This window comes from Glycine soja, chromosome 3 (genome assembly GCF_004193775.1).
Source record: "Glycine soja cultivar W05 chromosome 3, ASM419377v2, whole genome shotgun sequence".
Taxonomy (NCBI): Eukaryota; Viridiplantae; Streptophyta; class Magnoliopsida; order Fabales; family Fabaceae; genus Glycine; species Glycine soja.
This window is the reverse complement of record NC_041004.1, coordinates 11,023,501-11,095,589: the sequence shown is the minus strand read 5'-3', so window position 1 is coordinate 11,095,589 and position 72,089 is coordinate 11,023,501. Positions and strand designations below refer to the sequence as shown.

Here is a 72,089-nt window from a genome sequence, read left to right as displayed (position 1 = left end):
CATATATGAAGTTATGAAATATGAAATCAAGTTATGAAATATGAAATCAAAATATTATTTTGTGATAAATATATTAACTAATTAAATTTAAATTTACTATAAAAATTTCAACTTGTTCTGTCTTGTAAAAATTAAAACTAACTCAATTTATGGTATTGTTGAAAATTACTTCATCCATCCAAAATAAGTGTCATGTTAGGTTGTTTTACATAGACGAAAAAAAGTTAATAAACAAATGAAAGAAAGTGATAATTTTACAAAATTAATTTTATTAAATAGATGAAAAGAAATAATATTAATATTAGATCCAAACACTAAAATAATATTTATTACGGATATTGATGAAAAAGAGTAATTAATGTTACATTGAAAAATCATGACACTTATTTTAGGTCGAATGTAATATTTTTTGTTAAGAATATATTTAATGAATAAATTTTAATATATTTATTACTCTCTCGTCCATAAATGCAAGACTCTTACAGTAAAAATAATAATAATAATGCAAAAGATAACTTAAAAAAAATCTTATTAAAAAATAAAAATAAAATTAAAAAAGAATCTAAAAATTTATCACAAAATTTTAGTATATGAAGTTATTAAATAGGGTCAAAATAGTATTTTATAATAAATATATTAATTAATTAGATTTAACTAATTTAATATTGAGTTTAAAAATTTCAACTTTATAATATAACTATTTTTCTCATAAAATAAAAAATATATAAAAGAAAAGAAACATAAAAATAAGAAAATGTAAAAAATATAAAAGAAAAAAAATCTAAACAAAAAAAGAGAATGAAACGGGAGTGGGGAAGGGGAAGTAGAGAATAAAAAAGGTATTTTTTGCTTGTATATTGTTTTATTATATAATAAAAGATTAAAAATAAGAATTAATAAAAAATTCATTAAAAATATTAATTATAACAATTGTAAAATCAAATCATAAAAAATAAAGGGGTGAATTTTTTTTGGTGTACAATGAGGATTGAACTATTGTTAAAGTCGAGAAAATAATCTTACATGACATATTGTGATTCCATGAAAGAGTGAGTTTATAATTTTTTTTAACCCAATAAAATTATTTTTTTTTTTACCAAATTGGAACAACCAATGTTGCAAAACTCTAGTTTAGTTTGACTAGAGTTTTAAGTGTTACATCAATTTTTTTTCTTTATAATTTTGATAATTAATGTCATGTTGGACACTACAATATGAATAGCATTTTTTAAAAAACGCTACTAACACAAAGTGTTCTACATGGATACCATGTGACATTAAAAAATAGTTTTAAAAAAAAGAAAGATGGTGTAGAATTAAAAACTACCAAACTAGAGTTTTTCAACGTTGATTATTCTCAATTTGGAAAAATGTTTCAAAAGAGCCTGGCTTTGATAATTTGTTTATAAAATTAATTAACCCCCTTTGGGGAAAATTTCCCCATCTGGGGTTCTTTTAAAAAGTATTTCCCCAGATGGGGTTCTTTTGCTTTTATTTCCGGCAGGGGACACTTTTTTACGTGAACAACATGCCATGCAGGACCCAAACCGCCATTGCCAATGGCGAGTTTGGTGTCAGTGAGCAAGTCGCTTATGGCACTGGTGATACGTGCCTAAATCGCCATTAGAGCTGGCGATATGTACAAGCCATAGGGAACCGCTAGTCAAACTGGCGAGTTCCAATAACTGAGGGTGCAGCAGGCCTAGTTCCTGCCATGGCAGTGCAGCAGAGCTCGTCAGTGGCCAAATCGCAAATGGTAATGGCGATTTGCCTTGCCCACGGATCGCCAGCATGGCTGGCGGGTTGCCTTCGTTGCTGCTTCTTCCATTATAAAACCTGGAGCTTCGAGAGTGCACAGCTGCACTTCCTTCTTTGCTTGTTCTTCATAAGTTTCTCCTGCATTCTTCATTTTGTTGCTGTCTTTTGTTTTTGGTAAGTATTTTTGAATGATAAATATTTATTGTGTATATATATATATATAAATATTTACTGCGTTCTTCATTTTTGTTAATGTTTGTAGGGCTGTGGTTTGTTTCACTCCTTATACGTGGTTTGTCTCATCTTCTCCTCTTCATATTGCGCGTGACTTCTCTGTACTTGGTAAGTGATTCTTAACTTGGTAACTCTAGTTGATAGGTTAATATTATTTAAGTTAGGTTTTAAAAATAATATGTTATTAGTTGTGTTATATATATAGATATATGTTAGGTTAGTTATAGTTAAATTGATATTTATTATTTTCTTTAATTGTAGTGATATATTATGATTTAAGTTAGGTTCTTATGATTTGCACGTTATATATATAGATATATGTTAGGTTAGTTATGTTACAAATTTGAGTTGGTATATTATGATTTGTACGTTAGTTGTAGTGAATTTATGAATATGATTTTGTTAAGATTTTTTAAATTTGTATGTTATTATTTGTGATAAAAAATTTTGTAGGTTAATTTTAGTTATTATGTTATTATTATTTGGTTTAGATTTATTAGGTTTGTATAATATTATTTGTATTTTATATATGATATTTTAGGTTTAGTTAGAATGTGAATATTATTTAATTGACTTATTTATAGTTTTAATATATATATATATATATATATATATATATATATATTAAAATACGTTCTTTAAATTTTTTATTCCATGAATTTTTTTTGAATTAATACCATTTTTTTGTGTATAATATTTGTTATTTAATTTAAATTTTAATAATTGGAAAAAAAAATATGGTCATTTAATTAAATTTATGTACGTATTTTAATATTTAATTTTATTATGTATAGAGTATTTTAGTTAGTAAATTAAGTTTTATTGTGTAAAATTTATGTACGTGTAACAATTTTTAATTTTATTATGTATTTTAATTTGGTCATTTATTTAAATTTTTGTAGCTATTTAATTTTTAATTTTGTTATTTGTAGACTATTTTAGGTAGTATTTTAAGTTTATTTCTGTACAATTTATGTACGTGTTTAAATTTTTAATTTTGTTATGTATTTTAATTTGGTCATTTATTTAAATATTTGTAGCTATTTAATTTTTAATTTTGTTATTTGTAGACTATTTTAGGTAGTATTTTAAGTTTATTTGTGTACAATTTATGTATGTGTTTAAATTTTTAATTTTGTTATGTATTTTAATTTGGTCATTTATTTAAATTTTTGTAGCTATTTAATTTTTAAATTTGTTATTTGTAGACTATTTTAGGTAGTATTTTAAGTTTATTTGTGTACAATTTATGTACATGTTTAAATTTTTAATTTTGTTATGTATTTTAATTTGGTCATTTATTTAAATTTTTGTAGTTATTTAATTTGTAATTTTATTATTTGTAGACTATTTTAGGTAGTATTTTAAGTTTATTTGTATAAAATTGATGTACGTGTTTAAATTTTTAATTTTGTTATGTATTTGACAGAAATTTACGAACCTCATTCACAAATTTAACCCTCAAGAACCAAATTTCAAACTAATTAAAAATATGATGACAAATTTCTTCTATTTTTTACACACAAACAATCATATAAAATATAAAACTAATTTAATTAAAAATTTCATAAAAACTATACATTGAAACTGCTACAAAAAATTACTTTAAAAAAATAATAATACAAATTATTTTACGGGACATTACGAAATAAAAATATAAAACTAATTTAATTAAAGAATTACTAAAAACTATACCTTCTAAAACTCAAAACTCAAAGCCTGCACTGACAGAAATTTAAGCACTCAGAAAACTCAAAAACTATACCCTAAACACTCAGAAAACTCAAAACTCCTTGTGCATTCAGAAAACTCAAAGCCTTTCTTCGTCTAAGTTACTTCTGTGACTCCTTGTGCATTCAGAAAACTCTTCGTTTAAGCTACTTTTGTGATTGTGAGCATATAACTGAAACGTATATATAAGCATAAAATCGACACTCGTGATGGCTATTTTTTGTGCCCTAAATCGCCAATGGGAGTTGCAACTTCCAGGCAACTCGCCAATGGCAGTTGCAACTCCCCTTTAAAGCTCCTGCAACCTAGATGTCACCTCCTGCAACCTAGCAACTGGAAAAGACGTAGCTGCAGCGTCAGACCATGGAACTCGCCAGTTTGACTAGCGGTTCCCTATGGCTTGTACATATCGCCAGCTCTAATGGCGATTTAGGCACGTATCGCCAGTGCCATAAGCGACTTGCTCACTGACACCAAACTCGCCATTGGCAATGGCGGTTTGGGTCCTGCATGGCATGCTGTTCACGTAAAAAAGTGCCCCCTGCCGGAAATAAAAGCAAAAGAACCCCATCTGGGGAAATACTTTTTAAAAGAACCCCAGATGGGGAAATTTGCCCCCCTTTGGTCAATTGATCATATCATTCACACAGATACACAAAAAAAAGCATGCAATAATGAATAAGATTTTGTATGCCTTTTCTAAGCACGTTCATGATAATATTAAACAAGTAGTGACTTAAGGTTGAATTATTCATGATGCAAATTTTTCCTATAGAAAAATCTTTAGTCTCTCCTATTAGTGTTCTTACACTATTAATCACTCCCTCATACATATCTTGTATATAGCTCAAATATAAGTTATTCTCACGCCTTTCTTCTCCAATGTCCTCCACTGCATTTCTTGACACTTGGCCATAGGCATTTTCCAACTCAATAAAAATCATATCTATGTCTATTCCTTTGCTTCAATACATTTCCATCAACTTTTATAAACGATAAATTCACAACTCTTATTAATGCATGTCCATTTGTAAGTGAAACTTAGTTCATTAAGAAGTAATATCTAGCGTTCTACACGTTGTTACAAACTAGTGCTCAATCTATGTGAAAATCAGTGTTTCTACATTGTGTTCTTTTTACTCGTATCCAATAGACTTATTCACTTACACAACCTATTTTATATTAAATATAAGTGACGTTCAACGTTGTACTACAAAGAAAAGTGTACAAACTCAATTTTCACAAATTCATTTTTGCCTCTCTTATTTTGAATTGCTAACATTTGAATTTTAAGTATGAAAGAACAAAATAGAAGGGAATAGAAGAATTCACAAAAAAATATTCCTTAGAGGTCATTTTCGCTGAGGAGGAAGGAACATGAGTTGTTGTTTGTATTATTATTCCTTCTCTCTCCACAAGAATGTGACACGTTGCACTGCTTCCAGTTGTGAGACGACGATCATATCAAGGCAATCACAAATCCAGTAATGAATCTCATCTCTAAAGTCTATCAAATGTAACTCAAGCTCTGCCATTGAAGTTAACGAAATAAAAGAGAAAAACATTTGAAGTAAGAGTCTGTCAAGTCATTGGATGATACATAAATGTGCTTAATTAGTTCACCATTTTCCTAGCAAAGTTATTCATTGTGATATGATCCAACAAGAGTCCAATCACTACAACTATCTTTTGCAATGGATGAAAAACCCAATGACCAAAGCAAGACCGAAAAGAACTAAGAAGCCTTTTCAAAACTTAGTCATGCTCAAACCAAGAATTGCCTGTCTCATTTCTACATCTTGAAGATAAATTCAACAAACTTAAAGACAATAATTTGAAGAGCATAATGAGCCCAAGAGTTTATAATCAAGATGCAACTGTGGGCTGAAGTTTATTTGGATTTAATAGCTTTTGGTCTGAAGAACTAATTAAGGCCCATTTTCTAATTTTCCTTTAATTTTGGTATTTTATTTTCATGTAATAAGTTCAATGATTGTTGACATCTTTTAGGTCAGTTTTTATGTTTTTAGGCTTCTCAAGTTATTATAATGGTGATAAGAAAACACTTAGGATCGTCTTGAAAACAAGTATAAACAGAAAGGAACTTGACCTTAATTACGACCTGTTGGTAGAACAACACTATTAGTTCTTAACCCAAGAATAAAGGAAAAAGTCTCACAATAAAGAAACTCTCAAATTTTATTAATCTTCAAATTCTGCCAACAAAGTGTTTAAGGAGTCTATTTATACTTCTACTAATAATCCTAGTTTAGGCCAAAGGCCCAGTAACTAATCTAATGATTAAAAGAATTTAAAATAATAATAAAAGGTAGTGGTAGCCCATTACAAGTCCAAAAATAGGCCAAACATGTTGGGCTTAATTATTATCTAATCACCCCAATATTAAGTCCACAAAAATTGATCAACTTAGTCCATGGATGCTTCTTGTCTTGTAATTTGGGCTTCCCAAAGTGATTCTTCAAGTTGACCTCAAAACATCTTCATCAATTTGTAGGAGAGTGACCCAATTAGGTGCAACCCTTAATTCACATTGATCTTCTTTCTCTTTGATCTTTGGAATCAGGCCTTGCAATGCTTGCTTCATCCTCTTAGTCTTGGACCTAGTCATAGGACCTCCAATTCTCAGTAACAGATCATTAGACGGGCTGGTTGCACCTCCATCATTCCCTCCCTCTCTTCTAAAGGATTCATCCTCAAATATGATTCATTACCTACATCAAAGAAAGATAGATCATCCACATTAAAGGTAGCACTTATGTTACCATATTTTCTTGGCAAGTCCAGCTTGTAAGCATTGTCATTTATCTTTTCTAGAACTTGAAAAGGCCCATCTCCTCTTGGCTGCAACTTGGATTTTCTTTGAGCAAGAAACCTTTCCTTCCTCATATGAACCCAGACCCAATCTCCTGGTTCAAAAGCGTACAACTCTTTGTCATATGTGAAATAATTCAATGTTGCCCCATGAAGCTTTTCACTAAAGTATGCAACTGGTTTAGAGTCTGATGCCTCCCCACTGCAGTTACTTTTTGTGCATTTATGTCTCAAGGAAATTTTCAATGGGGAGTTTTCTCACCGGAAAGCGCACCGGGTCGTCAAGTATTTAAAATTAAAACGGATGAATCCGAGTATCAAACACAGGGAACTAATGTTAGCCTAAATTAAGTTCAGAATCGAAGCATTGTTGAGAGAACATGTATAAGTGATAAATTCAAACAAATTTAAACTAAACTTGTATGCTAAAAACTATCAAATGCAAGGTAAATAAAATGACAACAGTAGGTAGATATGTTGGGTGATGTGTCATTATTTTCTCCTATTTCTTAACCCTTTTTGTCACCATTTTAATTACTGATTAGCCTTAATTGTCAAATTAATTATGCAGTTTTATCATTTGGGCCTACTTGACTAATTTTGTGTTTTTAATTTAATTTTAGGAGAATTATAAGCAATTGGGCTTGGACTTGAAGAGAGCAGACAATTTTATTTTATCAAATCTAATCTTATCTAGATTTTATTTCATGTAGATTTTATTTCGTCCAAATTTTATTCCATCCTATCTTATCTTATCTTGTCCAGATTTTATTCCATCCAATCTTATCTTATCTTGTTCAGATTTTATTTTATTTATGGGCTTTGACTTAAAACAGATTTGTAAGCTTTGGGGCCGAGGACCTATATAACAGCACCAAGGTTTTAGTTTAGTGAGTTTTTGGAGAGGAGAATAATTCTAGGGTTTTAGAATTCCTGTTTTTACTGTTCATGCACACTGTTCACGTAGAATAAAATTTGTTTTCTGCAATTTCGTTTCTGCTTCAATCTACAATTTCGTTTTTTGTTGATTAATGGAAGGCTAAGTCTCCAGTGTTGTTTTCTCTTGAGGATCAAGCACAACTCTCTTTGAGGTTTTGCTATTACTATTGAATTCTGATCAGTTTTTCCTCTTCACCAATTACTTTGTATTTGTTGCTATTAATCCATGCATGCTTAGTGCTTGATTAATTGTCTCTGTACTTAATTTACGTTCATGCTTAATGATCAGTTTCGTTCATGATTAATTGGTGTATGTGTTGCTTAATCACATAATGATAGCCTTATGTTAATTTTCGCTTAGTAATTTAATTTAAGGTTGGATTAAGTGGTTGAACTGATTAAGGATAAATTCTCGTAACCTAGGATAAGAGACTTGCTTGTGAATCAAGGGGAAACAACATGTTTTAATTCTGTTATTTTCTAATTCAAATTTGCTTGCTGTTTAATTTACAAAAACAAACAACCCCCCAATTCGTTACTGTTTTATCACTATCTATTATGAACGTTTGGTTGACCATTGCTCGTTGGGAGACGACCTAGGATCACTTCCTAGACATTGCATTTTTAATGTTTATTTGATTCGGGTACGACCTTGATCATTGGGTCTTTCTAACAAACAAGCTGATGCATAGAAATATATTTCTCCAATCAATCGTGTTCTTGTGTTCTATGCTGTAGCCTAAATTACTAAACCCTTGATCCCTTGTCAATCTGAATATCCAAGCTTCATCTGTAGATCCCTTATTTAAGACTACACCCGATTTAGACAGCCCTCTTAGGTTTAGACTAACTTAAACTGAGTTTCGTCTGCAGATCCCTCATGTAAGACTAGACTCAACTCAAGTAGCTTACTAAAGTTTAGCCTAATTTAGCCTAAGCTTCGTCCACAGATCCCTCATGTAAGACTAGGCATAAACTAAACAACATTATTGTAACAACATAATTAAAACCAAAACTTAACCCGCAGATCCCTCATGTAAGGCTAAGTTTCAATCCTGCTTCAATCAAGTTCTAAGGCAATAATACATTTTCCAATGCTAAAGTCACTTAACTGTACACACAAATGGGTGATCAGACCAAAAGCATACAAAGATTAAGCATTGAAGGAAGCATTGAACACAAAAAACATAATCAATTAGATATTAGGTATTTACATAAGCTATTCATTAGAAATCCCCAACTAGGGTGTTTAGTCAGCCATTACAAAGAAACCCTAACAATAAATGAGATTAAAAGCAGAGAATGATAGTTCCTTACACAAGAAGGGGGATTCCTCCTCCTCTTCTCAGCATCTCACACTCACTCTCTACTCAATAATCTCTCTCAAATTACAAAACCTAGGCTTCAATGCACAAGTGCTCCTCTTTTCTGCTTCTAGGGCTCTTTTCCCCAAATAGGCCTGTGGCTGCTCTGGAATTATGTGCCCTGGCCGTCTATAGAAGCTGTCATAAAAGTGGTACCCTAATTCTGCACAAGACAAGCTTTAAATAGGCTCTGAAATCGTGACACTGCGCTTAGCGCCACCGTCGCGCTTAGCGCGAGTAAGTGAAATTGGGCTTAGCGCCAATCTCGAGCTTACCCTGGCTGAAGGCACCTGCTACACTTAGCGCACTGATCTCACGCTTAGCGCGCGACTTTGATACTGATGCTCTGCCAGATTCTCCTTTGCGCTAAGCATTCTGAAGCTGCGCTTAGCGGTGGATATGCGCTTAGCCCAGTTGCTGAGCTTAGCCCAACTGCTACATTTTGCAATTCAAAACTTAGCCTTTTTTTCACCTGAAAATGCATAGATTTCATCATTAAATTCAATGGAAATGTTCTAGAGACAGCATTAACCATAAAACAAGATTTATTTACAAAAATCACTACAAAATAACCATAAATTGGGGAACTATACAAACTTTGGAAAATGATTTCTATACAAAAGTTAGTCGTATAAAGCGACTAACAGAGTCCTACATTAGTACAACCCCTATTCCAACATTAGAAGCATCACATTCAATTTCAAAAGCTTTATCAAAATTAGGAAAACAAAGCAAAGGTGCATTGGTCTGCTTATCTTTCAATAAATTAAAAGGTTTCTAATGCGCATCAGACCACTTAAACAAACATTCTTTTTGACAAGTTCATTTAAAGGTGCAACAAGTGAAATAAAGTTTTTCATAAATCTTCCATAAAAACTTTCCAAACCATGAAAACTTCTTACCTCATTAGAATTCTTAGGTACAGACCATTCCCTAATTGCCTTTACCTTTTCTTCATCCACACTTATTCCTTTTGAGCTAATGACAAAACCTAAGAACAAAAAGATTCATTGCAAAAAGAACACCTTTTAAGATTGGCATATAATTTATTTTCCTTCAAAACATTAAAAACAACATGTAAATGATCAAAATGTTCCTCTAATGTTTTGCTATAGATCAAAATGTCATAAAAATACACCACAACAAATTTTCCAACGAAAGCACGCAAAATATGGTTCACTAACCTCATGAAGGTATTGGGTGCATTAGTTAAGCCAAATGGCATCACCAACCACTCATATAAACCATATTTTGTTTTAAAAGTTGTTTTCCATTCATCACCTTCTTTCACGCAAATTTGATAGTATCCACTCTTCAAATCTATTTTAGAAAACACACACGAACCATGCAATTCATCAAACATATAATCCAATCTAGGGATAAGATATCTATACTTTACCGTGATTTTGTTTATGTCTCGACAGTCTGTACACATGCGCCATGCCTCATCTTTCTTTGCAACCAAGATCATAGGAATAGAACACGGGCTAAGACTTTCCCTTAGAAATCCCTTTTGCAAGAACTCATCAACTTGCCTTTGAATCTCCTTTGCTTCTTCTGGACTTGACCTATAGGCTGGCCTGTTTTGGAAGTGAAGCACTAAGAATGAAGTCAATTTGATGCTAAATACCTCTTGAAGGAGGTAATCCATATGGAATTTCTTTTGGAAAAACATCAAAAAATTCATGTAAGAAGGAAACAACCTCACAAAGCAAAGAAGAGTTAAGATCGTTTGTAAAATAAACATGAGTACAAGTAGTTGATCTCTAGCCATCAAAGCACTCTTAACCTCTCTTTTTTTTGCAAATGCACTCACTTTCTTATTTTTCTCTTCTTTGTTTTCTTTTTTATTCTTTTCTTTCTTTTGCTCAGTCTCATTTTTCTTGAATGCTCAATTGTTCTTCTTTCAACTTACACTCTCTTACAATTCTCATTTGATCGGCATAGACCTCAGCGGGCCGGAGAGGTGTTAACACAATGGTGTGATTGTTCAAAACAAGAGCATATCTATTTTTGTAGCCATCATGTGTAACCTTTCTATCAAATTGCCACGGATGCCCTAGAAGTACATGCCCAACATGCATAGGTATCACATCACAAATAACTTCATCCTTGTGTTTAGCAATGGAAAAAGAAATCAACACTTACTTGGCCACCCTTATGTATCCATAATCATTCATAAGTATATATGGATTAGGGTGCTTGTTGATGGATTGGAAAGTGCACCAATGCGTCCCAAGTAGTAAAGTTAAAATGGAAGTCCGAGTATCGTATCCACAAGGATTCTGTTTGTACTTAGGTAGATGAATATTTGATTAAGAAATAGATTTGGAAAGGTTGTAGAAAAATAGTAATTTATATTGACAGAAAATTAAATCAAAAAAGAAAAATAATTAAATATGAACTAATTAAGGACATAAAACATGAGAAAATCCAATATTATTGTAGAAGGAAATTCAGAAGATGAGAATGTTGGAAACTTAGCCTACCAGAGCTACTCCTTGATGTAATGTTAATGTTTTTTCTCTATATATAATTATTCCAATTTACACATGCATCTACTAATATACTCTAACTTTGGTCCCCCACATGAAATAGCCTAATTTATCTATTTTCTCTCCCAAATCCCTTTGCAGAACTAAAATAGTAAATTACATTAAGAATAGAGATGTATAACAGGCTAAAAAAATATCAACCTATCCCTAGTGATAACTTTATTTAGATACTTTTACCTAGTTCTATTAGAAAATAACGTTTCCCAACGCTACCCCTAAAACTTACCATGCAAATGGGTGATCAAGCCACAAGCAATAATATATGAAGCACATGAAAAAATAATGTTGTTGGACAAGTGACCTCAATAACTTAATATTGGATCAAGTGGCCTCAGAATAATTAAGAAGGGGGGGGGGGGTTGGGTTGAATTAATTATTCCTAAACCTTTACTAATTAAAAAATTACTCTTCTAAGGCTTTTACTAAGTTGTTAAAATGCACAGCGGAAAGTAAAAGAGTAGGGAAGAAGGAGACAAACACACAAGAGTTTTTATACTGGTTCGGCAACAACCCGTGCCTACATCCAGTCCCCAAGCGACCTGCGGTCCTTGAGATTTCTTTCAACCTTGTAAAAATCCTTTTACAAGAAAAGATCCACAAGGGATGTACCCTTCCTTGTTCTCTTTGAACCCAGTGGATGTACCCTCCACTAGAACTGATCCACAAGAGATGTACCCTCTCTTGTTCTCAGTCAAACCCAAGTAGATGTACCCTCTACTTGTACCACAAAGGATGTACCCTCCAATGTGTTAAGACAAAGATCTCAGGCTGTTAAACCTTTAATACTTTGTGAATGGGGATACAAAAGAATTCTCAGACGGTTAGTCCTTTGAACACTTTTGTATTAGGGAATGGGAAGAATCAAAAGAATTCTCAGACTGTATCATTTTGAATTCTTTGACAAGGGAGAAGGGAGACACAAAAGAATTCAGGCGGTTAGTCCTTTGTTCTTTTGGAAAAGGGAGAAGAGAGACACAAAAAAAATTCAGGTGGTTAGTCCTTGGCAAATTCTTTTTGGAAAAGGGAGAAGAGAATGAAAAGATGAATAGCACAAGTTTTCAAGGTTTGGAAAACCAGAAAACTTTTGGTACAAAGAAGAAGAAGAAGTTCAAAGAGATTCGAGGCTTGTAAAGGATTGTAAGAGATTGATTGGAAAAGTATTCAAGATTGAAAGAATGAATTAATTGAAAATGCAAAACAAAGCCTTGCTTTTATAGACTTTTCATGTCTGGTCAAGAAGACCATTTAGAAGAGTTATAACTTTTAGAAAAACTTAAAACCAATTTGAAAAAGTCAAAAACCATTTGAAGAGTTACATCTTTTGATTTATTCAGAAACAATCACTGCTAATCGATTACCAAATCAGTGTAATCGATTACACAAGGCTTTTATGTGAAAGGATGTGACTATTCACATTTGAATTTGAATTTCAACGTTCAAAGGTACTGGTAATCGATTACCAAAACATTGTAATCGATTATAGCCTTTTGAAATTAATTGGAACGTTGTAAATTCAGTTTGAAAACTTTTTCAAATCCATTTTGCTACTGGTGATCGATTACAATAATCTGGTAATCGATTACCAAAGAGTAAAAACTCTTTGGTAAACATGTTTTGAGAAAAATCCATGTGCTACTCAGTTTTTGAAAAAACCTTTTCATACTTATCTTGATTAAGCTTTTTTCTTGATTCTTGAATAGCCTTTTCTTGATTCTTGAATCTTGAGTCTTGAACCTTGATCTCTTGAATCTTGATTCTTGATTCTTGAATTCAACTTTCCTCTTGAATCTTGAACTCATTCTTTGATTGACCTTTGAGCTTTTTGTCATCACCTTTGTCATCATCTTTTGTTATCATCTTTGTTATCATCAAAACATCTTTGAATCACTCTTGATTCACCATGAAGCTTTGCTTCTACACTTAAGAGGGGAGGGGGGTGAATTTAAGTTTCAAAATTTCCCACTAACAAACTTTTAACCCCCTTCTAAATGATAGGCTCAGAATGCAAAAAAAGAAGCATCAATCAATTTAACAATGTTCTTTAAACATGCAAGACAAAATTGATTGTAATAACATAAATGAGATAAGGGAAGAGAGAAATGCAAAATCGATTTATACTGGTTCGACCACTTCCCGTGCCTACATCCAGTCCTGAAGCAACCCACTTGAGATTTTCCACTATCTCTGTAAATCCTTTATAGACTTTGAACACACCTTGGGATCCCTCACCCTTGTGTTGAAAGATTCTCCAAGAGACAACCCATCTCTTGATTACAATTGTCATAATCCAAGAGACAACCAGTCTCTTGATTACAACTGACTTTTTGAGATGAACAGAAAGATTTCTCTCCTTTAGAGTGGATGATACAAATTGGAGTTCCTAGAAGAATTTCTCTCTTTTAGAGATGATAATACAATTTGAAGTTTATGGATGAATTCTCAATAGATTTTCAAGTGTTTGCCCAAGAGTTGTTGAGAGAGCATTTGACAATTAAGTTCTCTTAGAATATCTCTCTCTTGCTTTTCGAAGTCAGACACACATATATATAGGCCCTTCATGCCTTTTCAAAATGGTTTGAAGAGATGTATCTTTTCAAAAAGCTTTTTCTAAAATTCTTCACTGGCAATCGATTACAGGTTTTTGGTAATAGATTACACAGTTATATTTTGAAGGGTCATGACTTTTCAAAGTGTTTTATGAAGTGTTGTTGCTGGTAATCGATTACAAACATCTGGTAATCGGTTACATGATTCAAAATTCAAACTCAAAACCCTTTCTAAAAGCTATTTTTCAAAATTGTCTTCTGGTAATCAATTACACTACCTGGTAATCGATTACCAGAGCCTTGATCTCTTGTAAACACTTGTTTTGAGGCAAAAGCTTGTTCTTGAATTAATCTTGAAGCAATGCTTATTTGTTGAAGCAACCTTGTATTAATCTTGAAGCAATGCTTAACCTTTGAATGTTTGTTGAAGTAATCTTGAAAGCAACTTTGTGTGATTATTCTTTGGCATCATCAAAACCATGTATTCATACATTCACATTCTCCTCCTTTTTGATGATGACAATCATTATCAAGTGAATTCTTTCTGGCATCATCAAAACCTGAAACCTGCATGATTCACATTCTCCCCTTTTTTTGACGATGACAACCATTTGTAGGTTAGGAGTAAAAACAAAAGAATATCTATCTGTATAGTGTACTCCCCCTTGATTTTGCAATGATTGCTTATATGAAACAATTGAATATTGCATAGATTTCATATATAAACAGTTGAAACAGTTGAAGATTGAAATAGTAATTTTGTGCTGCTAAGTCAGTAATCAAAACACTTGATGTAGCACCAGACCTAGCTTGAGATAGTCTAGCCTCAAATTCTTCCTGTAATTCATAAAGAATTATTATTCCATAAATATAATAAAAATTTTAAAGAATAAAAAAAATATGCAAGATAATGGTCTCACATGTGTCTGCCTATATCTATCATCGACAAATTAACTAGTATCCTTTCGTAAATGAGTTTGCTGAAAGACCTCATCTACGTATACAGTTCGACCAAGCTCCTCTGACTATTAACAAACATTAAAAAAATAAACATTAAGTGGTAAATTAAACAAGTATAAACAACTATATGTGTTATAATTTTAATGTACATACCAGGCAAATGGCGTGATCCTACAAGCTGATAGAACCACCTGTGTACATACACTCACCCTTTTCAGATGCCCGATTTTTTTTTTCCTGTGCACACTTGGAACGATACTCAGGTGAATTCCAACGTGATAACAGATCGTTCCCAACATGATCTCTAATCCAATATGGGCTTTTATTTTCATTTTGGGCATCCCTAAACATCTCAAAAAGTCTATGAGAGGCTTTTGAGTTAAAAGCTTTTTTTTTTTTTTTTCATTCTCTTCCTTGGGTCTCCAGACCAATTTTCTCTAAAGCATATCAAAGTAATGAACACAATTAGAAAAATAAGAATTTTACAATTTCAGATAAAATAAAAAACATAGCATTACTATCCTTTCAACCTTTGAACTAATTCATTAACAGAAAAATAATTTACCTTAAAATACTGGAAAAAAGTTCCTGATGATCTTTTGGAATTGCTCCCCATGTAGGCCAAGGCTGACCAAATTGTTGCCTAATGGACAAAGTGACAACCTTTGCTGCAACCTTAGATGGATGAAACCTAAATATAAAAAATAATTAATCAAAATAGTAAAATATCATATGATGATGTATCATATATAATGGTAATTATATAAATTTTGTAATACTTACACTCCATTAATTAGCGTAACCATAGGACGATCATTAAGGGGGGTCTTCCATCGCCAAATTTATAGCATCTTCATCTGTAGGCATGTTGGCTATAGGCGGGGATGGGGAAGGTCTGGATATAGGTACTGGGGATGATCCACGCGCATCAACGGAGGATGAAGATGGTGTGGATGCAGGTACCGGGGATAGTCTGCGTGCATTAACATAAGATGAAGATGGTCTAGCTTTAGTCGGAGGTGGAGATGGTGTAGGTGCATTATCGGGTGGCCTAACTGGGATAGACACATAAGACGGTGATGGGGTAGATGATGTCAGACTATCTCAAGGTGGTAATAGTCTAACCATATATCGTTTTTTCTTCGCAGTTGCCCCTTTCCCACTGGAGTCATGTAACGGGGATCGAGGAGGGTCAACAACACCTGATGACATATCTATATATAGAAAAATAATATTATAACATAAACACTCAAATAAAATATTGGGATGAATGAAAATTAGATAACTAACAAACTTCCATATCACAACAAAAATAAAATACACCAACAAAGTTTTGAAGTATTAGAAGAAAACAAACATGTCACTAATAACAAACATTATAAATGACTAACAAAGATCAATGTCTAATCCTCTTAAGAATTGTAAACTTCAAAGTCATATTCTAATTCCCCTTCATTGTCTTTTTCAATATTGTTTGATTCTCCATTCAAATTAGTTGATTCTTCTTCGTTTGCCAACAAATTAGCAGGGTTTACTTCTTCAACACCACCTCTTAAATTTTGCAATCCAGAAATACTTTCAACTTCAATGACTTAATTGTCATGTGACATTTCCTCAACTTTGTAAGGCACATCATCTTGTACATGATTGGATTCTATGTAACCCCTTGGCTTTGTTTTAATTGCAACACACCAACCATGTTTGTCCCTTCTTGTTGTTGGATATGGCACATAATACACTTGCCTTACATTATGTGCATTAATGAATAGGTCAAATAGATTATAGCTTTTATCCATTTGAATTTCCACTGTGCCATATTTAGGATCAACTCTTGTTCCTCTACTCGTTGGATCAAACCATTGACAATAAAATAATACTACTCGCTTAGGATATGTTGTAGTATTATACTTTAGCTCATATATGTGTTGAATGACCCCATAAAAATCATTTGGGGCTTCTTATGTAAGGCCCTTTACGTGAACCCCACTATTTATCATTTTCTTCCCTTAACTCCATGCTTGAGTATGAAATTTGTATCCTTTGACAAAGTATGTGTGCCATTCTTTAACATAACTCATCAGACCATACAATAAATCCTTTAAGTGTTGGTTTCTCACATTTGTAGGCCCATTTATAACCTACGAATATAAAGAGTAAGAAACAATTATATTTTTTTACCATAAAGTAGCAAAATAAACTATACAATAACATACATACTTTTTGCTAGAACCAAGTAGGAAAATTTGCATGTAGATTATGAGTAGAGGCATTTGACTGGGATTACAAGAATAAACTATCCAAATATAATGTATCATGAGTCAATTATGGGGGGAATAATGCAATTGACAACCATAATTATTGAATCCCAAAGGGCATACATTGTGAAACTTACTTGAGGTATGGTTTAACTTCGACAGAGTTAATCAACACATGAATATGGGCTGAGTCTTTCTCATCATCGGTTAACCAGTGAATGAACTCCTTCCCAGAAGGACGACCTTGTTGGTCAAACACTGGTAACATTGGTGGACGCCTTTCACCTTAAATTGCAATTTGATTCATAATATTGCGAGCCGACAACATAAAGTTGTTGAAATAAGGAGAAAAAACGAGTTGTCTCATGATGTATGTAAGACGCGCAAATGGATCCTTCAACCCGGGCCTTATTTTTACTGCTCGTTTAGAATCACCCATGAATCTACAAATTTTAATGAAAAACAAGTCATCGTTCATGAGCATTAAAAAATGAATTTTAAAGAAAATACAATGATCATTTTAGTACATTTCAAATGGATACATCCACCTGTATTGGACTGGTCCACCAAGTTTAGCTTCATATGCCAGATGAATAGGCAGATGCTCCATTGAATCAAAAAACCCAGGGGGGAATATTCTCTTCAACTTGCATAGAATGAATGGAATATTTTGTTCCATTCTACTCAAGTCATTCTCCATCAAAGTTTAGAACACAAGTCTTTGAAGAAATGACTTATTTCAATAAGTGGATTTAAGACATGTGGCGGCAATGGGCTAAAAGTAATAGGAAGTAAACACTCCATGAACACATGACAATCATGAATTTTCATCCCATGCATGGTTCTCTTATTAACATTGGCACATCTAGCCAAGTTAGAAGAATAACAATCTGGCATTCATAGTTCTTTTATCCATTGACAGACTAACTTTGTTTGGTCTACAGTTAAAGTGTAATTTGCTTTTGGCTTTAATAACTTCCCGTTAGCCCCCGACTTCAACTCCAAGTCTTTACACCTACAATACAAAGCTAAATCCATTTGAGCCTTGTCATTGTCTTTTGTCTTACCACTGACATTCATGACAATGTTGAATATGTTGTCAAAGATTTTTTTCTCTATGTGTATAACATCAAGATTGTGTCACAACAAATTATCTTTCCAATAAGGAAGATCCCAAAAGATACTTCTTTTTGTCCAATGATGCCACTCCCCATATCCATATACATTTGGTGGTGGCAGACCAGTTTCTGTGACTTTTGGAAAATCTCTAACCCTACGCCAAACTTGTGTAGGTGTCAACATACGTGGTGGCTCATCCCTTTCTACTTCCCCTTTTTTGAAGGCATTTTTGTTCCTTCTAAATGCATGATCACTAGTTAAGAACCTACAATGACAGTCAAACCAAGAAGTTTCCCCCCCATTTGCCAACTGAAAGGCCTTTGTGTCCTCCATACAATACGGACATGCCAGTCTACCATGTGTCCCCCAACCAGACAACATGTCATAAACATGAAAATCATTAATAGTCCACATCAAAGTTGTCCTCATCATGAAATTTTGCTTTCTTGAAACATCGTAAGTTAGAACAAACAATGAATTAAGACTCCATCATTGTTATAATACAACATGCAGCCATCCACACAACAATCAATCCTCTTAGCCTCTAATCCCAACTTCGATACTAATCTTTTTGTATCATAATTTTTTTTGGTAGACCATATTTTATAGTTGTTGCATCTAAAAGAATTTTTGAAATAAACTCTAAGCACTGGTCGGGAACATTCCAGTTGGACTTGAAAGCTAAAAGCCTCACGAATATTTATAATTGAGTCTGCTACCCCTTCGTACAATGGTTCATTCGCCTCCACCAATAAATTGTAAAATCTTTGAGTGTCTTCATTTGAAGGTTCTTCTGTATTATTTAAGTCTAGAGCTTCAAATGTCCGAGGTTGCTTGAGAGAATCACACACCATGTCTTGCATTAACATAAATTTTTCATGTTGAGCCACATATTCTGCACTAGTTGAAGCATCCATGTAACTATTGCCCTCTTTTAAATCAACATGCGACATGTCTTCAACATGATCAGTCCAAATCCAATAATTAGGCTTGAACCCATTTTTGTAAAGGTGAACCTTGACCACTCTATCCTCTAAAATCCTAGTACCATTGAATTTAACATAAAGACATATGATCCCTCCATCAATGTGATAACAATCTTGCTGACTAGCTTTGATTACGAACTCTTCAACCCCCTCAACAAAAGACTTTTTCAAACCGCTTCTACCACTATAACATCTATCGTACATCCAACAACGATTCGAAGGAATATAGTTCATGTTCTGTATATTTAACAAAAAAATAAAAATATTCATGAATTACATACATAATACATAATGTTAGAGTGCTTTATTATTAGTAGCAACAATTATGATCATGTTTTAGGTGAAAAAAAAATCACATACATATATTGTATGACTTTCTAAATGAGTAGGCATAAAATGTAAATAACATAACCACAACCAGAAATATACTGAATACATTTAGAATACAAAATTTCAAGCATCTACTGTTGGATCAAGTGGCCTCAGAATAATTAAGAAGGGGGGGTTGAATTAATTATTCCTAAACCTTTACTAATTAAAAAATTACTCTTCTAAGGCTTTTACTTATGTTGTTAAGAGAATATGGAGTAGAAGAGAAACTTAACATAAAGTAAAAGCGAAAATTAAATGTACAGCGGAAAGTAAAAGAGTAGGGAAGAAGGAAACAAACACACAAGAGTTTTTATACTGGTTCGGCAACAACTCGTGCCTAAATCCAATCCCCAAGCGACCAGCTGTCCTTGAGATTTCTTTCAACCTTGTTAAAATCCTTTTACAAGCAAAGATCCACAAGGGATGTACCCTCCCTTGTTCTCTTTGAAACCCTAGTGGATGTACCCTCCACTAGAACTGATCCACAAGAGATGTACCCTCTCTTGTTCTCAGTCAAACCCAAGTAGATGTACCCTCTACTTGTACCACAAAGGATGTACCCTCCAATGTGTTAAGACAAAGATCTCAGGCTGTTAAACCTTTAATACTTTGTGAATGGGGATACAAAAGAATTCTCAGACGGTTAGTCCTTTGAACACTTTTGTATTAGGGAATGGGAAGAATCAAAAGAATTCTCAGACTGTATCATTTTGAATTCTTTGACAAGGGAGAAGGGAGACACAAAAGAATTCAGGCGGTTAGTCATTTGTTCTTTTGGAAAAGGGAGAAGAGAGACACAAAAAGAATTCAGGTGGTTAGTCCTTGGCAAATTCTTTTTGGAAAAGGGAGAAGAGAATGAAAAGATGAATAGCACAAGTTTTCAAGGTTTGGAAAACCAGAAAACTTTTGGTACAAAGAAGAAGAAGAAGTTCAAAGAGATTCAAGGCTTGTAAAGGATTGTAAGAGATTGATTGGAAAAGTATTCAAGATTGAAAGAATGAATTAATTGAAAATGCAAAACAAAGCCTTGCTTTTATAAACTTTTCATGTCTAGTCAAGAAGACCATTTAGAAGAGTTATAACTTTTAGAAAAAACTTAAAACCAATTTGAAAAAGTCAAAACCTTTTTGAAGAGTTACATCTTTTGATTTATTCAGAAACAGTCACTGGTAATCGATTACCAAATAAGTGTAATCGATTACACAAAGCTTTTATGTGAAAGGATGTGACTCTTCACATTTGAATTTGAATTTCAATGTTCAAAGACACTGGTAATCGATTATCAAAACATTGCAATCGATTACAGCCTTTTGAAATTAATTGGAACGTTGTAAATTCAATTTGAAAACTTTTTCAAAAACAATTTTGCTACTGGTAATCGATTACAACAATCTGGTAATCGATTACCAGAGAGTAAAAACTCTTTGGTAAACATGTTTTGAGAAAAATCATGTGCTACTCAATTTTTGAGAAAAAAATTTCATACTTATCTTGATTAAGCCTTCTCTTGATTCTTGAATCTTGAGTCTTGAATCTTGATCTTGATTCTTGAGATCTTGAACCTTGAATCTTGATTCTTGACTCTAAACTTTCTTCTTGAGTCTTTAATTCTTCTTGATTCTTATCTTGAACTCTTGAATTGTTCTTGATTCACTTGAGTTGTTCTTTGATTGATCTTTGATTCACTTGAGTTGTTCTTTGATTGATCTTTGAGCTTTTTGTCATCACCTTTGTCATCATCTTTTGTTATCATCAAAACACCTTTGAATCACCTTTGATTCACCATGAAGCTTTGCTTCTACATCTACAATACAAAACTACAACTAACCTGAACAATGGAATATACCTATGAGTAAGGGAGCGATCAAGCAACACAATCTAACTTGTGAAGCCGAGAGTAAGAAAGAGAGAATAAAGTTTAAAAATGGTTAGAAGTTTATTTATAAAATCATCGCTTTTATTTAATTAAAAAAATACCCATTCATCGTGAATAAATAAAAAATAAAATAAAAATAGAAATAAATTATATGCAAAACACAAAAACATATATTTCTTTTATATTATATTAATTACATAAAAATAATGAATTTGAATTATAATCACAACCCGTACATTAAACAGAGCTAACATGGTGTGAGATGTAGGGGTTTTTAGTGTAATAGGAGAACAAAAGTTAAGAAATATTCTGTAAATAAAAAAAAGAGGAAGTACATATGTAATTTGAGTAAACTTGAGGGGGAGCTTGCTATAATTCGTTGGATGATTTTCTAGGAGGATGTGCTATATAAATTGTAGAATACCTTATCAGACTAAAATGATAGCAATTTTGTGTGTTTTTTTTTATCCCAATCGTTGATTTTCTTTTAAAAAGAAAGGAGTCAGATTTGTTAACATGATTTGGTCATGCTATTTTATCACGGGAGAGAATTCACTCCCAATCATAGACTTTGCGTCTGCGCTAACATCCAAACCCAAGGGTATTGGGCTGAATGGAAATGGGCGTGCCCAACCAAGTTCGCTTTTGAATTGAAACCCCCCTACAAAATAGAGTTAAGGGCTTTGCTTGTATATTAATTAACATAATGTGTATATGTTTAAAGTTTTAATAGTAACTGATATTTTATTAACATGATGCACACTCTTTTCCATCTTGTAATCCCCATCATCACCTTCTTTCATGTTCTCATTTTTTCAATTTCTTTTCCCTTTCTCTTCCTGTACTTCTTCTATCTCACAAGGATTGTATATTTGTATATGTATGTTTATGCTTATACGCTTGATTTTGGGCTTAAGTTTTGCATAAAAATTAAGTACATCACATGTACTTCAACATTTGCAATCAAATTAAGCATCACATTAGTTTTGTAATATTTTTTTTTCTTTTTAGAAACCGTGTTTAAAAAATATTACAAATAATTAGTTATTTTGCTGAAAAAAGTTAGACGAAGCATGCGTACGTTTACCTGTCTATAGAGAATTCACCGTGCCTCATGGCTAAAGGGAAGGGACTACTGAAGTGTATAGGGTAATTGTTCATTTCATATACAATCCAAGATGATACCGTGAAAAAAAAGTGAAGTAGATGATAAAATTACCAAGAGAATACACAAGTTTTGTAAAGTTTAAGCTGATCACAATTTTGCTTTTGAAGAGAGAAGTTAACCAATTGGATTGAATGGGTTGATTCTACATAACCCAAACTATCATACGATGACTATTAAAAAAAGAGAAATTAATTACCTTTTTCACAACAAGCTAATATATAATTTTTTTTATATAATCAAGAGAGAGAAATAAGAAACAAATAAATAAACATATGAATTTATGAAAATTGTTATAAAAAATTATTATATAATAATAGTGTAAAAAAAATTGAAGTTGGTGATAAAGGAAATTATACATAGTAAAGAAATGATGCATAAGTTGACTCTAAAGTTTTAACTCTAAAGAACTTATAAATTTTATATATCTTTTTTTCTCTCAATCATTAGTTATGTGTGATGTAGGACTATTGCTTAAAATTAAGAGGTTGTTCGTTGCAATTGGTATATTTAAAAAACAATCTTGTTTTTAGAAAGCTAACTCCCCACATTGTCCGCAATAAAAACAAAACAATAGCCAATACAATAGCAGTGACAAAGACTTCCATATGTGATCATGGAAAAACTTTCAAGATAAATGGTGAAAACATGAGAATACTTATTAGAAGAATATCTTGAAAATACTCTTTTAAGATATTAGTTTTACAAGTAGACCATGATTAGAGAATGCATTTTTATTTTCAATAAGTAAAGCAACACATTCTTTTTTAATCTCAAGATTGAGCTTCCTCTACTATCAAATATTTGTCATAAAGAGGCAAATCAGTATCAGCCCAAAATCATGACAGGTACTAGGAACAATATATGTAGAAAGCATAATGCAAAGGAACATATTGCAAACTTTCTTCTATAAAAGGATTATAATAATTCATAGTCAATTTCATGATTCCATAGCAAAAAGGATGGCCATAGAGGAACGTCAAAGACCTCCCTATGTGACCATGGAAAAACTTCCAAGATAATTGGTGAAAACCGGACAATACTTATTTGAAAACATCTTGAAAATACTCTTTTAAGATAATTATTTTTACAAGTAGACCCTTATTAAAGAATGTATTTTTATTTTCAGTAAGTTAAGCAACACATTCTTTTTAATCTCGAGATTGAGTTGTCTCCACTATCAAATATCTGTCATAAAGAGGCAAATCAACATCAGCCCAAAATCATGACAAGTACTAGGAACAATATATGCAGAAAACATAATGCAAAGGAACATATTGTGAACTTTCTTCTATAAAAAGATTCTAATAATTTATAGTCAAATTCACGATTCTTTAGCAAAAAGGATGGCCATAGAGGAACGTCAAAGACCTACATACATACACAACATGTGAAGAGGAAGAAGCCAGTACATACTAAAGGAACAAACTGGTGTGTGGGCCTTATGCAAAAGCACAGTTTAGTATAATCTTTATTTATTGTGGATGTGATCTAGCAAAATTACAGTGACCATCTCAGTGCCTTTGCAATTTATCTAGTATGAAATGTTGTCGGGACGGCATAAAAAAATCAATTTGGAGTGTGCATCCCTCAACTACACCATTCCTGATATAGTGCCACTTATAACCACTAACTTAGAGCATATGCTGAATGAGGTTATTAGAAAATGTGTTATAATATTTTTATGAAGGTGACTGAGGTAATATAAATGTTCTGCATCATTAGAAAGTCAAAGAGGATAAGGAGTTGAAAATTTTAGTGCATCATTGGATGATAAATGCCCTTCACCTATTTTATTATATTTTTAAATGCAAGAAAACATGTCACAAAATTATGTTGACTTACTAAATTGAGTTTGAATCACCCAAATAGAAAATTATGTATAAATGTTGAATTTTTTTGAACGACAAGCGACAAATTCTACATGCAGAGTGCAACAACATCACTACTAATTAATCAAATTTTACAACAGTAAAAATAATAATAATTATAGTGATAGTGTAACTTAATCTAAGTAAATTTCTCTAGTAATATGTGCAAATTATTGCTTTCCTTCTCCAACAATTGTAGAATTTTAAGCCCACTTCTTCTGGTGCCACTTTTTCTTAGCTTGAACCAAAAGAAAAACATCATCTCTCAAAATTCAGAAATCGCTATAAATTAAAATAGGAAATTTTTTTGATAAACTCATTGCTACATTATAGAACAAGATGGTAAACTATATAAACTTGCACATCTAGCCCCTTCATACCAATCTAAAATCCCCAACCCATTACTCATTTGAAATTAGCATGTTCTATACTATTGTAATCTTTTGAAACAAATTGCTCTTTCATTGGTAAAAAGCAAAATGATTCAAGCGAGAAAGTGAAGATGAGTATTAGACCTACTGTTTTCTCTTCACTAATTAACTCTATTCCCAAAATAACAAGATTCAAAGAAAATTAGGAACACAAAACATGGTTAAGATGAATTGCTAGTTACTAGCTAAGAAATTAATCAATTTTACACGGTTGTTATCAAAATTTCAAAATAAGATGCAGCAAATGATGAATAGACTAAAAAATTAACAAAATTACCTTTGTGTAGATAATATAAAGAGAGAGGGATGGAATATCATAGCAATCGCGGGAAGAGAGGCTATCCTCCTTTGATTTGATGTGTGAGCTAGCGAGACAAAAAAGAATGGATAGATTTTGAGACAATGCTTGTATTTTCTATATCTGTTGGAATAATAGAACTCAATATTTGAGAGAGAAAAAAGAACAAACAAATTTCAAAATCAAACAAAAAGGCGAACAAACAGGTGACGACGGTGTCATACCCTAATTTCGTCCGGGGACCATTTGTTTGGTGGCATGCAATCTTTGCTTGACCGCCTCGAGGTACTTAACATCCATCGTTAGGTAATCCGCAAAGTTCCGCGACATGTCGGGAGTCGAAAGGAAGCATTATTGCGTAATCCATAAAGTTTCGTAACATTCCAAAAGTCAAAGAGGGGATGGTTGCGTAATCCATAAAGTTTTGTGACATTACGGAAAAAAAACAAGTATCATTATGTAATTCGTAAAATTCCGTAACGTTACAGAAAAAGAATCAGCAAAAAAGGCAAGGGGGTGTATTTAGTAAATAAGGTGTGCAAATAGCAACTAGGCCCACTTGGACCTTCCAGGGTGTTCCAACAGAAGGTGGTGCCTTCTGGTGGAAGCAACCCAGCTCGGTTGGGCGAGCTGGGTGGCAACCACCTCCCTCTTTTCCCCTATAAATAGGGAAAAGAGGGCAGAGCAAATTCATTCAACCCTCCTGGTATCTGGGATTCACTTAAAATTAGTGAGAAAAATTGTTTCCGTGATGAAAATCCAAGCCGAGGCGCTTCCGAGACGTTTCCGTGGGAGATTTCGTGAAGGTTTTCCACCGTTCTTCATCGTTCTTCGTTTGTTCTTTGTCGTTCTTCGGTCTTTAACCAGTAAGTTCCCAAAATCGAACCTTTCAATTCATTCTATGTGCCATTAGTGGTCCCCACTTGTTTCGCGTGCTTTTATTTTTATTTTGTTTGCTTTCCGTACCCCTTTTAACGTGCTTTAACCATTTATTTAAGCCATTTTCTTGCCTAATAAAAAATAAAATAAATTTCCACCGATCATTTGAGTTGTAATATCTTTTAATCTTTGTTAGAATAAAATCCGACCGATCTTTCACGCCGTAACCACGTTTAAAACCAAAAAGAGGCAAAATAATAATATAATAATAAAAAAATATCTTTAAATAAAATAATAAAAAAAAAATCAATCAGACGTTTTTCTTTGGGATTTTTCTTAATTGAATTGACTAATAACCAAAGTGAAACTAAGACTAAAATCAACTTACAAATCAAGCTTTTGTCATTAAAAATTACCTAAAAACCATTTTAAGGTCCAACGCCTTGAAATGGTCCTCTTTGCTTTTATTGGTTAAACGTGGACTTTTGAAAGCCTAAATGGTCCAACGCCTTAATGTTTTTCTCTCCTTTCAAAAGAATCAAAAGATCGTTCAATGGTCCAACGCCTTAAATGACCTTTTATTCAGTCGAAATATATCTTGCAAAAAAAGGATAAAAACAACTTAACCAACATTTAGTTCTCAAAGAACTACGTAGGTCTAATTTTCTTATCATAATTGAGAAATACGAAGGAGCAATGGAAACACCCTTGTCGACCACAAAAAGATAAAAATATAAAAAAGGCATAAAAAGACATAAAAACATAAAAAAGGGGAAAATGAAACATTTTGAAGTCATATTTACACACTTGGTTAAAGGGTGTTGTCCCTTGTGACGGACGCGTGGGGTGCTAATACCTTCCCCGCGCGTAAATACAACTCCCGAACCTTTCACACTTAAAGTTCATAGACCACACCTTTCCAATTTTTCCGACGTTTTCCTCGAATAAACGTTGGTGGCGACTTCGCGCATTTTCCTCCCATGGAAGACGCACCCGTGAACCCTCGCGTCGCCCTCCCGCCAAAGGGTAGGTTGCGACAGATGGCCACGATAGAAACTTTGTGGAAGCTTACACGAAGGTGGCGCGACATGTGCGATGGCGGCAACACCACCCTAACGATGACCTGGTGACGGAGAAAGGCTATGATAGTGAGGGAACACAGACTGGGCGCACTGAAGAGTGAGTGAGGTTAGAGTGAATGCAAAGTGAAAAAAGAGAGTGACTAAAATGACGCTAGGGTTGCTTCCTTATCTTGTGGGTTATTTCTAATAGACCCAAATCCATGGGCCAAAATCCATTGATGACAAAGGTTTTCTAACGAAATATTTTTTTGTCGGAAAATTCCATCAATAACGTAAACATTTTTTATGGAATATTATTCGCTGAAAAATTCCATCGGAAACTAATACTTTTCTGATGAAAATGATTCATGGGAAAAATTTCGTCGGAAAGCACCATTTTTGTGCAAGTTCCCAACAAAGGGGGTTTAGCTTCTCATTGTCATAGAGACTTTACAATTGCAAGAGGGAAATATTTAGTAAAGGAAGAAAAGATAAGAAAGGGAATAGAGGGAAGGAATGACTCCTATTGTTTGCTTCTCCTTCTTCTAGCCTTTTCCTTCTATGAGGAATTATATTCTCTTGGAATTTCTATGTGTCTTCTCCTTCTTTTCTCTTTTTCTTTTATAGGTGCAGATTAGTGAGCTTTTTACACCAAGCCTGCCTTTACTTTCCTTAATTAATTATGGTTTCCTTAATTATTCTACTTTCCTTAATAAGTCTTCTTTCCTTTATTAACTTTGCTTTCCTTAATTAATCTTATTTCCTTAATTAGCCATGCTTTCCTCAATTAGCCATTCTTTCCTCAATTAGCTTGCTTTTCTCAATTAGCTATGATTTCCTTAATTATTCCTGTTATTTGGGCTTTATTTTACTCACTAAGCTTCATAAATCCATCACTTTTAATATTCTATGCACAAAAACTTAAATGATGTTAATTTAACAATTATTTGCTCAAAAAGGAAAAAGTAGGAGGGAAAAATTACAAATTCCTATATAATTTATGATGCAATACTACCCTGCAAGGGCATTGGGTAGAAGACTCCAAGTAGATTGGGCTAGAGATCCAAGGGAAGGCCCTAGGGTTCTCATGAGCCTTAGGATAGATTTCGAGCCCATGGGCTAAGTATGAGCCCGCTTATCTTTGTAAATATTAGAATAGGTTTTTCCTTCGTCTGGGCCTTGTATTTTGGCCATTCTAGTAGTATAGGGATTTAGCCTTGTATTTTAAGGCATTTTGAGTAGTCTTTGTAGTAAGGATTTTTTTTTTGTATTTTCATGTTTTTTTGTCATGGGGGTGAGCTTAGCTATTAGAGAGGTGTGTGTAGCTAAGCTCTAGCTTCTTTAGGAATCTTCTTAAGGAAGCTTCTCAAGGGGTGAGCTTAGTTATGAGAGGGGTGTATGTAGCTACGCTCTAGCTTCTCAAGGAAGTTTTCTCAAAGAAGCTTCTCAAGGAAGTTTTCTCAAGAAAGCTTCTCAAGGAAGTTACCTAGTCTATGAATAGAAGCATGTGTAACACTTGTTGTAACTTTGATGAATGAGAGTCTTGTGAGACACAACTCAAAGTTCAACTTCTCTCCCTTTTTCTTCCTTCAATTTCGTGCTCCCCCCTCTCTCTTTCTCTCCCTCTTTCTTTTCCTCCATTGAAGCATCCTCTCCAAGCTTCTTATCCAAGGCTCATCTTGGTGGTGAAGCTCCTTCTTCCATGGCTTATTCCCTAGTGGATGGCGCCTCCTCTCACTTCTTCTCCTTTGTCTTCCACTACATCTCCATGGTGGAAAATCACCATTAAAGGACCTCATTGAAGCTCAAAGATCCAGCCTCCACAGAAGCCCCACAAGCAAGCTTCCATCAAGTTCCCTCCACCTTGGAAAGGATTTGACCTCAAATCCCGAGGTTCTTCATACTCTGGGCTCCTTCCCTCAACACCAGTAAAAAGAACAAAAACATATGTATTAGTGGTGTTTGGTATGTTGAAGTAAGATAAGGTCTGAAAACCCATTTCCTGGGCCTCTTCCCATGAAGGAACACGGTTTCTCACCAACTCAATGAGTGGTGCTACAAGTATAGAAAAATATGGGACAAACCTTTTGTAAAAGTTTGTTAAGTCATGGAAGCCCCAAATTTTTCTTATACTTGGTGGAGTGGGCCACTCAGGAATGACCTTTATTCTCTTAGGGTTCATGGGAACCCCTTGATCACTATTTGAAAAATTAAGAAAAGTAACGCAATAAAACATACATTTTTCTGTATTTTCATATTGATTATTCCTACCAAAAAGTATGACAAACCTAAGGTGTCCCATATGAGTACCTAAGTTTGTATTGAAACTAAAAATAAGAACAAACCTACCTAATGGGTCCCTATGTACACACACCATGAAGATATTAGGTGTACGAGTGATTTTACAAAAGAGGGTTGCACCACTCAAAACATTCATCATACCACCTATTTTAGGGACTTGGTGCCTAATAATACCTATTTTGGGCACCAACAAAGCACAAGGATTTAAGCTCTTGCGAACCAAACCCTCATCCAACAACTTCTTTACTTGAGGAATAAACTCAAGCCCAACAGGTGTGGCAATGCTAGCAAGTGTCTTTTTACAAAAGAGAAAATGTGGAGGTTGTCTAAGAGGGAAAGTTTCTTTAATGTTTGTCTTTATTGTAAAATGAGTTTCCTTCTGAGCTAAACTCTTGGAGGAGACACTTACCTCCTTACACTTCTCTTTAACCACTAATGGTTGTCCTTCTTCGTGGGGGTAGATTTCTTCACTAGATTCTTCCCCTTTTGCTTTTTCACTTTCACTAGAGGAAGGTGAAGTAGTAGCCTCATCTTGGCTACTATAAATCTCTTGGCCCCTCATAATCATGGTTTTTGTGGTGGGGCATTGAGAAGTAATGTGTCCTCTTCCAAGACATTTAAAGCACTTTATAGAGCTAGTTTTCTCTTGCATACTAGCCTTAGGGGCTTGCTTTTCTATTGTCTTCCCCTTATCATCTTTGGGCTTAGAAGGTGTCACCCCTAAGATGCCTTGACCTTGGTCTTTCTTTGGATAAGAGTGAGAGCCATAAGATGTTGAAGTAGACTTCTTTTTAAGTTGTTGCTCTACCCTTATTTCCCAATCTAAGTTAGCCTCTACATTGTCCTTCCCATGGAAGTATGAGAGTTTAATGTTAGCCTCTTGAGGCTTTCTTTCCTTTTCTCTTCTATGGGAGTGAGGTCTAAGATGTGACCTATGCCTTCCTTCGTAATAGTCACGAAGTTCTTCACTTAGGTTTTTGCAAGAGTTATGACTACTATAGGAGGCATGTTTTTCTCTTTTCATTTCTTTCATTATTTTTCTTCTTTCTTCCTCTCTTATTTTCTTTCTTTCATCTTGACTTATTTCTTCCACTCTTTTTTTCCCTTTTTCTTTTCTCTCTTGTTTTTCTTTCCATAACTTGAGGGAACTCAACTCATCTAAGATTCTAGATAAAGGGTCTTTATGACTAGTACCCTTGCCATTAACACTAGATGAATGATGACTCATGTTGGTTCCTAAGTTGTGGTTCTTTCTTGTTGGAGGTTTGAAAACAAAAGGTAAAAGAAAATATGGTTGAAACTAGCCAAAATAAACACTAAAAGAGGTGTGAAAGATAAGGTAAAAAAAAACTAATTGGTAAAAGGAAAGCTATCTAGGCGGTTTGACAATGGAAGGTAAAGGAAATAAGCTATGAAAGTAAGAAAGAAAAGTAAACTAGGTGAATCCTAAGAGTGTTTGGATGACCACATTCAAGGTTCCCAACAAAACACTCATTATCCTAAGGAAAAATTGCCTAAAATTATTACACACAAATGAAAGTTTGGTAACCTATTGGAGGCTCACAACACACTTCCTATGAAAGGCCTTTTTGTTACAAAACTTGAAAGCAATGAAGGTAAGTAAATTGAAAATTACAAAATGGTCCTCAATTTTGGTGGTTGTTCTCTCTTTGGTGATTTACTCAATTTGGAGTGCTTCTCAGTCCAATAGCTCTTAAGGTGGTTGGCCCCTTGCTTCTTGACTCAAATTCTTCAAGGGATGGCACCAATCCTCCTTCCAATTCCCTATATGGCAACCCACAAACAAGGAAACAAAGAGACAAGCAATAACCAAAGACCAAAAAAATTAAATGAAAGCTAAACCAATGGAGTTTTAACAAGACAATTTTTCAAGGATTATTCAACAATTAAAGCAATGAAAAGGACATAGAAGCAAGCTAGGACTCAAAGAGAAACTTAGAATGGCTCTAGAGTAGAGTAAAAAAACTGAAAAAAAGACTCAAAAAACCTTTAGCTTTGGCACTTGTCTTCACACTAATTTTCAATTGAAATTTCCAATTATAGAATAAATTTTGAGCCAAAACAACAAGCACACTTCCCTTTCACCTTTTTTTTCTGGATACTGATTTTCCTGCCAAGTTGTGTGATTTTTCGTATTTTTTTTCCTTTTATCCAAATCACTTGTTTCTTTTTTTCTAACTTTTTTCCAGATGTCTAGAAAATTCAGTAAAAATTTCAGCTCAAAATTTGAAGTAACCAATTCTCAGTAATTTTTACAACTTTGTATGTGCAAGCTGCCAGCACCAGCGATTTTTTTTTAAGCATGGTATATTGATTGCATTGGGCTTACTTTCAACCTTCCTATGTATGTTGAACTCACTAGGATTGTTTACCACAGTTTTAGAAGTTCAATATTCACTTAGGATCAACATTTCAGCCAGCAATTCAATCACCAAAACTCAAATTCACAATAGACACAATCATAAGGAAACCTAAAAGTTCAAGAAAAAAAGGTTCACAATCAAAGACTCTCTAAGAATTTTGCATGAACATGTTAAGGACTAATTAACATGAAAGATTTGACTCAAATCAAATTATAGGCTAAAAGAATTTCATTCACTCATGAACAAATGAGTTAGACAAAGAAACAAGAAAATAAAATTCAGCACAACATAAGAAATCTTATGTGACAAGTTTCATGACTAGACATGACTTCTATGACAAAACTACAATAGGTGAACAAGTCACTCTAGATTTTTGAGGTTTTCTTCTACTTTAATATTTTTGTAAGAATTTTATGGTTTAGGTTTTAGCCACAAAAATAACAAGACAAAACTCTAAGGAACCTAAACTCAACACAATTCATGGTTAAGAACAAGAACAAGAAATTTGAACCATAGAAAATCAAATCTAGCTTCTATAGCAAGTTTAATTGGTGGAAACTCTAAAGAATCATGTTAAAAACATTTAGCACAAGACATGTGAGGAGATACATGGAGAAAAATGAAGAAACAACAATGGAAGAGAAGGTAAAGTAAAAAATTAATGGAGGTTTAAGGAGCACCTACTTGAAGCTCTTGTGCTCTGATTACCACTTGATGGAAGCTTGCTTGTGGGGCTTCTATGGAGGCTGGATCTTTGAGCTTCAATGAGGTCCTTTAATGGTGATTTTCCACCATGGAGATGCAGTAGAAGACAAAGGAGAAGAGGTGAGAGGAGGCGCCATCCACTAGGGAATAAGCCATGGAAGAAGGAGCTTCACCACCAAGATGAGCCTTGGATAAGAAGCTTGGAGAGGATGCTTCAATGGAGGAAAAGAAAGAGGGAGAGAAAGAGAGAGGGGGGTGCACGAAATTGAAGGAAGAAAAAGGGAGAGAAGTTGAACTTTGAGTTGTGTCTCACAAGACTCTCATTCATCAAAGTTACAACAAGTGTTACACATGCTTCTATTTATAGACTAGGTAGCTTCCTTGAGAAGCTTTCTTGAGAAAACTTCCTTGAGAAGCTTCTTTGAGAAAACTTCCTTGAGAAGCTAGAGGTTAGCTACACACACCCCTCTCATAACTAAGCTCACCTCCTTGAGAAGCTTCCTTAAGAAGATTCCTAAAGAAGCTAGAGCTTAGCTACACACACCTCTCTAATAGCTAAGCTCACCCCCATGACAAAAAAACATGAAAATACAAAAAAAAGTCCTTACTACAAAGACTACTCAAAATGCCCCGAAATACAAGGCTAAAACCCTATACTACTAGAATGGCCAAAATACAAGGCCCAGACGAAGGAAAAACCTATTCTAATATTTACAAAGATAAGCGGGCTCATACTTAGCCCATGGGCTCGAAATCTACCCTAAGGCTCATGAGAACCCTAGGGCCTTCCCTTGGATCTCTAGCCCAATCTACTTGGAGTCTTCTACCCAATGCCCTTGTGGGGTAGGATTGCATCAATTTAACCCCAAAATACTCATAATTAGCAGTTATCATACTCTCCCAAATTTAAATATTCGCTTGTCCTGAAACAAAAGGAAAAAGTTCAGAGTTTACCAATCATAATTCATAAGATAACTGCATACATTCCAAAAAGTTTCATTGGTCAATTCTTAAGTTCACAGTTGTCATAAGTTCATGAAAGAAGCAGAACAAGATGTACTTCACATGAAATGGTTAGCAAGAATCATAAATCACAAGGAATAATCATCAAACTTTAGTCCTCACAAGACTTGTGTTTCTCTCAATCCCACAAGCGTCTCGGTAAAAGTGTTTGAATTATAACAACTGAATTGTAAAATTCCAAACTTTGCACATCATCTCAATCAATGCAATCATACATGTACAATGTGGATCGCTAAGGACTTTATTAGGCTTATAATGTGGCTAGGCTAACAAAGAAATCATGGTTTTTCTAGGAATCAAAGCTTAGGATCTAGGAGAGCATTCATTTCCCCAAATTATTTACAAACCACAACTTAGAATTTTTTTCACCACACCAACCTTATTGCTTTGCTACTCTTTTCAACACCTTTATTTTCTTTGATGATGGTTTACCCCAGCTTTTATTCTTTAAAATAACAGAATTTTTTTATGCAACTAACATTCATAACGGGCTGGAGTAAAACCACATTTGTGACTCAATTGAACTTGTGTTGTGTATTCATTTTCCTGCAATAGAAAATCACCCAAAAACATTCCCCCAAATTTAGGAAAAATTTGTCTGGATCCATGACTACTCACTCTCCTACAACCTAAGAAAGGGTAGTTAGTAAATATCACTTTTTGGGCATGGGTTCCAATGACAATTTTTTTTTTACATTAGGCTCAAAAAGGGTGCAAGGGATGCATTCATTCACTGGATGACTTTTTGGCTAAGTAGCTAATTAATAACAAACAAAGCCTTGATCATCTCCACATCATACATGCATTTCAAGCAATCCAAGAATCTGGAAAAATCAAGAAATTCAAACTAGTCAATTCTCTCACAGTTTAAAGTTCGCACAACTTACCGGTTTTCATTGAAGTATTCAAGTTCTCATTCCATGCTTTTTTGTCAGAAATACTAACCTTTTGACTATTGTACTGTTAGTTCACACTCCATCACTTACACTGACGTCTGCTTGCATGAGAATCAACAATTCACAAAAATATCCATTAGTACACAGTTCATCTCACTCATGCAATTAATTCACTCAAAATGTGTTGCAACCAATTAATAAGTTCCTACTTCTCTATCATGCATCAAACTAAACTAAAACTATTAAATGACTGAATTTAAATTGCTGAATTTAAATTTTCCTAAATGCAAGAATTTTAAATGAAAATAAAATAAAAGAAAATGAAAGAAAATGAAAAAAACAAAATAAATAAAGACAAATAAAGAAAATTAAAGAAAAATCTTGATCAAAATGGGCCTCAATTCTGTGTGGGCCCTGGATCCCAAGCTTCTTATGCAGCAATGATGTCCACAGTGTAATCATCATCAACTTCATTGTTACCCAAGCCAGAGGTGTCACCCCCTCTACAGAAGAGGGCTGGACTCCTGGCCAGGCAACCTGCTATAGAAAAGCCTCTGACGTCATTAGTGGAGGCTCCATAGAAAGGTGAATGGATAACTAGTGCTAGTTCTGGATGACGAGGCGATGGCCATGATGGAGGCTTTGCATCATCTGGACTAGATGCTTTTGTTGGGAAGAGGAAGAAAAAGGCTTGCCAACTATAGAAAAGGTGGTTGGAGGAGGGATTATCGGAGGTGGAGCTGGTGGAGCATCTGGAGTGGTTCGGGCCTTGACTCGCCTTGGCCTTGGGAGGACAATGGAAAAGGCTGTTGGATTCACAATTGGCTTGACTTCATCATCTTCTAGAAACACAGACTTCAGGTGCTGCTCAGCAAGGTCAGCTTCTTGCTCAATTGCCTCCACCTTAAAGCAAGTCTTGTTATCATTGGGATGCTTTATTGCCTCAAATAAGTTAAGAATGGCTTTTTGGTCCTCCACACTCATCTCCAAGTTGCCATTCCCCAGGTCCACAACACATTTTGTAGTAAGCATGTATGGATGACCCAATATTAGAGGAATATCAAAATCCTCTTCTATATCTATTATCACAAAGTCCATCGGAAAAGTGAATTAGCGAACCTTGACAAGGACGTCTTCAACTACACCATATGGTATGCTGATCGAACGGTCTATTAGCTGAAACATCATTCTCGTAGGAGCAATCTTCAGATTCCCAATTCTCCAACACATAGATAGGGGCATTAGATTGATGTTTGCCCCTAAACCAAGGAGAGTTTTACTCATTGACACATCCCCAATAGAGCTTGTGATGGTTACACTTCTTAGGTCTTTGAATTTCTATGGTGAATTCTTCTTGATCACAACAGTGCAATTTCCTTCCACCATGATGCTCTCATTATTGATATATTTCCTTTTCTTCGTGAGAAGGTCCTTCAGAAATTTGGTATACAAAGACATCTGCTGTAAGGCCTCTCTAAAGGGAATGGTGATCTCCAACTTATTAAAGATGTCAAGAAATCGAGAAAAATATCGCTCCTTGTCTTTCTTTGATGGCACTAAGGGATATGGGATGTCCTTCACTCAGACTAAGGGTATCTCTTTTCTAGCCTCCCTTGCTAACTGACTCTTGGTCTTAGTGGGTAAGACCTTTTCACCCTTCTCCTTGCTCTCTTCTTTCTCTTCATCAAAATTCTCTTCTATATCCATTATCACAAAGTCCACCGGAAAAGTGAATTAGTGAACCTTGACAAGGACGTCTTCAACTACACCATATGGTATACTGATTGAACGGTCTATTAGCTGAAACATCATTCTCATAGGAGCAATCTTCAGATTCCCAATTCTCCGACACATAGATAGGGGCATTAGATTGATGTTTGCCCCTAAATCAAGGAGAGTTTTACTCATTGACACATCCCCAATAGAGCTTGTGATGGTTACACTTCTTGGGTCTTTGAATTTCTATGGTGAATTCTTCTGGATCACAACACTGGAATTTCCTTCCACCATGATGCTCTCATTATTGATATATTTCCCTTTCTTCGTGAGGAGGTCCTTCAGAAATTTGGTATATAAAGACATCTGCTATAAGGCCTCTCTAAAGGGAATGATGATCTCCAACTTATTAAAGATGTCAAGAAATCGAGCAAAATATTGCTCCTTGTCTTTCTTTGGTGGCACTAAGGGATATGGGATGTCCTTCACTCGGACTGAGGGTATCTCTTTTCTAGCCTCCCTTGCTAACTGACTCTTGGTCTTAGTGGGTAAGACCTTTTCACCCTTCTCCTTGCTCTCTTCTTTCTCTTCATCACCCTCTTCTCTCTTATTATCCTCTCCTTCCTCATTACTCACATCCTCCAATACTCTCTCATCTCTCTTTTCTCTCTCTACATTCTCCCTCCTCTGACTCCTAGTGAAAATTACCTTGCACTCCTCCTTGGGATTCTTCTCCATGTTGGCCCCAAAATTGTCTGTGGATGTTTCAACCAATTGCTTAGCTAATTGGTCCACTTGTACCTCTAGATTTATGATGGCAGACTTAATGCTCTTGTGATTTGACAGAGAAACCTGCATAAACTGATTCAAAGTGTCTTCTAGCTTAGTTGTTTTCTCATATAAATCAGGCCCTTGATTGGGAGACCGATTAGATGAGACTCGTTGATTTCTGTTGAAGTTATTCTTGGGGTGGGATCTCCAACCTTGGCCTTGATAGAAATTCCCCCCTGATTGTATCTTGGAGGTCCTCCTTGATGGAACCCTTGACGGTGTGGATTGGTCATATAGTTGACTTCTTTGGATACATCGTCTTGGACCATGCACATGCCTGACTCATGGGCCCCACCACAGATGTTGCATCCCCTAATGTGCATAATTGAAGAATGGGTAGGTTGCACTGCCTGCTATTGTGAGGGTCTCTAGTTGCTTGGCTAGGAGCTTGTTTTGGGCTAGTAGTGCATCTTGTGATGTGAGCTAGAAAAGACTCTTCTTTGTAGGTGTGTAGGCTCGATCATGAAGGATGGCATGGCAACTGGCTTCCATATTTTGAATCAACTCCATAGCTTCATCAGGTATCTTTAGTTTGATCTTCCCACCAGCGGAGGCATCAAGTAACTGCTTTGAATGGGGTCGCAAGTCATCAATGAAGATATTGAGTTGAACCGACTCATTGAACCTGTGGGTGGGAGTCTTCTAGAGTAAACCATGGAAGCGGTTAAGAAATTCACTCAATGATTCATTGGGGAATTGGGGTAATAAAGAGATCTCCACCTTTCCCTCAAGCGGTCATGGAGACTTTACAATTGCAAAAGGGGATTATTTAGTAAAGGGGGAAAAGATAAGGAATGGAGGGAAGGAATGACTTCCATTGCTTGCTTCTCCTTCTTCTAGCCTTTGCTTTCTATAAGGAATTGTATTCTCTTGGAATTTTTGTGTGTCTTTTCCATCTTCTCTCTTCTTCTGTTATAGGTGTAGATTAGTGAGCTTCTTGCACTAAGCTTGCCTTTACTTTCCTTAATTAATCATGTTTTTCTTAATTATTCTGATTTCCTTAATTAATCTTGTTTCTTTAATTAGTCGTGTTTTCCTCAATTAGCCATTCTTTCCTCAATTAGTTTGTTTTTATTAATTAGCTTTGATTTCCTTAATTGTTTCTGCTTTTCTGGGCTTTATTTTACTCACTAAGCTTCATAAATCCATCACTTTTAATATTTTCTGCACAAAAACTTAAATGATGTTAATTTAAAAATTATTTGCTGATAAAGGAAAAATTAGGAGAGAAAAATTACAAATTCATATATAATTTAACCCCAAAATATACTCATAATTAGCATTTATCAGTGCTTTAATGTGGGAAAACTTAATTTCTCAACCAACAAGGTGCTAGCAACATTAGTACAACTCCCACTATCAATGATCAAATTGTATACATTGTCTTTTATGTGGCATCTTGTATGAAAAGTATGCTCACATTGCTCGTCATAATCTCCTACCTTAGACTGCTTGTTAAGAGAACGCCTAGTAACAAGAACATCTCCATATACAGGTTCAACAACATCAACATCACTGCAATCCTCCAATGGTGGCATTTCATCATCACTTGATCTCTCACTCTCTATTTCTCCATTATCCAGTAATATCATGATTCTTTTATTTGGACACTGAGAATCAATATGCCCAACTCCTTGACACTTGAAACATTTGATACCACAAGATTCGGAAGATGAATTAATTTCCATTTTACCTTTAGGTGCAACAAATGAATTTTTGGACTTAGCTTCATCTTTTGACTTTGTCACAGATTTGTTGTTTTTCCAATTTGACTTCCATGAAGAAGTGGAAGCAAATTTGGAAGTACTCTTAGCTTTCAATTGCCTCTCCACTTGATTAGATTTGTGCAACAAGTCCTCCATCTCCACATAATACTGCAATTCTACCATATTGGCTATCTCCCTCTTTAGACCTCTAATGAATCTGGCCATAGTTGCCTCACAGTCTTATTCAACATTGGCTCTAATCATGGCTATTTCCATCTCCTTGTAGTAGTCCTCCACACTCATGGAACCTTGAGTTAGAGTTTGTAATTTTCAGTGCAAATCCCTATGATAGTGGCTAGGTACAAATTTGATTCTCATGGCAATCTTCATCTCCTCCCATATGCTAATAGGCCTTTCACCATTCCTGCACCTACTAGTCACAAGTTGATCCCACCAAATACTAGCATAATTAGTGAATTCAACAACAACTAGTTTAACCATTTTCTCCTCAGAATAATTATGGTAATCAAACACATGTTCAACCATTCTCTCCCACTCCAAATACAATTCAGGATCATTTTTACCTTGAAACATAGGGATTGTCCCAAATGATTATCTCTTCTTGGTTCGCCTCTTCGCTTTCTTCCATGACTTCTTGCATCTGAATACTCCTCATCCTCTTCTTCTTCTAAAGTTAATTGTCTACAACGATCGAAATGGAGATTGCAAACTATCTAATCTCAAGTTTAAAGCTTGAAATTATTCATTAATAACTTTAACAAACAATTTGAGATCCATTCTTTCTTCTCTACTCATGATTAAAATTGTTGCAAGAATTGTGTTAAAAGTGATCGTAAATGGACAAATAAATATCCTCACACAAACACACCCTCATGTGTTTACACTCAACATTTTTTTTCCTTTCGTGTTTCACTCTTTTTGGCTTTTTCCCTCTGATAGTCTCACCACTCGACTTCTCCTTATGAGCATGAGCTCTCAAGTAAGAGCCTTTGGGGTTGATTATACAAGACAACACACAACAAGGGATCAATGAGAACTTTAGTGAATAAGAACAAACAAACAAGGGATTTAAGAAAAGTGTTTTTTTAAGGAGAATAAAACCAAAGGAAGATGAATAGAACAAGAAGAAAATAAGACCAATAGTCACACTTTGTTTTTTTTTTCACGTTTTTTGTTTCTTTTTTTTTTCTCTACACTTTTTTTACACAAAATTCAAATTTGAACACAAATATGTGATTGGGCAGATCAAAATCTAGACTTTAAGAAAATTTTGGTTCCATATTTGGAAATCAAATTCAGATCCTAATAATTTCAATTATTCAAATATGGATTGTAATAGAATTTTGGCTCCAAATTTGAAAAATAATTTCAGATACTAACAACTTTAATTATCCAAATATGGATTGTAACATAATCTTGGCAACTTTAATGATCCAAATATGGATTGTAACATAATTTTGGCTCCAAATTTGAAAATTGGATTTTTTTCACATTTTTTTGCACAAATTTTTTATAACATATAAAAAAAGAAGACAAAAAGACATTGATACTAGATAGAGTTCAGAAAAGAAAGATAGACTCAAAGAAATAGAACAAAGGAAGACAAAACAATAATATAAAGTTAAACAAAAGGAAAGGAACAAACAAAGGAGGAAACACACAAGAAGAAAGAAAATACAAAGGATAGATAACACCTTATCTCAAGAACCAAAACTGATACCAAATGATAAGAAAACACTTAGGATCATCTTGAAAATAGGTATAAATAGAATGTAACTTGACCCTAACTGCGACCTACCGGTAGAACCAAAGTTATCAAAAGGAGCGTGACCCTAATTGTGACCTACCGGTAGAACCAACACTATCAGTTCTTAACCTAAGTACAAAGGAAAAACTCTCACAATAGAGAAACTCTCAAATTTCATTAATCTTCAAATTCTGCCAACAAAGTGTTTAAAGAGTCTATTTATACTCCTACTGATAACCCTAATTTAGGCCCAAGGCCCAATAAGTAATATTAAAAGACTTTAAAATAATAATAAAAGGTAATGAAAACCCATTACAAGTCCGAAAATAGGCCCAACATATTGGGCTTAATTATTATCTAATTAGCCCAATATTAAGTCCACAAAAATTGATCAATTCAGTCCATATGGATGTTTCTTGTCTTGTAAATTAGGCTTCCCAAAATGATTCTTCAAGTTGGCCTCAAAGCATCTTCATCAATTTGTAGGAGAGTGACCCAATTAGGTGCAATCCTTAATTCACATTGGTCTTCTTTCTCTTTGATCTTTAGAATTAGATCTTGCAATGCTTGCTTCATCCTCTTAGTCTTGGACCTAGTCATAGGACCTCCAGTCCCCTATAACAGATTATTAGATGGGTTGGTTGCACCTCCTTCAAGTGGTTAGTGGGGTTTTATTTCTAGGGAATATTTAATGTAAGTGGGAATTTAATTCTAAGTGGGGATTAATTCCTAGTGCGATGTTTAGAAGGAAGCCTAATCTATAAATAGTAGGAACTTTGTAGCTTTGAGAGAGATAGAGTCTAAATGAAAGTTTGAGTTTTTCCCCTTTTGTGAGAGCTTTCCTTAGTTCTTGGGCAAAGAATTGAATTTGATTTTATCAAGGCGACTTGTGGCGATCAAATCTATGACTTATCACTCATCTTCTCACCTATTTCTTGAGTGTGACATCAATATCCTTCTCTAAAAGAAAACTAAATCAATTTCTAAGTCCGAAGTCTTCAAGGCGATCCGTCCCATTTTCGTGTTCATATAATTTGGTATCCGAGTCTACCTGGTTCAACATCAATGTTTTGCTAAATTTTTGTTACCTGGTTCAGCATCAATGTTTTGCTAAATTTTTGTTACCTAATTTGAATTTCGTGAAATTGCGTCAAAAGCTTCATTTCATTTTGCCCACAAATCTGATTGTAGGGTGAGATTTTTGGATTCACGTCCTGGCTGGTTTGGTGAATCATTGTTCAAGTGTTGCAGTATTTTATTCTTGGAATGGTGCCTTTAGTTCATCCAATCAGGTTCTTCCAATGATTCCAAACGGTGCACTTTTGTTTAGCTTTTGTGTACAAATTTCATACTTTATTGCTGGTAGTGTGACTTTCATTTTGTTCTTGCTTTAATTCTTGATAGGTACCTAGGTGTTGCATCAAATTGCGATTGGTGAGTGTCCTATGTGATACAAATCTAAGTTCATATATTTTTGTATCCTTGTCTAGTGTAGTGCAACACATTTTGGCATCAATTTCAGTCAGTGGTTTGTTGTTGTCCTGCCTTTATTTAATGGTGGCTATTTTAATTCCCTCAATTATGTTCATGCTTATGAATCTGTGTCAAAATTGTTGGTCTGGTCCAGGCGTGCTGTTTGTACATCAATCTGAATCCATGTGCATGTATCCAGTTGCGGTTGCGTTGTGCTTAATTCTGCACATTGGTTCATAGTAGTCATCTTTGTTCTGGAGTGTATTGGCAAAACTCTTTGTTTGATCCAAATAATATTGTTTGGAGTGAGTTGGGGCGTTTTTGTAAATATTAAAAACTTGAGTACTTATTAGCAATTAGAAGGATTGAAAGTATAAAAAATATGAAAAAATTAAAATATTGGGGCAAAAGTTAAAAAAATTTAAAAGTTATATCTAAAAAAGAAAACTACCCTATACAAAAAAAATTCTTCTATACTGGTACCAAATTTTTTGCTTTTTCCATACACCGTTATTTTGTCTCTCTTGAATACTCTATAACCTAACATAGATAACCTTTTAGGATTCATGGTTTGTGTAGTTCCTTATTCTTGAGTCTTCTAGTTTGTCTTCCTTGACATTCTATTTTGAGTTTCCTTTCCTTTCATTTAGCTTTTCTTGTTTATCTTTTAAATTTTCTTGGTTTTGTCTTAAAGTATTTATCTTTATTTGCACTCTTTGAGTTGAGCTTAAAATTCGTTACATCTTTCACATTGAATACTTTCTTGATTTGGATTTTGGAGGTTCCACTTAAGAACTTATAGAGGAACATAGAGTGAAAAAAGGCAAGTGTGCACATTATAAAAAAAGCCTTAAAAGAGAGAAACACAAGTGAACTTTGAGTGAAACACTAAGTTGAGTAGTAAGGTTTGTATTTCTATTATTTGTGCTACCATTTTGTGCAGGAATGTATTATTCATCTTATCATAGAAGTGATGAAGGTTGTGAGCAAGATGAAGGAGAAAGAAGGCTTAAGAGACATGAGACAGAGAGTTATGGAGGAAGAGATAGAGAGGGAAAAAAAATAATAGAGAGGATAATATGGAAGGGGAAAAGCTTAAAATTCCTAATTTTTAAATGAAGCATGACCCAGAGGCATATCTTGACTATAAACTCTTGGGCTGATTGTGCTCTTCAAATTATTGTCTTTAAGTTTGTTGAATTTATCTTCAAGTTGTAGAAATGAGACAATTCTTAGTTTAGGCACTTGCATGACTAAGCTTTGGAAAGGCTTCTTGGTTCTTTTCAGTCTTGCTTTGGTCATTGAGCCTTTCATCCATTGCAAAAAGATATTTGAAGTTATTGTTGGATCATGTCACATTGTATTCGAGCTTAAGTGTTTATCCACTCTATTGAGTGATTTGAATCTGTGTATTCATTCAAACATCTCAATTTGTGAAAGTTAAGAGTGACTTAGTATTAAACAATACTTTGGTGTCTTAGTTCAAGGAGAGTCTAAGGGTGTGCCAGAAGTGACCTAGAGAAAACTATTGTAGTAAGGAGTTACACAATAAAATACTTATTTGTAATCAACATTTATTAGTGGAACCCTTCACTATGAAGGAGACCTGGGCGTAGCTCTATTTGAGTGAACCAACATAAACATTAAGTGTTTCTAGTTCTCTCTTAGGCTATTTGATTGGTATTCTCTTAATCTTATTTGGAAACATTTAGTCACACAAGTGTTCTTTTGAAAACCTTTGTGAAAACTTTATTTTATCTAGTATTAGACGACAATATGTTGTTTGCATTAAAAACATACATATTTATCTAACACACTATTTAACCCCCCTTTCTAGTGTGATATTTATAAGTACCAACAAATTATAAAGATTATCACATTGAGATTGAATTAATTTTTCAACTTATCTTTTTATTTAATTTTTAAAAATCAAAATTGTTTTTTCTATTTGACATTTTTGTAACTCCTAGAGTACAAGAACAAAATAAAATATAACGATAATTAAAGATCATTAATAAAATAATTTTGTAAAGTAAATAAAAAATGATGAAATGTTATAACCTAATAATTAAAAGTTGCATGCTAATGGGTTGATTTATTTAAATTTATTTATTAAAAATAATTATTTTAATAAAAATAAATAATTTTCTATTTTTTTTAGTGTGTTTGTCTAAATTATTTCTCCTAAAAAAATAATTTTATACTTATTTTAAGAAGAAAATTCTAACGGCTTATTAAAAAAGATTTTTTTTTTAATTTGGACTTCATTTGTTTTAGTTTATTTAAGAAACACTTTTTTAATTAATAAATTAAAATTTTTTTTGCCTTTTCTAAACACTTTTTTAAAATAAAATAAACAACTTAAAAAGAGCCCATAATCTACTACAACAATTCAATATCAATTATTCACTTTGATAGCTCGCTTCAAGTCTTCAAAAGAATATGAAGACGAGGAAAAAAAGAAAAAAAAAAGAGAGGTTACAATATCTGAATTAATAATAATAATAATAATAATAATAATAATAATAATAATAATAATAATAATAATAAAACAACCATTGTAATTCTAGAAATATCAAAAGAAAAAAAACTATATGCTTGTCTTATTATACCTCCAACTGCTATTTATGTATTTTAAGTACAATATATATAGTGCTCTAACATGATATTTACACTGGTTTTCTCTATTAAATTAGTGCATGTATCCGTGCAATGCATGCGATAATTGAGAAGCAGAGCCCAAATGCTATGAATCATGATTTGCATTTTATTTCAATTAGATAAAAGAAATGGTCTTCAAAATTAATTAGAATTATCTTATATTTATTTGTTAATCATTATGAATTAATAACATGATTTTTATATAATTTAATATATGTAATAAATTAAAATAAAACACAAACAGTTTTTAGAAATTTATTTACAACAATTGTGACTGTAACAGTCGTAATTTCATTTGTTAATAACATAATTTGTTAATATATTTTAAAATTTTAAAATAGGAAACTTAGAAATTTGTACTCACTTCACATCACTTAGAAAATTGTTAATATATTCTTATAATGATTCGTAATAAATTTTGGATAAGCGTGAAAATGTAAATTACGTATTTAGTCTCACATTTACTTTTATATATATAAAGATAAAGATAAAAATATATATAAACATAAAGATTGGCTTAAAAATTGACTTTTAGACACAACTTTTGTTCACGTATAATTTTATATGAAAAAGAGAATTAAATTAAAATTATTATTATTATTATTATTATTATTATTATTATAAAATTAAATTAAAATAAATTAATTTCAGAAAAATAATTTAGATGTCAATGCAATTTAAGATAAATTGTTCATTCTCATTACTTAAGTATAAATTCTCTCACTTTATTTAAAAAGAATATAAGTTCCCATGAATTTCTTCTTATAAGTAAATTCTAAATCAACAAATTTGCCTATAGATATTAATGTGTAAAAGAAAAATGTTCATCCCTACATGTTATATTTATCTCATAAGTTAAGTCTAAATTTCTCTTATACTTTCAAAAAATTGTTCATCACCATGTCTTAGACTTTTTTCATACTTTATATGTTGATTAAATAAAACATTCAATAAATTATTTAAGTCATGAAAGAATTCATAAAAAAATTAAAATTATAACCATAAACATATAATTTCACCACAATAATTTAGATATTAATGTGATATCAGATAAATAGTTCATCCCGGTGAATTACGTAATAAATCTTCTACTTGTTTTCATATAAAAAAATTCATCCATATGTGTTATTTTTATATTTTTCATATGATTTCTATTTTAATACATTGGCATATACATATCAATGTATAAAAGAAAATTAAAATTCATAGGTAGAAGAAAATCTTGAATAATTTATTTAAGTGAGAAGAAAATAAATAAGAATGAATAACACGATGAATTGAAAAAAATGTATAATTTCAAAATAATAATTTTGATGGTAATGTGATTTTAAGTAAATTATTAATTTATATTAATTAAGTGGAAATTTTCTTAATCACTTTTAAGGAAAAAATTCATATACCTAAACTTGATTTTAGATACTAATTAAAATTTGTCTTGATAAAACAAAAATAGTGAATAATTTACCTGAGTGAGATGATAATAAATAAGAAATAAATAATCGCTTACCTAAAATTGATTTTAAACACTAATTGTGTATGATGAAGATAATAATGATCACATAAATTTAATTTTATTTTTTGTTATTTAATTAAATATATATACTAATTACATAAAAGGTTTTTTTTTTTTTTAATTTTGATTGAATAATTTTTTTTAATAATTTTGAATCATGGGCTCATTATTGTGTTGCTCTTTTGAATTGTTGTTTGGAACAACATCTAAAGGAACACTCACTTAACTTAGAGAGGCACAAGTCTAACGGGTTTGCACTTTAACTTCTTTAATTTCCACATTCCGTGGAATTATCCCAATGATTTCACCATTTTTAATGAACCTTGTATTTTCAATTTCAACAATTCTCATACTATGATTAGGACAGTAAAACCTATACTCATCTGATTTTTCTAGATAACCAATGAGATATTCATTGATTGTTCTTGCATCCAATTTCTTTTCTTGTGGTTTATAAATCCTTATTTCTACCTGTCAACCCTAATCATGCAGGTGCCTTATGCTAGGTGTCCTATTAGTCCAGAGATCAAAAGGTGTCTTCAAAATTGTCTTATTAGAAATCCTATTCAACAAATACATGGTAGTTTTCTGTAACACCCTGAGATATTATAAGTTATAAATCGATGTTTAATTTTATTTATTGTGTTGTTTGACTATATGATAGACTTGAATGAGTTGAAGTATGCCTTGAACTAGTCATGTGCGAATTTCTTGATATGGATGTTGAATTATGTTGAGTTTTGTTGAGCTAAGTTGAAAGTATGAGATTTTAGATTTTACCAAAACCTAGTTCAACGAAATCGTGATACCGGATTCGTTAACCGTTGGATCGTCTTCAAATTTTGTCTGGATATCCCCAAGATATGTTTCTACAGTCTGATCGTTGAGATCTTGAAAACAATAGCTTTCGGTCTACCGATAAGTGAGAACAGCGCGCTAAGCGCAATTCCAACCAAGGGGAATTGCGCTGAGCGGGCCAAAGCTGTGCTAAGCTCAATTCCAACTGAGAGGAAGTGTGCTGAGCGCCCAGAAGCTGTGCTAAGCGAGCCCTAGTGCTGAGGGGGCTGCGCTAAGCGCAAGAAGTGGATATTGGCTTAGCGAGACAAGCTCGTTAAGCGAAAGTTGCAGGTTATAAATACGTCCTTAGCGTGAAAAACACGATTTTCACTCTCCTCTTCCCCCAAAAATGTCTCCCAAACCCTAAAACCTTATTTTCCACCACCCAAGACCACCGGTGGCCGCCGTGAGCCTTCGTTGCTTGCCGTTGGACCCCCACACCAAGAGGAACACTTTAATCAGAGCGGAATCCTCCTCAAAGATTCGATGGAGAAAACCCCTCAATCCTCCATTTTAAAGTTTCTCTGAGGTAATCTTAACTTCTAATCCTTCTCCTAGCTAGTTTGAGTTCCTCTTAGTGTCTCTTATGTGTTGGGTACTGTAATAGGGTGTTTTTACACTTCCTTTGAAAAACCCTAGAGAATGAGACATTGTAAAAGTTATCTTTTTATAACCTTGAGGTTATTTTTGCGGTATTCACTGAACCCCGGTCACATTGGCGTGATCGGAATTTCAAAAAGATATTTCTTTTTTTGTAGAACCCAAAATACCTCTCAGCCCTTTATGTTTTGACAATGGTATTTGACCCCAAATGTTACCTTTGACCTTGTTTTTGAAATCCATACTAAATTCCTTTCGTTTTGGCGTAATAGAGACTTGCGTTGGACCGACAAGCGCGAACGAGAGAGAGACCTCTAAGTGACGCAAAGAGGAACTGACGGAGAGCTCACGATAGGTGAGGGGAGTTATTATAAAATTTACCGTTTTGACACCATAGTTAGGGTCAGGGAACCTAGCTATGAGAATATCTGCCTGTTCCTGTTGCATGCTGTTTTTCTTTCAAGAAAACTATGTTTTTAACGAATGGGATGCAATATATCTATTGTTGATGAATAACATTATTGTTTATTAAACTTGTGTTGTTTGAAGACCTGGGGAGTGTGAACCTCAGGCATGGAAAATATATTTATATGTGGAATGCGCTCATTATTGATGTTGCTATTGGTGACTTTAATTGATATGTGGTGATGTTGATATTTACGACAATATTGATTTGAGATGACATTGTTAATGGTGATCATGTCAACATGAATTGATGTTATTATTGATGGTTATGTCAATATGGACTGAGGTTGTTGTGGTTATTGGTGATGTCATTGAAATGGAATGTTGATGATGTTGAAAATGCATTGACAAGTGCATGTTGTGTATGTTCATGGGGGGCAGAGTGCACTGACCTTGTTGGATGACCCATTTGTGGGGGACAAGCGTGGTTAAAGAATCTAAGCATTCGCTGCGGGGATGCTTAGGCGATTTAATTGGTCCATGGTCTTTGGAACTTGCTTTTGGCCACGTTCATACGTCGTATGTAGTGTATGTTCATGGAGGGGGTGCCCATGTTTCATACCTCATATGACACGGGAAATAGTATAAATTGTGGCAGTATGTACTTTGTACTAGGGGGTATGTCACCTGGTAGGGAACTCCTTGTGGCCCCAGGTTGATCACCTGGGGGGGGGGGAGTTACGGTGCACGACTGGGTGACCTCGACAAATACTGCATGGTTTCCTAAGTGAGGTGTCGTGTGGACACGCTTAGGGCTATTTCCTTGGTATTGGATACGGTACGTACCGCATTGCATCTGAGAGTTGAGGTCAGGTGCATGCATCATTCTGTGTAGTCTTGATTGGATCCATGGATGGATGATGAGTAATTGTTGAATATGGATAATGAGTAATTGTTGGATATAGGTGATGAGTAATTGTTGAATGTGGACAATGAACAATTGTTGGATGTGAGTATTGAATAATGAATGTTGTGTAAGCTCATGATGTTTGCTTATGTTTTCTTGCTAATTGTGATTATTTGGATTTAACATTGGTTCTTTTTATAATGAACTCACCCTTGCAGTAGGGTGCAGGGATGAGATTCTGTTGAGGAGTCGCCAAGCCGACGTGATGACGTTGGGATTATTTTGGGGAGAGAGTTGTGTTTTGTTAATCAACTCCTCCATAGTGGTTCATGATTTCTTTTGTTGAATTAAGGATGTAAATCACAGATTTTAATTATATCTACGAACTGGTTTAATCTTCATTATGTGTATGATGTGTACTAAACTACTATATTAATATTCATGTATTCAGTTAAACATTGGTGCGTGTTTGGGGACATATATATATATATATATATATATATATTTGTAAAATTCAAATTTACTATGATTTTCATAAGCAAAAATAATGGAGTTTTCATAAAAGAAAGAAAAAGAATTTAATTTCTTGAGTTATTAGAGTGGTGATATCATAGCGATGAGGCGGGTCGTTACATTTTCAATGCACACATCCACAAAATATGGGTAAACTAGAGTTACTCAACCTACTCCTAACCATGTCCATTAATGTTCTGTTATGCCTTTTTGATACACCATTTTTGTTGCAGTGTACTTGGCATTGTTTATTGTGCACAAATGCCACATTTTCGAAGGAGTTTAACAAATGGACCTAGGTGTTGCTCAGTTTCATCATACCTCGTGTAGTACTCCCAACCTCTATCAGACGAGACAAATTTTACCTTTCTGTCTAATTACCTTTCTACTTCATTCAAATAAATTTCCTAGGCATCAACTACTTAAGATTTCTCATGCACTAAGTAGACATAACAATAACGTGAATAGTCATCAATGAAGGTGATAAAATACCTTTCCATTCCAAAAGAATTAACATCAAAAGGCCTACAAATGTTAGTGTGCACAATCTCAAGAAGGTGAGTGCTTTTTGTGGTTCCTTTCTTTGTGTGTTGTTTGTTTTCCTTTAATACAATCCACACAAATATTACGATCAACAAAATTTAGATTTGGAACAATTTCATTTTTTATTAATCTTTCCATTCTTTGTCTAGAAATGTGACCAAAATGTTTATGCCATAAAAAGCAAAGTGTTCATTCACTAAACTACATTTAGTGTCAACATTATGTTGTAGAGTCAAAATCGTTTCAACATACAAACCATTTAAATGCAATTTATATAAACCATTACAAAGAATACAGTACCAATGAGATGATTATGTTTAAATAAACTGAAACATCCATTACCAAAATTAAAAGATTATCCAATAACATCAAGTTTAGACAATGAAACCAAATTCCTAGATAAACTAGGCATAGAAAAAGTTTTCAACAAATCTAAATGATGTCCAATGTCAAAGATTAAATGACAAGTCCTGACTAATTCCACTAGAGCTTCCACTCAATTCTCCATGAAGATAAGCTTTTCATTTGGGCTAATAGTTTGGATTGTAAGAAATCCCTACATCGTATCAGAAACAAGAGTCGTACATCCCTAACCAATCCACCATGTGTTATGGGGAATTTCAGTTAAATTTGATTCGAATCATACATAAGCATTAAGCTCACATTTCTTTTTGAACCAAGGCTTATGTTTTATTCTAGATTTGCACAAATGCCCTATTAAAATTTAATAGCCTATGCCCTTATCATGTTTCTTCATAAATTTCTTTCCATGTCCTTGATTCCCTTGGTGCTTTACATAATGATTAAGTGACTTCCTTGATTCTGAAGCTTCATTTCCTCTTGAACTAACATATTGTGCAGTTCATACACATTCCATTTGGCTTTCATGGTATTATAGCTCATTTGAAACAGGCCATACTCAGACGGTAATGAATTAAGAATAAAATGCACAAGGAAGTTCCCATTTCTCAACCATTCCCAAGGTCTTAAGCCTTGTTGCAATGTTTGTCATCTCAATGACATGCTCATGCATAGCACGTGAACCATCAAACTCCGTGGTGGTCAACATACTCATTAATGTCCCAGCAAGAGACTTGACAGTTGTTTAGAAGTACTCTCCTACTAACCCTGTAAGTTTTTTAACACTTTTGGTATTAGGGAGAGTAGTCTCAATGTTGTCTACAACAATCATTCACATGAACATTAGGCCAAGTCTATTAAAATTTTCCCAAACTTTATTATGGGTTTCCCCTTCAGTGCTACTAGCATCAGTAATAGCAATAAACTTCTCTTCTAATATAGCAAGATCAAGATCCAAAACACCGAGGTGAAATTGGACTTGTCCATTCTAGTCAAAGAAGTTAAGCCCATTAAATTGACACAGACTATACATGAGAATTCAGTAAATTGGGAATGAACTATAAAATTTCACATAAGAGTTTTAAGACATAAGATATAATATATATTCAAACAACATTCTATGCATATTGATGTTCTCCTTTGCGTGATACACCAACATGCAACATACCACATAATGATGTTGATAAAATTTTAACATTATTGGCAGTTTAATATGCACCAATTAGAATCATCTACTACCTTTGGGTATATAATAAAACCAATTATGCACACAAATTTCCTACATTTATATTCATTAATTATAAAAGCAACTAATCAACCTTTGGGCGATCCATAAATGCCTTATAACAATGAATTTGAATATACGCGATGCAATCCTCCCTAGGAAGGGACCAGTCACCAGAGCCATGAACAAGAGACTCCAAAAGGATTGGGCTAGAGCTGCTGAAGAAGGCCCTAGGGTTCTCATGAACCTCAGGGTAGATTCCTGAGCCCATGGGCCACGGTTGGGTCCACTTATCTTTGTACATATTATATTAGGATTTCATTATTTTTGGGCCTTGTATTTAGGGCTCCATATGTAGGTAGGGTACCTTAGAAATGTAGGATTTTTCAGCCCTTGTATTTTAGGGCACCTAGACTAGTTTTTGTATTAGGAGTAATTTTGTAATTTCACATGCATTAAGTGAATATTTGATGTGTGTTGGGAAATAAATTTAATTGAATTGAGAGAAGCCCAATCCAATTAAATTTTAGAGGGGGTGTGAGCATTTGCTTGATACACCTCATTGCCACATCATATAATCACACTTTGTGCATGTCCTTCATGCTTTACATGCCTCATGACACCTAAGTACACTTAGTGGAGAATCTTGGACTTGATCTTAGATTAGTGGGATGAACCATAACTAAAATTCATTAATCATAATTAGTGAAATTTTGGCTAAAAAATTTGGCTCCACAAATTCAATTTCAAATTCAAGTGAAATTTGAATAGAAATTCATATTTCCCTCCAATTTTGTGTGACACTTAGGCTATAAATAGAGGCCATGTGTGTGGATTTTTTCAAATTTGGTCATTTGAGAATTACACTTCAAAGTTCAGACCTCATTTAAGGCACAAAATTTCGTGCTCCTTCTCTCCCTCTCCTTCCACTCATCTTCTCCTACCTTCAAGCTCTTATCCATGACTTCCTATGGTGGTGAGCTTCTTCTTGACTCATCTTCTCCATGAAGTGATGTCTCCAATCATCTTTCTTACATCTCCATTATGCTGCCATTGATATTCAAGAAGCAAAGGACTCCATTGATGAAGAAGATCCAAGGCCTACAAGCTCCACATGAAGCTACATCAATACCCACAAACCAATAATTATATATTTTAACATCCATTATTCTATGGGTAATTGAAGACAAATATTATTGATTTGAAATTAAATAACCTTAAAGATTTAGCCACTTCGGGGACTAACAAATCTATCATAAACTTAATTCCAATCAAATACATAGCTTGCACATACTTAATGCTACCATCAATTTGTAGCATCCTCGTTAATTTCATTCTAGACCATATAAAAAATATGACGTTTGTCTCTATTAACATTCATCCGTTTTTTTTTTCATATACAATTCATTTGATCATTTATTCTTCCTAATTTCCCATAGTCTAATTACATTCATAAAAACATGGAAACAATTATATCACAAGGATATAAATTCATCATATATAAAGTGAAATCACTGTAAATTTATTCTTGGCCAATCATTATAAACATGCACCATTATCATTATTTTTCATCCACATGTCAATCATTGCAAGATACACATAAACATATATATCCCACATAAAACATTATAATAGTATATCTAATTTTGTGCTTTCATTGGCCAAAAAGATTGTCTTTAGATAAAACCAGTGCTAAGCCTTTACGTTGAGTAAGTAAAGCATTAGTGATATGAAAAGGTTTCGTAACTTCTCTCAATAAATCCCGATTGAGATATGATTTCGATGCACAAAAGGGAGAGACACATACATTTATGCAATGGAAATCATAATCAACACTGTAAGCCCTACCATCGAAACATATAATAAACATACATGCAACAAAAATTAAAACCCCTAAATTTCATAATTAGGGTTCATAAAATTGGGGAAAACACCATTCATGGAGAATCATATAATTTCACAACACATGCTCTGATACCACATGTAAATTATAATTTTCTATAATTTAATAATAGAAAACCAAATAGGATCTTGAAATAAATAATTCTCACAAATAATAGATAAACAGTGTGTACTTTTCTTTATAGTGAGGTTTCTCTCCAGTGCACTTTGATTCCTTGATAGAAGAGGAAAATAAGATTCCACTTCCTTTGACTCTTCTTTCTATTCTCTCTATCTTTCGTGATGGTGACTAGGGTTGAGAGAATACTCTAATATCATGAAGGAGACCTTATTTCATGTTAGTGGATATTAGTCCCTTAAAACCACTCTCCCATCAATTAGTACTTATCTTTATAAACTGCTCCACTTAAGTCCATTTACAATTTAGTCTGTAATAATCAATTATTTATTTATTAATCCTTAATAAGTGTTCCACTTGAGCCTGTTTACAATTTTGTCTGTAATAATTAAAAAAAAGATGATGGAACTCAATAAACCAAGAAAGGGGTGGGGGTGAATTGGTTTTCAAAACAAAACGTACTTTTAGAACCAGTTACAAAAAAAAACTTCTTTTGTTTGGATCGTACCACAAAAAAATTATGAACCAAAATCAATCAATACTTAATCAATCCACCCTTATACAAGATCCTTCATTAACATCCTTTCCTTCACAAAGATAAATCTTGAACCTTTTTGAAAAACTGATAAATACTTGAATGAGAGAAAAATATCAAATCAAATCAAGAAATACACAATCTTTTTATACTGGTTCACTCTCCATTACTAGAGAAACTAATCTAGTTATTTAATCCAAAACCAGAATTAGATTTCCACTATGCATCAAGAATCCTTACAAACAATCATAGCTAATCTACAATTCCCATCCTGAAAAAAAAGACTTAGGCACCCAACACTAGGGTCCTTTGTGAATAAGAGCCTAAGAGAACCTTACTCTTAGCCCAAACTAGAAACACCTATTCTAACATGCTTTAAGCGATTCATGCACAAACGAAAGGATGTGTAAAACCATACATGAAAACCAAGAGTAAAGATAGACACCACCTGATCAATCTTTTTCACAAAAGCTTGCTTGACCAAGGGGGTGTTCTTCTTGAACTCAAAAGACACAACTCACTTCTAAGAAAAAATACTTCACAATAAAATGATTCTGAAGTTGTGAGTTACCATACAAAGCTCTTTTCCTTTCTTTTTTTTATATACTAAAAATAACTTGAGATCTTTAGCTCATTCAGAAGCTAGTTTGTTATTTTCGAGATATTGAGTATTCTCTTGATGTATATTGGAAGGCAACACAAGCTGGTTATCTATAGAGAAAATAATTATAACTGCCTGTAATCGATTAAATCTACAAAGTAGTCAATTAATTCATTGAAGTAATCGATTAGATTATCTTTTTAATCGATTAAAGTGTTCTTCCCAACATCTAGAAATAACTTAAGAACAATGTAATCGATTAGATATTCAAAGTAATTGATTAAAGTGTTCTTGTTCACTTTTGAACCACTAAATGAAAGAGAGGTAATCGATTAAATAACTTGGTAATCAATTATATCAGAGACTCCTGAATAAATCAGTCATTGTCTCAAACAACAGTGTAATAGATTACAAAACTACTGTAATCGATTAAACCGATATGAGACTCAACTCTCCAAGCTTCAAACAACTTGGTGTAATCGATTATGACAACCCTGTAATCGATTAAAACAGAGAGTTTTGCCTCTTGTAGAAACTTTTCTAACTTATAAACTTTTCTTCACACTTACTATGATGATGAAAGATGCATAATTGATATGATATGTACTAAGATGCAACATACAAGATAACAACCAATAGAAATGGCACTCAAGTGGGTTAGCCATGTAAAAGACAAAACATCTTCAAGCTTTCCCCCAAGCTTCAAGCTTTACTCTTCATGTTATTCATGTTGCTCTCCTTATCTCTAACAATCTCCCACTTTTTGGCTTTGATGATGCTAAACTTGAATATGACATTGAGTGCATTTGGAGGGTCTGAGTCTTGAGATTGGAGACTTGATTCTTAGTCAATCCTAAAAAGTTCTTAACACTTAAGAAGAGATTAATTCATCATCATCATCATCATATATCTTACTTATATATATTATTGATGCTATTACAATGCTCAATGCTTATGCAATGCAACCAATATGCAAATATGCAATAGTGTATATTCTCCCCCTTTTGGCATTAACAAGGCCAAAAAGTTTGATTATACACAGAACAGAATACACAAATCTAAGGAAAATAAAATCATATTTCATTAATCATAAACCATTAATCGAAAAACGAAACTTAACTATCATCTTAAAACAAAGATAAACAAAACACGACTGATGTGCTAGTATTTTCTCCTATTTCTTAACCCTTTTTGTCACCATTTTAATTACTGATTAGCCTTAATTGTCAAATTAATTATGCAGTTTTATCATTTGGGCCTACTTGACTAATTTTGTGTTTTTAATTTAATTTCAAGAGAATTATAAGCAATTGGGCTTGAATCCGGAATTGGGCTTGGACTTGAAGAGAGTAGACAATTTTATTTTATCAAATCTTATCTTATCCAGATTTTATTTCATCTAGATTTTATTTCATCCAATCTAATATTATCTTATCCAGATTTTATTTCATTTAGATTTTATTTCATCCAATCTTATCATATCTTGTGCAGATTTTATTTTATTTATGGGCTTGAACTTAAAACAGATTTGTAAGCTTTGGGGCTGAGGACCTATATAACAACACCAAGGTTTTAGTTTAGGGAGTTTTTGGAGAAAGAAGAATAATTCTAGGATTTTAGAATTCCATTTTTTACTGTTCATGCGCACTGTTCCCATAGAATAAAATTTGTTTTCTCCAATTTCGTTTCTGCTTCAATCTACAATTTTGTTTTCTATTGATTAATGGAAGGCTAAGTCTCCAGCGTTGTTTTCTCTTGAGGATCAAGCACAACTCTCTTTGAGGTTTTGTTATTACTATTAAATTCTGATCAGTTTTTCCTCTTTACCAATTACTCTGTATTTGTTGCTATTAATCCATGCATGCTCCGTTCTTGATTAATTGTCTTTGCGCTTAATTTACATTCATGCTTAATGATCAGTTTCGTTCATGATTAATTGGTGTATGTGTTGCTTAATCACATAATGATAGCCTTATGTTAATTTTTGCTTAGTAATTTAATTTAGGGTTGGATTAAGTGGTTGAACTGATTAAGGATAAATTCTCGTAACCTAGGATAAGAGACTTGCTTGTGAATCAAGGGGAAACAACATGTTTTAATTCTGTTATTTTCTAATTCAAATTTGCTTGATGTTTAATTTACAAAAACAAATAACCCCCCCAATTCGTTATTGTTTTATTACTATCTGTTATGAACGTTTGGTTGACCATTGCTCGTTGGGAGATGACCTAGGATCACTTCCTAGATACTGCATTTTTAATGTTTATTTGATTCGGGTACGGCCTCGATCAAATTTGGCGTCGTTGCCAGGGAGCAGTTGTCCAAAGGTTCATAATAATGTTTAGTTGTTTTGAGTCTAGCTCTGTTGTTTAGTGTGTGAGTGTGTGTTGTTTTGTTTTGTGTGGTGTTCTGTTTCGCATTTCAGTCGCGTCCCCTGTTTAGTGCTTCCCTGTTTCAGTTGCTCACAAAATTGCGACTGATTTTGTGTAATGCTGTGAACAATGATTAGCGACTGAACTAGCGACTGATTTTCCAATTTAATTGGTGATTTTTGTTTTGATAGCTAGAGTTGTTATTTTTGACTGATTTTTTGTGTGGTAGTTTCTTTTGGTCCATATTTTGTGTGAAAAATACCAGAAGCACTTGGTGTGGCTGAATTTGAGAGAGGCAAAAAATTTGGGGACTTGTGTCTAGCAAAACTTAAAACGGCCATAAGTTTTGCTCTGGTTATCAGAATGACTATTATTATATATGCATTTGGGGTAGAAGAAAATTTCCCATGTCGTGGCAACAGACCATTTTAAACTTGAAAAATCAGCTGTTTACTTAGTTTTTTTTTATTTTTTTAGTATTATTGTCTTATTTTTCTAAACTTTCCTTAGGAAGTTTTCATAGTTAGATTTTGAATTTTTGTTTGAAATTTTTTGTACTATCTTTTCATGATTTTAGGGTGTTCCTCTCAAAATTTCAGCTCATTTGGATATCGTTTGAGTATAGCTGTAGTTTTACCCCCTTGTTAGGTGCTTGTTGAGAAACATATTATTTGTTGCATATAGTGCATGACTAGGGGCAATCCAGGTGATTTACAACCCTTTGATCCTGAAATAGATAGAACCTTTCATAGATTAGTTAGACATAGTGTGCATCCTGGTCATTTTGTGCATTTTAAGCATCCTGATCATTTTGAGCATTCTGTTGCTGGTGATTCTGAATATTCTAATTTTGAGCATTCGGCTATAAATTTTCATACGGAGAACATGGCTCAACCTCCACCTCGTGAGAGGACTCTTAGGGAGATTGCTGCACCTGATTTCACTTATGAAAGCTTGTGCATTCAATATCCTGATGAGGGTGTTCCATATGTTCTCAAGACTGGACTAATACATTTGTTGCCCAAGTTTCATGGTCTTGCAGGTGAAAATCCTCATAAGCATCTTAAGGAGTTCCATATTGTTTGTTTCACCATGAAGCCCCTTGATGTCCAGGAATATCATATCTTTTTAAAGGCTTTTCCTCATTCTCTAGAGGGAGTGGCAAAAGATTGGTTGTACTACCTTGCTCCCAGGTCCATTTTCAGCTGGGATGACCTTAAGAGGGTGTTCTTGGAGAAATTCTTCCCTGCATCTAGGACCACTGCCATCAGAAAAGACATTCCAGGCATCAGGCAACTTAGTGGAGACAGCTTGTATGAGTATTGGGAAAGATTCAAGAAATTGTGTGCAAGCTGTCCTCACCACCAGATTTCTGAGCAACTCCTTCAATATTTCTATGAGGGACTTAGCAACATGGAGAGGAGTATGATTGATGCTACCAGTGGTGGAGCTCTTGTTGATATGACCCCTGCTAAGGCTAGGAATTTGATTAAGAAGATGGCTTCCAAATCCCAACAATTCAGTGCAAGAAATGATGCTATTGTCCTTAGAGGAGTCCATGAGGTGGCCATGGATTCATCTTCATCTATTGAATATAAAAAGCTTGAGGGAAAACTTGATGCCTTGGTCAACCTAGTAACTCAGCTTGCCATGAATCAGAAATCTGCACCTGTTGCAAGAGTCTGTGGTTTATGTTCTTCTGTAGATCACCATACAGATCTCTGTCATTCTTTGCAGTAATATGGAGTCAATGAGCAACCTGAAGCTTATGCTGTAAACATTTATAATAGGCCTCCTCAGTAGCAAAACCAACAATAGCAGAATAATTATGATCTTTCAAGTAACAGATGCAATGTAGGTTGGAGGAATCATCCAAATCTGAGATGGGCAAGTCCTCCACAACAACAACAGCCTGTCCCTCCTTTCCAGAATGTTGTAGGTCCAAGCAGGCCACATGTTCCTCCTCCAATGTAGCAACAGCAGCAGCAACAACAGTCACAATAAAGACAACAAGCAGCTGAGGCTTCTTCTCAACCTTCCTTAGAGGAGTTAGTAAGGCAAATGACCATCCAGAATATGCAATTTCAGCAAGAGACAAGAATCTCCATTCAGAGTCTGACAAATCAGATGGGGCAGATGGCTACTCAGTTGAACCAAGCTCAGTCCCAAAATTTTGACAAATTGTCTTCACAGACTGTGCAGAATCTGAAAAATATGAGTGCCGTCACCTTGAGGTCTGGCAACCAAATTCAAGTGCCTCCACCAGTAGCAGCACCTGCACCTGAACCTGAACCTGTCAAGCTTCATTCTACACCTGAAAAAGAGGATGAGATAGTTGCACAAAAGAGAAAGCTTCCTAACTGTCATACCCTAATTTCGTCTGGGGACTATGGCTTGATGGCATGCAACCTTTGATTGACCGCTTCGAAGTACTTGGCACCCTTTGTTGCACAATATGTGAAGTCCCGAGACGCGTCGGAAATCAAAAGGAAGCGTGGTTACACAATCCGTGAAATTCCGTAATGTGACGGAAACCAAAAGGAAATATTGTTACGTAATCCGTGAGTTTCCGTAACACAATTTCCACAATTCTAAAAATAAGGTTGTTGTCCTTTGAGACAAACGTGAGAGGTGCTAATACCTTCCTCAAACGTAAATACAACTCCCGAACTTGGAACATTCTTTTTGACCGGTTTCCTTCGGTTTTTCCAACGTTTTCCACAAATAAACGTTGGTGGCGACTCCGCGCATCTTTCCTCCCTTGGAAAGCGCACCTGTGAGCCTTGCCTCGCTCGCCCACAAAAGGGCATGTTGCGACACTAACAAAAATTTTCATGCAGGTGGACCTTCTTCTAGTAATTCTGACTTACAGCAGCCTCCTATCCCTCTTCCATTCCCACCAAGAGCAATTCCAAACAAAAAAATGGAAGAAGTGGAAAGGAGATCTGAGAGACCTTCAGGAAAGTAGAGGTGAACATACCTCTGTTAGATGCCATCAAGCAAATTCTAAGATATGCCAAGTTTCTAAAGAAGCTGTGCACCCACAAAAGGAAGCTCAAAGGCAATGAAAGGATTAGCATGGGCATAAATGTATCAGCATTGATAGGTAAATCTGTTCCTCACATTCCTGAGAAATGTAAGGACCCAAGTACTTTCTGTATACCTTGCATTATTGGGAACAGTAAATTTGAGAATGCCATGCTAGATCTAGGAGCATCAGTTAGTGTCATGCCTCTGTCCATTTTCAATTTTTTATCTCTTGGACCTTTGCAATCTACAGATGTGGTGATTCATTTGGCAAATAGAAGTTTTGCTTACCCCGCAGGTTTAATAGAGGATGTGTTGGTTCGGGTTGGTGAACTTATTTTTCCTGTTGATTTTTATGTTCTTAATATGGAAGAGGGATTTTCCCATGGTTCAGTTCCAATTATTTTAGGCAGGCCATTTATGAAAACAACCCAAACCAAGATAGATGTTTATGCTGGCACATTGTCTATGGAATTTGGTGATATTGTTGTTCGTTTTAACATTCTTGATGCCATGAAACATCCATCTGAGGATCATTCTGTTTTTTGTGCTAAGATAATTGATTAGATTGTTGATGATTATATGTTTGATTTTGATTTTGTTCTTCATGGTAGGAAACATCCATTTTTATCTGATCTGCATACTTGTCATTCCATATGCATTGAATCTAAATCTGAGTTTGAATTTGATCCTGTATTTGATTTTTATGCTGAGAATGAATCTGAATTTGAGTCTGGTTTTGATTTTCTGGGTGTTGTACCTCTTGATGTTGATTTTTTAGAGTCAGAATGCACTAACCATGTTGCAGGAAGTACATATACTTCTGACTTGCTTTATGAGGTACAGGTTGAGGAACCTTCTTCTTCTCCTACTCTGGTTCCTCCTCCTGTTCAGCCACCACCCACACCAGAGTTGAAGCCCTTACCAGCAACCCTCAAATATGCTTACTTGGAGGACAAGGAAAAATTTCCAGTGATCATCTCTGCCTCCCTTGCTGCTGAGCAAGAGGAGAAGTTGTTGCTAGTTCTCAAGAAGCACAAGAAAGCCATTGGATGGACTTTAGCAGACATTCCTGGTATTAGCCCATCTACCTGCATGCATAGGATACTCTTAGAGGATGGAGCTAAGCCAGAAACTCCTTAAGATTCCTTTCGAATCCAAGGGTAGCCTTCATTATATTAATTCTTTCATGATCAGCCCATGTCACCAAGTTTCAGCGGGATTGACAGACCCTTGACATCACTCTATGACCTTAAATTAGGAAAGTTTCACTTGGTCATATAACAAAGTATAAAAATCCATTGCGATCCTTTAACGGTGCACGCGATCAGTCCCAAAGCCTTATATTTTCTTGTTATGCAAGATAATCGAAGTTTTTAAATAAAAAGGGATGAACCCTAGGATCAATATTTTAGTTGATTGATTAAAATGTCAAATGGCTCCACTGTCGTCATTCAAAATTGTCAAGTGATAAAGTCAAACAAAATATACACTCTGAGGGAGTCTCTGAAGGGATCTACAAAAGATAGGACGAGATTGCATGAATTATCATGTCCTTCGAAAAGAGGCGGTCAATATGTGTTCTTCACAAAAAAAAAAAAAAAAACAAACAAAAATCACAAAAGAGGGAAAGAATGTCATGAGCATTGCACAATTTTCATGAGTCAAAACCTTTTGCATTGCTAGATACAAAGCCTACATTTACTGAATTTCAAGACAATTTGCATGCCTCTGCATTCCATAACTCATGCTCTATATCAGGCTATAAGTGCATAGATTTCTCTTTATATGCTAGTTTCCAAAATCCAATTTCCTATCTTTTGAGTTTGGGATGAGTGACCCTTTTAAAGAGTCAACCTCTTGCTGTCTTATACGGTCAACATCCTCGCCTTTATTTTTTCATAGGACTCAACGTCATAGGACTCAACATCCTCGCCTTTATGTTTCATAGGAATCAACGTCCTCCACCTTTATGTTTCCTTGGACTCAACGTCCTGGCCTTTATGTTTTATAGGACTCAACGTCTGTAATATCCCAATTTTCGTAAACTAGATTAAAAAAGATTGTTATTTATAAATAAATAGAGTTTTAAAAAAATGATGATATTTTATAAATAAATAAATAAGGAGATATAATTATTAATTAAAATAATGATTTGAGAGAAAATAAAAAGGGTATTTTATTTATTTGTTTGATAGAGAATAAAATAAAATTTGTTTTTATAAAATAATAAATAATAAATAAATAAATAGAGTAAATAATAGGTCGTAAATGTCCCTAGCTATAAATAGCAACATGCTAGGTCAGTTTTCAGACTGACTCCTCAGTCTCCTCTGCCTCACAATTTCGTTTCTTCTCTCTTCTCCCAAAACCCTCTCCTTTTCCCGCAGGCCACCTAACCTGTCTCAAAAAAACAATGATCTCGGACTCGTTCACCGTTGGATCATCGTGAAATTTGAGAACTTGGTCTTAGCCCAATTCCGAGAATTCTCACCGTTGGAAATTTTGATATCATATTTGAGCTGAGAGAAATACCTTTCACATTGTAGCCTTTTCCTTTCCCGCAGAAACCCAAAACGGTCTCAGTAAAATTACTATCCCGGTTTCGTTAACCGTTGGATTTTCATGAAATTTGGTTATTTTGTTAGAAATTCAATTTTGCACACTTTCACTGTTGGGATTGGAGCGATAATATTTGTGGAGGGAGAAAAAGGAATCGCATAAAGACAGTACAAGTGGAGGCTTCAATCTCTTCTCCGTCTCTCTAACGTTTGAGAATTCTATCGGAGCATTGTGTGATGTGTATGAGTTATAAGGTGTGTGATGTGTATGAGTTATAAGGTGTAATAAGTTATTATAATATTATAGTGAAGATTGAGTAGCACAAAGTTGAATGTGTCAATTTGCGAGATACATGTAAAAATGAGATGATTGATGTGATATTATGAGATGTTAAATTGTGGGCATGATATTTGATTGTGAATAAGTGTGTGTGTTTGACACTTGATGTGACAATAATTATATTGTGAGCTATGAATTATACAATAACCCGACCAATGTTATCTTGAGAAAAACGTTGATGCGCAGTGTTTAAGAGAAAATGTAGGTTTCCTATTCAGGAACCAGTGTTAAATTGTAGCACAATGTGTTAAACATGTTTGAAACACCAGTGTGAGGTCAGGGGTATTGTATAATTCATGAGCAGTGCTTATAAATGAAATATGTGATGGTGGATTGTGACATTATGAGATGTGAAATTATGAATGAGTTTTGGTTGTAAATAAGTGTGTGATTAATTCTTGATGTGACATTATTTGTGTTGTAAGCTGTGAATTGTACAATAACCCGACCAGTGTTATCTTGAGAAAAGTGTAAATGCGCAGGGTTAAAGAGAAAGCGTAGGTTTCCTATTTAGGAACCAATGTTAAAGAGAAAGTGTAGGTTTCCTATTTAGGAACCAGTGTTAAATTGTAGCGCAATATGTTGTACGTGTTTAAAACACGAGTGTGAGGTCGTGGGTATTGTATAATTCAAGAGTAGTGTCTATGTGCTAAAATGATTTTAGGGGTTAGACCCGAATCAGGAGGGAGAGGCCCTGACGGACTCTTCGAAGTGTAGGCCTTGGGGGTCACCGGGTTTGAGTGCTCCTTTAAGCCTATGTTGATCCCATATGGTTGGAGCATTCTCGCAAAACATCGTGACCCTGACTGGTCTCCCTATGATCTTACTTAGTGAGAGTGACCTGACAAACCCATTGTGTGGTGTGTCTTGTTATGTACTCCTAAGCGCCCCAGGGTGGTTTTTCACTGACATGGTACCACATTGCATATAGGCTTGAGTCTTAGCATAACTGTCTCATGCGGTTGCTAATTGTTTATTATGAAATTGAGGTGTTATTATGTCTTGATCAAAGCGTGTGATTCTTGTGTAATGTGATTGATGGATGAAAAGTGAACTTTGAATGACAAAGTGGTGGAATTACATGAATTACATGTAAGTAAGTTTTATTTGGTTTATATGATATGTATATCTAGTTGTCTTGTTTCTCTATTAGTTAGGAATGTGATAACTCACTCCCGGTTTGTTGTTTGTGTTTGGATCCTGTGATGATCTTGAACTTTGTGTTCGGGGGAGCAGATGACTAGGTGAACTGCTTTAAGGAATATTATGCTGAAGGACGTCGAGACACAACACTCTGATAGGATGTGACATTGGGGTATAGAGTTTTATATTAATTCTATGAAGTCTCAGACGACCTTGTTTGAGCCGATGACTTTATTATTTATTTGGACAAGTTTAAAAAATGATGTAGAAGAAAGTGATTGTGAACCTTTTATCCCTTTGAAAGGCTTGTATTTAAAAATGTTTAAAAAAAATACTTTTAATTAATATTTGAATTTTTATTCCTTTGTTAGTATGTAGATGAGGGGTAGAGGGTGTCACAACGTCCTTCGCCTTTATGTTTCCTTGGACTCAACGTCCTCTGTCTTTATGGTTTCATAGGACTCAACATCCTCGCCTTTATCTTTCATAGGACTCAACGTCCTCACCTTTATGTTTCCATAGGACTTAATGTCCTCTGCCTTTATCTTCAATAGGACTTTGAGTCCTCTGCTTTTATGCTTTTCAAAGACTTTAATGTCTTATGTCTTTTACGCTTTCAAAGACTTCAATGTCTTCTGCTTTATGATTTCCTAGAGTTTTCTAACCCTAACTTCACCCAAACTACCATCTAGCTCGCCTGGGCCATGAAATTTCTTCAGCCTTAAGCAACCAGCTCGCCTGGGCAAGCTTCCCCTGCACCAAATGGCCTTTTCTTGTAAAAAGCCATGCAGGGGAAGGGTTTAAAAGTTCTGGAACTGAAGAAAAGAGGGGGAAAATGCAGAAGGAAAAGGAGAAGAAGAAAAGTAAAGCCTTATGTAGGTCTTGTTAGTCTTGTGACCTGCGCAACGATTGGTTAGTTTTTCTTAAGGATCAGGTGTAATCTTTGTACCCTTGTGTACCCCTCTTGATATTATATATGTAATCTTTTCTACTCAAATATCACTTGAGATTGTTTCAAGGTCCAATGCCTTAACAACTCTTTGTTTGCAATTAAAATAAATCTTTCAAAAAAACATAAAATCAATTCAACACACAAACATTTAAACTTAAAGAACTACGTAGGTCTAATTTCCTCATTGCACCTGAGGATACGTAGGAGCAAGGGCAACACCCTTGTCGATTCAAAAAGAATAATATCAAATAAATAAAAACAATATAGTTAAAGAAAAGAAATTCACCGCTCTTGGAAAAATAATTAATTCTATAATCACGTTATTTTTATTGCATACTCGATTAAAGGTTGTTGTTCTTCGTGACAGGCGCGTGGGGTGCTAATACCTTCCCTATGAGTAAACAACTCCTGAACCTTTCTTTTCAAAATTCGCAGACCTCTTTTGGTTTTTCTAATGTTTTCTTGGAATAAACATTGGTGGCGACTCCCACTCATTTTCTCCTTAGGAGATGAACGTGCTTTTATATATTTTCATTCGTTGTCCCGTTGTAAGGTAGGTTGTGATAGAGGGTATGAATGATGAAATCCAATCCAATGTTTTCTTGAATTAATTAACTTCATTTTTATTGTTTATGTAGTTTTACGTATTTTCGACGCACTAAATTCTGTTATTTTCGTTATTCCGTTACTTTAAGTTATCTTCCATTAGTTAAACAGACCCATGATATTTTGACTAAACTTGTACATAACTATTGAATTGATAACTTTTATCTAAATGAATTAAGTAACTCAAGTCCTTGTAGAGATTATCTCTTTTTACAAATTTGGTACACGTGCCAAAAGTCTAACAACTATGAATGTCGACTTGGTGCTTTTAATGGGGGTGAAGGATGACATCCATTTTCTGAATCATAAGAGACTCAAAAGTATTCCATTGGTGCGTTGAGCTTCATCTTCCGCTTCTTCTATCTGGTCCATGTTTGCTGCTGCTGCTGCCGATGGCTCTCCGGCCATGATGCATTAATGTTCAGCAAATCTCATCCCAAGCTTCTTGAGATGCCTTTCGGTTATCTCATTAGATGCTTTGATGAAATCTACTATCTCATTAGAGAAGTTGATATTAAAGTAATAAATAAATCTAGAGGCTAACACAACATATGGAAACTCATAATCCACTAACTGATGGCTCTTTAACATGATATCTTCAATCAGAAGTACCCAATTCATTTAAATACATGATTTTAGACCATATACAATCTGTAAATCATCGTCAGTTAGTTGTGCGTGGTTGCTAGACCTCAGTGTGAGAATGTATGTTATGAGATACACTAGCATCCTATCTTTAGCAGTTAAACCACCAACACCTAGGCAGTTTCTCAGATTCCTTGTTAGGTGAAGAAGCATACCTCTGTAAGTCTGCATCTTGCTATAACCATTAAAAAATTCTTCAAAGTTGCGGACTCCACCCATGTCCAGTCTGACTATTGCCTTCCAAACTGCAACATCGATAACCATCTCTACATCGTTGACAGTAAAGAAAAAATTACCTTCCATATCAGTGCAAGCACATGTGTAGAAGGCTTTCACTAGCTCCGAGTAGAAAGTTCCTTTCATCTAAACAAACTTGGATAGACCCTATGCTTTAAGCAAATTGGGAAAGTTGAATCCTTATTGAGAGAACCACTCCCAGTTCAAAAACTTGGGTATTCTCACATTCTTAACGGCGTATATCATCTTGAAGTCGTTCTTCTTATTCTCGTCTATGAACCATGTGTCGAGCCTATTGATAGATGCCTGAGAGCACTCTCCTTGCTTCCTCTTGGAGGAATTGGCCTTTTTCTGAGCTATAGAGGGGTTTTTGGTCATCTTCAGAAGAGAGACAAAAGGTTCAGAGGTAGAAGAAAGGTTAGGGTTTAGAAATGGTAATCTTGAGAAGGTGAAGGTGTGACTGAATGGGAGGTTTGGGTTGCTTTTATAAAGGGATAGTGACATTCAGGTTGATATAATCGATTACCAGGTGATATAATCAATTAATTCTCTCATAAAAGTGTTTCTTAAGTGATCAAGAACACTTTAATCGATTACATCAAGAATCTAATCGATTACATTGTTCTTGAAAGTTTTCCAAGTTTGGGAAGAACACTTTAATCGATTGAAATGGTAATATAATCGATTGCTTCTTCAAAATAATTGATTAAATTGTATATTCAATCGGTTGTAGGCAGTTATAACTATTTTCTCTATAAATAGTCACCTTGTGTTCTCACTTTAGAGTGTGAAAAAATCAAGTGCAAAATTATGAGTTGAAGTAAGTGATAAAGAGAGAAGAAAAAAGAGCTTAGATACAGTGTGACTCACAACTTCTAATCCTTGATTATGAAGATCATTGTGAAAAGTGAGTTGTGAATTTCTCTTGAGTTCAATAAGGCACTCATTCATTAAAGCAAGGATCTTGCGTATGATTGATAAGGTTATGTCTTTCTTTGACTCTACTTTTTGTGTGGTTTTCACATTGTTAGTTTGTGCATGAGTTTTTGAAGGCATGCTAGAATAGGTGTTTCTAGTATGGGCTAAGGGTAGGTTTCTCTTAGGATCTTATTCACAGAGGACCCTAGGGTTGGGTACCTTAGTCTATTAAGATTGCTTGTAAGAATTCTATATGCATAGTGCAAATCTAATTCAGGTTAGATTAGATAACTAGATTAGCTTCTCTAGAGATAGAGAGTGAACTAGTATAAAAATTAGTGTACTTCTTCTCTTGATCTTATCTTTCATTCTCATTCTGATCTTGATCAATTTACTGAAGGTTATAGAAAATATCTTTTTGAAGAAAGAACTTTAACAAAGGATTTTGTGTAAAGGGTGATTGATTAAATATTGGTTTATCAAAAGTTTGTGATATGATTCGTAAAAAAGAAGTTTTTTTTACTCTAATTTTAAAATTCTGGTTTGATTTAGAAACCAATTCACCCCCCTCTTGTGATGTGAACCTTACGGGGCAAATCGCTTGATACAGGTTACAGAGATTTGGATGACGCCACTTCCGGTGAAGGAAGATAAGTTAGGGTAGACGCCACTTCCGGTGAAGGAAGATAAGTAAGGGTAGACGCCACAAGGATTACCTTGATAAGTCTAAAATTGGTTCAACAAGGAACCCAGAGAGAAAATCTCACCAAATTTTATCAAATGCCAAATTTTTTTATTGAAAACAAAAACCAATACTTATAGTGTATCTGAACAAAAAGATAAAAATAGACATGGGCCTTCTAAACAGTTTGGGCCAAAATTACAATAAATAAAAATTATAACTAATAACATATTTAACTTGGGCCTTTAAATTAGTTTGGGCCTTCAGCAACAATTAATAGTCTTGATAGTGTCTCTGCCTCTGGGCCTTCATCCTTCTCCACTTGGGCCTTCATCCTTCTCCCCTCAGGGGCTTTATCCTTCTTCACTTGGGCCTTCGTCCTTCTCCACTTGGGCCTTTAGCCTGTATTTGGCCAGTTTCAGGACTCTCATCATTCCCTCCTTCTTGGAAAACATTTGCTCTCAAATGTCCAAGATCATCACCGGGTTCAAGTACCACTTCCTTCCTTTTCTTGTTGGCTTGCTTGGTATAGCTTTCATTCTTCTTTGCAATTTGCACATTCACTTGGTCATACAATCTTTTCACATACTCAACTTTGGCATGTGCATCCTTACGTTGAGTCTCTTAGGGATTGCTTTTGTAAGTTGGCCTGTTAGGTAATGAAGCTCCGGGGAAGAGATCAACTTGATGTTCTATGCCTCTTGAAGGTGGCATTCCATGAGGAATCTCCTTAGGAAAGACATTTTTAAATTCCTGCAATAAGGGTTGAACACTAGGAGAAATAAAAATAGTAAACTCATTAGAATTATCAGTAGAAATTTTACTGTCTTTGCAATACTGTAGATTGAGTGGTTCATGAGCAGGTAACACTTTCCTCACTTCACTCGCCTCTGCAAAATAATTAAATTTTCTCTCATGTGTATCACTCACTCTCTTACGTGTATCACTCTTTTCCTCGGGTGTATCACTCTTCTTTTTCATATTCCTTTGTGGTGTCTCACTATTTTCTTTCTCTTGTTCTCTCTTTTCTCTCATTCTGATTTGGTCATCATACACTTCTCTGGGGATACAGGTTTAAGAGTGTCATACCCTAATTTCATCCGGGGATTATTATTTGATGATATACAACCTTTGATTGGCCGCTTCGAGATACTTGGCACCCTTTGTTGCACAATATGTGAAGTCCCGAGACGTGCCAAAAATCAAAAGGAAGTAGGCTTACGCGATCCATGAAAATTCCGTAATGTGACGGAAATCGAAGGGAGGTGTTTTTCGCAATCCGTGAGTTTTCGTAACTTCTTCAAAAGCTAAAAAAGAGTAAATACATAATCCGTAAGGATTCGTAACCTTGCGGAAGGAAAATAAGTATCGTTACGAAATTCGTAAAGTTTCGTAACGTTACGGAAAAAGAATTACTAAAAAAAGGTAAAGGGGGTGTATTTAGTAAAATGGGGGTGCAAAATAGTAATTTTCGAATCTGGGCCCTTCTAGAGGTTTCTGGGAAATTTCTTGCTTAAGGTTGAAGCAACCTAGCTCGCCCACCACACCCCCCGTTTTGTTGAAAAATGGGATTCTGGGGCTTCCGGGACACCCGTAATGCTTCCGTAAAATTCCCATAATCCTAAATAAGCATATTTAACTTAATATGGGTGAGATGGAAGAGAAAAAAAGAAGAAAATCAAGTCCTATATGCTTCCGTAACTTTTCCGTAAATTATGAAAGAAGGGGGGTGAACTTATCAAAATGGGGGGTGCAAATAGCAATTTTGAAATTTTGAATTGAAATGTTTTTTGAAGTTGGATTGCTTCTGGAGGAAGCAACCCAGCTCGCCTGGGCGAGCTGGGCATTAACCTCCCCCTCTTTTTCCTATAAATAGGCTGAAGGGGGCTGTTCTAAGGATCCCGGATGCCCCTGGTTAGGTATTTCAGCTGTTTTGGGTGAAAAAAAATTGTTTCCGTGAAGAAAATCCAAGCCGAGGTGCTTTCGTAACGCTTCCGAGAGGTTTCCGTAAGCAAATCCATGAAGGTTTTCCTCCGTTATTCACCGTTCTTCATCCGTTCTTCGTTCTTCAACGGGTAAGTTTTCAAATCAAGCTTTTCAATTCATTCTATGTACCCGTGGTGGTCCCCATTTGTTTTGTGTATTTTTATTCTCGTTTTCATTCGCTTTCTATACCCCCTTTTGACGTGCTTCAGTCATTTATTTAAGTCATTTCTCGCCTAATCTAAAAATAAAATAAATTTCCACCGATTATTTGAATTGTATCATCCGTTAATTTCTGTTAAAATGAATTCCGACCGTTCGGTCGTGCCGTAATCACGTTGGAAATCAAAAAATAGGTAAAATAATAATATAATAATCAAAAAATATCTTTTAGTAAAATGAAGCACAAAAATCAATCGGACGTTTTCTCTTTGGGATTTCTCATTCTTAATTGAATTGACTAATAACTAAAGCGAAACTAAGGCTAAAGTCAATTCGCCAAGTCAAGCTCGTCCACCAAAAAAATCACTAAAAAAGGATTTGAAAGTTTTATCTCAGCTTTTTTCTTACCAAGTAAAAATGATCATTTTTAAGGTCCAACGCCTTAAAATGATCACCTTCCAAGTAAAAAGAATCGCTTGATTCACCTCTAAAGGAAGAACTACGTAGGTTTGATTTCCTCTTCGATGGAGGGTACGTAGGAGCAAGAGCCCCGCTTTTGTCGACCTCAAAAAATAAAAAGAACTAAAAGTTAAGATAACACAATTTCCATAATTCTGAAAAATAGGCTGTTGTCCTTCGAGACAAACGTGAGAGGTGCTAATACCTTCCTCAAGCGTAAATACAACTCCCGAACTTAGAATTTTCATTTTGACCAGTTTCCTTTGGTTTTTCCGACATTTTCCACAAATAAACGTTGGTTGCGACTCCGCGCATCTTTCCTCTTTTGGAAAGCGCACCCGTGAGCCTCGCCCTTGCTCGCCCGCAAAAGGGCACGTTGCGACAGTTGGCGACTCCACTGGGGACTTTTTTGTGAGTTAGGCCTATTTTAAAGAATTGTGGAATTGTGAAACTTTGTGTGTGCATTTTGTTGAACTGTGTAAAATGTAATAACTGCTGTCTTTTCCACATTTTTACACTGCATTCTAAGCACCCACGGGTTTGAGTAAAAAAGGGGCCCTATGCCCGGGTTCATGGGAATCTAAGAAGTGGAGGTGAATCTATAATCATGCTAGGTCTCCGACTTGCTTGATAATAGTGAAACCTCGTCTAGAGCTTTCTCTCTTTATAATGTGTTGTCGCTGGTATTCCATACCACCACAATATTATTATCTTGAGTGATGATACCTCTAGAAAACAGCCGTGTGAGCTATGAATCGTTGGGAGTAGTTATTAGAGACCCCTAGATATTATCCCATAGGTCCCCAAATAGGGGCACGGAGCAAACACACTGCGTGCCATTTTAAACACTGCCATGCATGTAGTCCTAAATGTCATGTACGCTTTTGCTTATGATTATTTGAGGATATTGCCATGCTGTGTAAATCCCCATGTTGCACTTTTGCGCATCTGCATCATGCCGTCACACATGCGTTGTATGTGGGTTTCATCTTTTGTCGTGGGAAGTCGGAAGATCCATATCGTCTTCTTAACTGCACACATGGGGCATTACGCCCCCAAATGCGCAAGTAAGGAGAGATGATTTTCCGAACTCTCGTGTCCGTAAATGCATTCATATCATGCATCGCATAAGCATCTCTTCATGGCACCATAATGAACATATCGTTCCTACATTTGTTCGTTATCATATTCCAACATCACATTTTGCATGAGTCATTGCATCATCATGCATATGTGTTCAACAAACT

General features: G+C 34.5%; 1 protein-coding gene across 1 annotated transcript; it reads right to left on the bottom strand.

The window, feature by feature from the left end:
• Positions 1-36,626: 36,626 nt before the first annotated feature.
• Positions 36,627-37,115, bottom strand: LOC114404954. The gene has a single exon (XM_028367668.1). The coding sequence runs from the start codon at positions 37,113-37,115 to the stop codon at positions 36,627-36,629; it is 489 nt and encodes a 162-aa protein (XP_028223469.1).
• Between the last annotated feature and the right edge of the window lie 34,974 nt (positions 37,116-72,089).

Excerpts from the sequence above, each read along its gene's own strand:
- LOC114404954 (XM_028367668.1), bottom strand. The coding sequence starts at position 37,115 with ATGCAGGTTTCTCTGTCAAATCACAAGAGCATTAAGTCTGCCATCATA.